The 62,128-nt window shown below is 36.4% G+C and overlaps 1 protein-coding gene across 6 annotated transcripts; it reads right to left on the bottom strand.

Moving 5' to 3' along the window:
- Positions 1 to 1,744: 1,744 nt before the first annotated feature.
- Positions 1,745 to 55,265, bottom strand: CYRIA (CYFIP related Rac1 interactor A). 6 transcript variants are annotated; one of them, XM_042812692.1, is made up of 13 exons: positions 55,105 to 55,265; positions 38,714 to 38,764; positions 36,758 to 36,826; positions 21,680 to 21,759; positions 12,314 to 12,435; positions 11,341 to 11,446; positions 9,811 to 9,947; positions 9,652 to 9,729; positions 9,240 to 9,356; positions 9,061 to 9,140; positions 7,413 to 7,539; positions 5,145 to 5,215; positions 1,745 to 3,801 (listed from the first exon to the last, which is right to left on the bottom strand). In XM_042812692.1, exons 4-13 carry the CDS (start codon positions 21,750 to 21,752, stop codon positions 3,738 to 3,740), a joined length of 975 nt encoding a protein of 324 aa, XP_042668626.1. In that variant the 5' UTR covers positions 21,753 to 21,759; positions 36,758 to 36,826; positions 38,714 to 38,764; positions 55,105 to 55,265; the 3' UTR covers positions 1,745 to 3,737. The 6 variants fall into 6 exon arrangements, 5 of the variants coding, with proteins under 5 accessions (XP_042668626.1, XP_042668634.1, XP_042668618.1 ...); XM_042812700.1 differs by lacking the exons at positions 21,680 to 21,759; positions 55,105 to 55,265 and adding exons at positions 21,951 to 22,030; positions 54,845 to 54,924; XM_042812684.1 differs by lacking the exon at positions 55,105 to 55,265 and adding an exon at positions 54,845 to 54,924.
- Positions 55,266 to 62,128: the final 6,863 nt, after the last annotated feature.

The raw sequence follows: 62,128 nt of genomic DNA, 5'->3' as shown, positions 1-62,128 counted from the left end.
TTTTTTTTTTTTTTTTTTTCTGTAAGGATAGGCTAACACTGAAACAGATTTTCCACATAACCAGCACAGTTTTCATTCTTGGAAATATTTAAAACCTGAAAAAAACCTGCTTTAGTTAATCATGCTTTGCGCAGGGAAGGTTAGAATAAACCTTCAGAGGCCCCTTCCAATCTTGACTACTCTGATTCCACAAAGTTCATAATGTTGTTTAAACACTAAGTTTTTCTTTCATATTTCTCATTGTTTCTGAGGCCTTGTTTTGCAAATGTGAAAAGAAAGGATATTTGTCTACATTCAGGTTTTCTTTAAGGCCTGTAGAAATATTTCAAAATGCATACAAAGATCTCTGTAGTCAAAACTAGGTACAGGATGAAAAAAAGATGCCATATTTCCAAACACTTGCATAGGTGTAATGATGCCGTATTTCTGTAGGAATACATTGATTCTATTAAGCTTCTCAGGAATGGAAGTGGGGAAAGAGATCATTTTATATGACAAATTTATGTCTTATTTTACTTAATTCAGTGTATTTATAGAATACAAGTTATCTTATATACTACTTGCATCCCAGTATCAGTGTAAGTTTAGCAGAAATACAATAGAAAAACAGAGATGATTTTTTGTTGCTTTGAAAGCACATGGAAAACATTAGATAATTTATGAGTGATGCTGCTCATCGCATACCAGTAAATATACTTCTAGAGACTATGATTATTGACAGCTGCTCAGTGGCAGCAAAAAGCTTTGAAGTTATGAGTTATGCTTCTGAATAGAGATTAAATCCATCAACTTTTTTTTGCAGCTATTCTAGTCTTTCAAATTCATATCAACCTAAAATAGCACCTTTTTCTACCACAAAAAAACCAAAATTTTTTTTTTTTTTTTTTTTTTTTTTTTTTTTTTTTTTTAGGGCTATTCTGATCCAAACTAGTCACACTTATTTAAGCCAATTCTGAAATGTTCTCATTATGATATGATCTCTCATTAAGATATCATCTTACGTATTCTCATGTAATGATGAGTCACAGAAGCAGTGTTGCCAAAATGGAGACCTAGCTTTGACCACTAGCTTACAGAGCCTCTCTTCTAAGAGTAATTCATTTGCACTTAAGATGAAATGAATCATCCTCTGGTGATCTTACTGATTATAAAGGCAGTCTGAAATGTCCACCACAGCCTAGGATGACTGATGTGCAGATATAAATTTCATGGATGGCCTCAAGTTGCGCCAGGGGAGATTCAGGTTGGATGTTAGGAATGCTTCTTCTCCAAGAAAGTGGTCAGGCACTGGAATGAGCTACTCAGGGAGGTGGTGGAATCACCAACCCTGGAGGCGTTCAAGAAAAGTTTAGACGTTGTACTGAGGGACATGGTTTCAGTGGGAAATATTGGCAATAGGGGGACAGTTGGACTGGATGATCTTGGAGGTCTTTTCCAACCTTGGTGATTCTGATTCTAAGATTTATCTCCTCTGCTATGTAAACCATTATCAACAATTTCCCCATGTCAAGATGACAGACAGCTGACACTAACTGTCAAAAAATCAGGAACTGTTTAACTAACTTGAAGCTGTGTCAGTGTGGCATGCAAGTGAAATAATTCAGATGATGTTTAAAGAAACTATACACTGGATATATACATATTATATAAATATAAAAGTGAGCCTACTATATTTCAGATCCAAAACTTAAATGAAATCCTTCTCAACTTTTTAATGTTGTCTAAATACAGACAGTGCCAATGCTTACTGTACCAAACTTTTTATTATTTCCAACAAACTTCTGTACAAAAACATCACAGCAGGCAAAGAAATTCAGTTTTTTCAGCAAATAGCACATAACAACTTGCAGAATGCTTTAAAGTTTACATTTTTATTACTTAAGTGATGAATATCATTTCTCTGGGCAACATAAAGATTTCATTGCTTGACAAGTGATTGCAGGTAAGCATGTATTAAAATTAGATACCAAAAGTCAATAGAATGATGTGTAATTCATGTTGATTTAACTAACTGAAAGTGACACGAACAAAACAGAATTTCCCCTAATATATATTTGTAAATGCCTCCCCATTAAAAATGGAGTTTGTAAACAGTGACTTTACTACTATAAAATAGTAGTGTGAGCACTGCTTCTGAAAAACAATTAGCAATTTCTAATTCTGTTCCTGATGATAACATAGTGATCTGCTAAAACTGCAGATCCATGAAACGACCTCTACAGTTGCAGTGCTTTCCTGCATTGTTACATGTATAATGCTAACATCTGTGGGCTCTCACGACATCTGAGAAACCTCATATAATTCTGCTCACAAATAAACTCTAACACAATTCTAAAGAACTTATGAAAGTTAATACTTTTTAAGGACAGAGTTGATTGGCTAAATTTGTAACAGTGCAGCTGAGTCTTAGCAGACCAAATGCATCTTCAAACTCTTATGGTTAATATTTTCCAGAAGTGAAAAGCATGAAAATTCCAGTGACAGCACACAACCTCTGATTACGTACAGAAGAATAAACAAATCTGAACCTGTGCACAAGCACTGGAGTTTTCATGCACATATGCAAAGTACACAATTGAACATATTTTCAGAATGTGACCTCTGCAAGAATATGTACAGCAATTGCAGATCACTCAGAGAAGACACTTAATAGAGCACAAGCACTTTGCTGCTTTTGGCAAAATATTGCTATTCCATTTACTGGAGAAAATTGCTAGAAAGTAAGAACAACTGAGTAAGGAAATCAACTCCTTGAAGCATCAATCACATCTAGAAAAACAGTGAAAAGCAGTGAGCTGAAACATATCTGTGCTGATTCTGAATCAGCTGATGAATATTACCATCAAGGAAATTGACTGAGTGCCTAGGAACAGCTCAGGTCTTGAAAATTCTTTGTATCATCCCTAGTCTAATTAGACCAATTTGAGACTAGGGAAGTCTACTCTACAAAAGAGTGTTCTCCTTTATTCAACTTTGTATTAGCAAAAATAATAGAAGAGCTGTCTCTAACAGATAATGTTTGCCATTATGTGTTTACACCGCAAAACCTTCTCTTTTAAAGACATCAGCATTTTCCCTTCCCTTTCTAAATCTAATAAAATTAATCAGTTTTCAGAATCTAGCAATGGTCTGGAAATACACTTTATATTTATTTATATAATATCTGAAAACGTATTAATTTTCCCAGTGGTGGAAAAGAACAGGCTAGACATATTAAGAGAAGCAAAGTGACCTCTTTACAATACATTTTTGGATGTTGGCCAGCACATAACCCTTAAAATTAGATAGATCTCCACCAGTTACTGGAAAAACAACATATTTAATGAAGCTGATGAACATTCAGGTATTCTCCTATACCTACAATTTTACTTTCTCTTTTATTAACTTTCTCCTCCTTTGAAGTTCATGTCCTATGGTAACTTTGACATTTCAGTTTATCTGATTTCCATTTTATCTTCCAGAGAAGGCATTTAAGAATTAAAATGCACAGATAAACTGTTTCAGCTAAAGTATCTAAGTAAAAAAGTATTTTAAAGGTCAAAAGATAAAGGCTAGCATATAAACTTAGGCTGCATTATATATAGTCAGTTGGGTAATGACTACAGGTTCATATATTTTAGCAATGTGAAGAAAATGGTTATGTAAATACACACAAGTATTAACATCAAACTGTATTAAATTATGTAAACATACACATCTTCTGTGGTCAATACAAACATCTAAGTCATCTCAGGACACTACTGCAGCATAGCTCGGATTTGTTTGGAAGTAGATTCATCATTCAGGTGTTTTGTAGTGAACCTAGAAATTACAAATTAGAACAGTATTTAACAAAACAAGCAGGGATTTTAAAAGTCTAAAAAACTTATTGGCTGTTTTTGAAATCAATGTGGTTCATTTACACAAACATGCATATATATTCCTTTGCTCACTGATCACTGGAATTAATTACTAAATGTCCGCTGCTCTTCATTTTCTAAATATGCCTTACATGAAATTATTCTTTGTTAATAGGTTGAGAACTGAGGCTAAACCCTGGCCTCGAGCCAACAATCATAGCAATGTCAGTGCAGCAAGATTCAAAATGTCAATTTAAAAGAGAGGTCTGCAGTCAAATGCAGTGTCTGTGATTTGGTAGCAAACTGAAGTCAAATCATCTTATTTCAACAACAGCACTTGATTCTGCAGAATTCTCTTTCTTTCAGTTAAATCCTCAAAAGAAATACAATACATGAGATGACATGAGAAATAAGGTAAAAACTACTAAAAGGATTTAAGAGCCTAAATTGAATTTTGACAAAACCTGAAAGCTTAATGTTAAGAATCTGTCTTAAAGGTCCTGTACTTTTGTACCTTATGACATAAAGTGTTTCCTGTTTTTTTTTTTTTTTTTTTAAACCAGAAGTCTGTTTGGTGCACAGCCACACATTTAGGAATATCCTAGGAGGAATAAAGAGCTTTTAGCGTGTTTCTTCCATTTAAGCCCAACCATATTCTTCACTGTGTACGTTGGTAGGGAAATCAATCATCGTACAAGCTCAAAAGACATCTGATAGCCGTAGGATTTAACTCCACATCAATTTCAATTCAAAAGATATGATAAGCAAAAGCAGAGATGGTCGTGGCAATACTTCTTGCTCTATCCAAACACTCAACAGCTAAAAAATTCAACACAGCTGTAAAAAATTTGGTACTATGACTCCTTTCTGAGTTTCAGAGAAGTCACATCATTGTGTCTTGTTTTCCAAAACAGCACTTTTAACTCTCAGCTACAGGACTCACATTTGGGTAGCTGTCTTCAAGTTGTATCATTAAGCAAAATTAAAATAGAATGCTTTACTTGATCCAAATGAAAGAAAAAAAGGGGAGTATAAATAGTATGAGAAATTAGGCAATTAAATGAACTTCTACTATCTCTGTCATTCATAGAGATTATGACTTCCAGTATCAATAATCATTGCCTACAGAAGTGAAATGGAACAGAGACGAAGAATATAACTTAAGAAAACCTCATGTGATAAAGCCAAACCTGAAATGACAGTTTTCTTAATAGAACAAGATTATAAGGTTAAAAAGTCTTAAATTTTTTTAAAAATTAGGAGGAAAAAAATTAAGGCTGAATCAAACAGTGACTCCATACATACCTGAGAGCATTCAGAAGTCCTTCCACAGTGTCAGGTGGTTGTTCCTTTAAAACTTTTATGCATCCCTTCATCTGGGAACAGAAGCATGCCACTACTGAACAATAATACATGAATTGCACTAGCTGAAAACAAGGAAAACTTTCACCAAAGATAGGCAGCCTCTTTTTCCTACTGAAATGTTAATGCTGCTTTATATGAAACAATGAATGTGTATCTTATCTAAAATGATGTTCAATTAAAAAATAATTAAAATTAAAACATAATCTTCTTTAAAAAGCATGTGCAGATACTAAATTATAAATGAAACGTATATATTTTAATTCACACACAATTTCCCCAGATGCAACTTAAAAAAATATTCAACAACAACTGATAAACACAAAAAGAATACCCAGGATTTTAAGAGACAGTTCCCTGTCACTCCCAGGAACTGTAAGAAGAAATGTTTCAACTCTGACTTTTATATTTATATTTGTACACAAGGAATACATTTTCAGTATTTAGTCTCCAGTTGTAAATAGTGACAGCTTACAGTTTGTTTCATAACTAGTAGTTTCTAGCTTCATCTGATATGAGAAGTCCCTGATGCTGATTTTAAACACCACAGTGAAAGAACATCTGCTTGAGAGTAAAAAAATCAGGCTGAAAACATTGTCCAAATTTACATCAGAAAAAATGAAGCAGAGAAAGCAGACAGAACTCATCTGATCCAGTCTATAGAATCCCTATGTAGTTCACAGAGAGGAATAATAAATTCCTCCAACCTATTCAGAATATAACTTCAGATGTAGTTAATCATGCTCTGGAAGTACTCTTTTCTTCCATTGCTAGGTATACACCTAGTACTTATCCAGAAGCCAGTCTAGATGAAACTCAAAAAACTCAGTGCACAGTATGCAGTAGCAGCGTGTGTTCAGATCAGGCAAACTCAAAGCGGAGAAAAATTCAAATTATTCAATTCCACTTTTGTTAGAATCAGGATCCTTAAAACAGCCGAAAAAGAGAAGCTCTTGGACATCTAAGCTAGGTGCCTGTAGTCAACAGCTTGAAATAGTTTTGAAAAAGTAAGGAAAGGTTAATTTGTACCACTGTCCCTGAACTCTTAAAATGGATTCCAATAAGTGATTGGCTTGGAAAACAGAATTGTTTATTGTAGTAATACAAATGCATCTACTGATTTTTTATTTTTATTTTTTTTTAAGAGAATAATCCCCAAACTAATTAAACTGATTAATATTTGAGACCATTTACTCATTAAAAAAAAACAAACAACAACTAAGTTTCTGCCTTTCATTTACATTAACTATAAGGTTACAAGGCTTTTGGTTAAATGTGAGAACCAAAAGTGCACACACTATATACAGGACTGTGAAAATTTTTACTTCTGCTGTCTCTGTAGAGAGACTGCATTAGCAGTCAGGAAGTCTGCATTCAATTCCCAGGCTCTATCTGCTGCGTGACCTTCAGCAAATCAATTCACCTCTTTCTGACATATCTTTCCCTCTGTTAAGCAGAGTCAAAAAAGGGATGTAGTAAAATAGTGTTATCTGCAGATAAAAAAATGCTAACAAAGAGTGAAGCACAGTAATATTTATATACATGTATTTATATATTTTCTTTAGAAGTAGGCTGTTTTGTAAAGGGAAGGACTAACCATGAATTACAGATTATTTCTGTTGAAAGATGTGCCCTATGAGATTTAAAAACACGCAGCACAAAAAGAGTACTTTTTTGTGTGTGTGTGCTTGCAATATCTCAGATGAAAATATAAGGTTGATTCTGCTGTGACTGGTCATGCCAAAACTAAAACTGAAGGCTCATTATTAGCATTACAACAGTAGGAGTTCAGTTCTCTTACTTTAGATCTCAGGCTAAGCAGAGACAATATAGAATAGCTGCTTATTTACAACAGAGCTAGAACCAAAAATGAGCATTTCAGCATAAAGAGATTACATGATAAATAAAAACTTATGACTACAGAACTTATTCAAGAGTAGCTGTATCACAGAATTATTATAGTGTAACCATACAGCTGGCAGAAAAGCAGAAATAAAGACAAATGAGTATCTATGTCTGAGAGAAAATACAAATACTTATTTTAATTTCCAACAAGCTGATCTATGAAAGCAAACAGGTGAAGATAAATTCTAAGTTTTGCTACTCAAAAGTTATTAAAATGGTTTATAAAAATTCGTAAGTCTGTGCTGGAAAAAAATCCACATACTGGTGTTCTCAAACCTACGAGACACTAAGAAAAGTCATTCTTACATCAATCTTTGATGTCTTTGAGAAAGCTCCCACAGGATGAACATGATCATACAGTATGATAACTCCCACCATTACCCTCATGCAGAACATAAGAGTCTCTTCACTGGTGAATCTACTCCTGTACTCTCTGAAAAATAACAGGAAAAAAAAATAATGTCTTGACTATTATTAACTGGACAGTTTTGCAAACCAGGTTATGAAGGAACAAAACCTAAACATTGTACTTAAAAGTACTTAAAAGAAAAATCTGTGCAAAATTTTAAAGATCTTTAAATTGCATAAGTCCCTGTCAATTTACAAAGCAGGTTAGAAAGCAAATAGATATCTAAATCTGTTTTACCAAACATTCCCAGTTCATAACCTCGTTTCCATGAGGCCAGCAACTTTTGCCGAAGTGTTTCATGGCTGATAAAATATGATAGAGACTCATCATACTTCTGCTTCTTCTTAGAAACACAACATATGGGAACTCACAGGCAAACTATTTTTTTTTTGCTTAAATTCTTACTTCGAAACAAGTAACATTTAGGCAGAATCTAATTTCAGCAGCTTTTAAGTATAGGCCTTCACCTGGGTTCATAATTACTGATACCTCTTTTCAAAGTACATAGGCAACTTCAACAACCCAGGTTTACCAGACATCTAAAAAGTAGAGGTATATTGTATGGGAATGGATTGAACCCATTCCAAAGAGTTTCTCTTCGACTTTTCAACTGCAAAATAAGAATATGGATGATACAGTTAAGACAATCCTTATTACAGCTCTTTTACCTAAAACTATCACAAAGAAGTGAATTAAATGTAATAGAGAGAAGCACAATGCTTGAAAAATGGCAAGTACCACTGTTACAAAACAAATACCATTTAAGTAGATAGTACATAGACTTGTCTACTGTTATTCACTATTTTCAATATAAAATGTTATTTAAAGTAAAATTAAAATCTCCTAAAGCTGTACTGTACTACCTCACAGCTTACAATGACTTCAGATTTCATTCTCTGATTTAGAGCTATAAATACAGCACCATAACATGACCAGATTTAAAGGCTATAGAAATTCAGATGTGAAAGTGTCTGATTATCTCACAATTAAAACTAAATATTGGAGAATAAACTCAATGTTCTCTTCTGGAGACAACTCACAATTTACTGTTTCTCTACTTATGCAAAAAAAAAAAAAAAAAAAAATAAAAAAGAGCATACACATATGGGTATTTTCAGTGACTCATACTAAGATGCCACAGGATTTTGAGATGATTCCCATCTACTATATGCATATCTGTACCAAAATCTAGCCCCTAAGCATGGTAAGAATTTTGCAAGATGGGCAAGAGACAGTAGTTGCCCTATAGTTCTGGTTAGATGAGACAGATACCAAAGCCTATGAAAGATTATACTCGTATGTTAACCTTCATTGAATACCCTCCCTAATAAAATTCAGCACTGATTTGTGAAAAAATATTTAAGGTGGTTAAAATAGGAGGCAAAATTTTCTAAAAACAGATTGTGCTTTGTTCATTACTGTGACTGCAACTGAAGGCAAGCAGGAAATCATTTGGAAAAAAAAAACAACTATTCCAGATGGAAATAAATAAACACTGTAAAAATTGTCACATACAATAGAAACAAGATTTAAGATAAAACTTACGGCGTTTCCAACATGACTTTACATACACTAGCCATAGTACTTAAGCAGTCTGTTGTATTTTCAATTGGCAATGTTTTGTTCTAGAAGAGTTAAAAAAGAGTCATCATTGAGTAGATCATCTTGTAAAATTAAAATTAAGAATGTCTGTGTGTTTTGCCCTTTTCTCTCCCATTACTTACTTCTGATACAAAATGCGTAGTTGCATTACTGAGTGTCTTCAGCATTGGTGTTGCTTCTGCATAAAACAGGGACATCCTATTGGCCATTTCATTGTTGACTTCATTCTCGATGTCTAGCTGAGAAAAACATGAAAAAAAATTGTTAGTTAAACTCTTAAAATCTTGACAGCAGCAAGAAAAAGATACAGAGCGCGTTCATGTCAGGAAGCAGATTTCTGAATGAATAGTTCCAGCCTAATCACTTTATCCAGACTGCTACTTAACTCTCACTGTGAAGCTGAGAATATGACAGCTAACAAAAAAAAAAAACAAAACCAAAAAACCCCAAAAACTAACACTACCACAAATGGTATAGGTATACACAAAATGATAGGTTTCAGCATTAAGAGCAGATCAGACCTTATTTACTTACATGCATGTTGTTAATCCTGTTGCGACTTATTGTGCGCCTATAATAACTGAAGTCATTCTGAATTGCTGGGTTTCTCATCTTATTGAAAGAAAACAGAAAATAATCAGTTTTGATTCAAAATATATGGAAAAAAAATAGCATGCAGTAAAAGATTTTAACCTTAAGTTCATCAAAACGAAGAGTAAAATGTAAGATTTCTGCAAACTCTTTAGCCAGAGCCTGTTCCCGTTCCAGGTGTTGAGTTGGAGTATAAGGTGGGCATGTCAAAGATTCCAGTAAGCTCTGCAAGGCCTTTTCTAAAAACAAAATATTTTTTTTCAGTCCATATTAAAGTAAGACTTTACATAAGTATTTAAATACTTGTTAGAAGAGAAGGAAGGCTAAGAATATGCACAGCCCTAACAAGAATCCCCTTCGTTTCTATTCTAAGGTGAGAAATTAAAGGAATTTCTTACTAAGTTTTGTTAAACTTTCTGCCATTTTCTCTCCATTCTGTATCAACGTATGAACTGTAAGAGTTCTGTATGAACTCTTTTCCATTATGTCCCTTTTTCCCATCTAATACCCTTTATCTCGGAACCCTATCAAAAATTCTATGGAGAAAGCATTTCTCCTATATTCAAATATTCTGCTCTCTCTTTTTCATCTTCCTGAATTAGCCATCAACACAGTACAGAGATTGTTCTGGCATCTTAGTCACAGAAAGTGTACTCTTAGGCACCGATAGAAAGGCAGTTCAGCTCCTGTGGCTATAATTACTAACATTACTCAAAAACTGATAGGCATAGCAAGACTTTATAGAAGAATTTTTGTCACAGGGAACTTTCATAGAGTCACAGAATCACCAAGGTTGGAAAAGACCTAAAAGATCACCCAGTCCAACCGTTCACCTATTCCCAATAGCTCCCACTAAACCATGTCCCTCAACACAACATCCAGCCTTTCCTTGAACACCCCCAGGGTCGGTGACTCCACCACCTCCCTTGGCAGTCCATTCCAGTGCCTGACCACTCTTTCTGAAAAGTAATACTTCCTCATGTCCAGCCTGAATCTCCCCTGCCGTAGCTTGAATCCATGCCCTCCCCTGCCGTAGCTTGAATCCATGCCCTCTACTTTATAGAAACATTTTTTTGCACAAAGATTGTCATCCAGAGTCTTAATTCAAGGCTTAATTACATCATTTTTTAAGGGCAGCATGGATGGTTAACTCAGTTTAAAATGTGCCCAGCTTTGCATTTTCACCCTGCAAAAGAGTATCGATATCCTCCTGTCCTTGTTATCCCCCCTTGTTTTTATTTAAAAGCAAATCTCAAAATATTTTTGTCTTCATTCCTTTTAAAACTCTGTTCTCTATGAGAATCCAAATTAAAAAAATGTAAACCACATCAGTACAACAAACATCAATGAAGTGTTGAACGGTGGGAGGCATCAGATAAAAACTTTACAGTCACAATTGCATTCTCTGTGCTCTATTTAGATAATACATAGTTTAGGTGGCAAGCCAACAAACTTTAAATAATTTTTAAACCAAAAGAAGATAAAGAAAGCTGCACTGAGAAACGTGACTGAAGGCAAATGTCTGTTAAGATCAAAGAGTCAAAACAAAAGCCATTTAAAATCAGTGGAAAAAGAAATTTCGTATTTCTTTAAAGTAACTGAATAAAACAGACGCATTAAACGAGGGCTCACCTAATCGCAGTGAAAATTCATAAAAGCGCTTCAGCCTCACGACCAGAGGACACACTGAATTCCATGCTTTTTCTTGCAACTGGATATCATTGGGGTTTTGTATTGCCTGAAATGAAAATTCCACTATAAAGAACTGTGAATTACAAACAGCAAGTAAAAGGTGATTTGGAAATTGTCCAGTACAGTATTTCAGAAAGTAAGTATTGTAAAACATAGGACAATTATAAGAATTAACATCGTGTGTGAAAGTTATTAAGTCTAAAAAATACCATTCTTTTCCTTCTTCCCTTTAGCATAACTTAAAAATACTCATTGTAATCCAACACTGACATGCAGGAATCTTTGAATAAAAACATACTGCAAAAGCATCAGGAGTATAAGTACTGTATGCAGAAATAAACAGCTTTTTACAATTATTATTATTTTAAACTTATGTAGGTAAGAGCTCAAACTAAAAGTAAATTTGAGGCTGACACAGGGAAAGGTTTGGTCAGCTGAGACAAACTAAGTTACAATTCAGAATTGTACCTCAAAACTAGTTTCACAGTGTAAGATACGTGCAAAATTGATATAAAATTCCAATTTACTGTATTTCATTATCTCACTTACATAGAGTAGCTATTTCCAGTATTTTTTCCTATGAGTTTCGGACATTTGAGTATTATTTCTTAAGTATTAGTTCTTAACTGTAACTTTAGCCATAAGGTATATGAAATGAGGTATACGAAACTGTCTCAAAGTGAAAAATAAATATGAATTAATCGCTAGTAGTAGACCCAAAAGAAGTTCCAACAGCCATCATTTAATAATTTAACATTACAGCTTATCATGTTGCACTGAATCCGTAAGTTTTCAAAACAGAATTATAAAGATTCTCATACAGCTCCATAGAATGTGCCTGGATACAGAAGAGAACACACTGTTCTGTTCAGTTTTTCTTCTAGAGCTTTCCCATTAGCTTGAACAAACATACATCTCTAATTTCTTGTCCAGCTCCTTTGTAAGCCTGAAGATCTGCAAGCATACTTTCTGAGTCCTGTAAAACTGCACTGATCTGATTCCATACTTCTCTTTCTCCATCTGTGGGCTGGGCATCTAAGAAACATAAAAGTAAAATGTGTTAGACAGAATGTAGCTGCAATACTGATGGCAAGATTATTCAGTTTACGTTATATCACTTGACTTTTGCATTGTCTTTTTTTTTTTTTTAAATGATACAGTTATACAGTTATTCTGCACTGCCATTCAGCTATTAAAGTTTTTCCATTGTTTTGGTAATCTCTGGCTCAGAAGTCTCAGCATCATAAGGCAGCGTAATTAGAAAAGAGGATAGTGTCTTGGTCCTTCAGTAAAAAGGCACCTCACTCACGAGCTCCAAAGATCAGTTATAAAGGATTGCTTACTTTCCTTGCAGCTTGGGGATAAAATCAAGCCTTTCAGTGGATGGTGCAGTAGAATATTATGCCATGTCACCCTTCCTCCAGGCTTCCCAGAGTATTTTTCTCCTTCTATGCAACGTAAGTACAGTACTACACAAAAATAAACATTTTCCTTTTGAATGGCAGACACCATTCCCAATACTTGAATAGCAGCTTTATTTAAGCCACTTCTATCACTCATTACTTTGTTTTCAGGGTGGGAGTGGAGTGATATGTAGACCTTCTATATTCAGAGTAATGACGTTTTGAAGGAAATCAAAATGCGCACGCGTGTATCAGGTCCTGCACCTGGCTTGGGGCAATCTCAAACTTCAGTAGAGACTGCAGGATGGATTGAGAGCAGCCCTGAGTAGAACAATATGGGGGTGCTGGTGGACAAAAACTGGATGTGAGGGAAGCAGTGCATACATGTGTCCCAAAAAGCCAGTTTTAACCTAGTCCGCATCACAAGAAGCATGGCCAGTAGGCCCTTTACTCCACTCTCATCATGCCCACCTGTGGCAGTGTTCAGCTCCAGCACAAGAAGGGCATGCACCTGTTAGAGCAGACCCAGGGGAGGTCACAAAGATAATCAGAGGGCTGGAACACCTCCTCTGTGGAGATGAACTGAGAGAGTTGGGGTTGTTCCGCCTGGAGAAGAGAAGGCTCCCTGGAGACCTTAGTGGCCTTTCAACACTTAAAAGGGGCTTATTATAAAGATGGAGGGAGACTTAAAACAGTACTACTCTATACTTCAGAAGGAAAGTAGAAACAAGGAGAAAACTACTCCAAAAATAAAAATCCCAGCTCAGACATGGCTGCTGAACTGAACTATTAGTTAATATTAGGTTTGCAGTGATAGTGTTTCTTTCCCCAAGCTGCAAGAAATCCCAGGTGTATACACCATAATGGTTATTTGACTTTGTGAAAAAGAAGGGAACAAAACTGTAAATATTTCTAAGTTTCACAAGGAAGTTGGTATTTTTGTTTAAAACTTCTGTACTATCCACAATTGAGTAGGGGGAAGGAAGGGGTCATCTATAAGTCAGTATCCACACTCTAATAGTTTTAATAAAAGTTAATTAAAATAATGTTTCCAGCAAATATTAAGGCATAAAAGAGAGTAAGCTATTGATTAGTACAAATCACAAGTGTAAAATCTGCACAATCACATCACCAGAAGCATGATTTGGTTAACAAAGAACTTCCATGCTACTTTCACAGTTCATTTTCTTTAAAAAGTATTGCCCCCTAATTAAAATTTACGCTCTCTGGACTGCTCATCCCTTTGGGATTTAGAATTGGTCTTTAGTAACCTCCATTGTAGTTATTATTTTTCAGATTTTCCCAATTCATCTTTTGGAAGCTGGTGAAAAAGTGAGTACTTGAAACCAATTGAGCTTTCTGTGGCATTCCAGCATATGGGGAAAGTGGAATAGGAGAAGGGTAGATGGCTGGAAAAGGGAAGGGAGAAGGCTGCAAAGGCTACAGAGCAATAGGCTTAGCTTGCACTTGCAGAAGCGGTTTATATATGCAGAAATTTTTTAGCTTAAAAATAAAAGCAGGGAGGATGTTTCAGGCTCTTTTTAACATGCATCTTATGTGTGAACTATATGTTATGCAAATACGCGCTCTGATAAAATTATGGTCATGTTTCAAAAGGGATTTTACAGTAATATTTTGACAAACATGGTTAGCTAACATATCTCTGATTGATGACTTTGTAGAGGATTTCATCTTGCTTTGAACTATACCAACAACAAAAATTAAAAGAAACAAAGAATTCTTCATGACAGAGGTTCTGGCTTTTAAAATTGTTTTTCTATTCCAACAATACCAAAGCTCATTTCCCTGTTCTGAATTAAAAAAATAAAAAAATAATAATGAAAAATAAATACTATTCATGAGTCACCTCTTGCAACCCTAACTCCAGACAATCAGCACATGCTTAAACAATTTGAACATATTTATAAATAAATCCATAATCACTAGCTAATCCAAATTGAGAGCAAGCCTTCTCTATTGAGGGCTTACTGTTGTAAGCTCCCACTACCACTGAATGTACCACATTTCAAGTCTGACAGACCTCACAGTACCCTTAAGTCTGACGGTCTTTATAGTACTAATTATTATTTATCAGAATACTCTTTCTTTAGCAAGACAAAACAGGAAACTGATCCATCCTCTCTGATAACTAAATCCTCTGGAACAATCGCAGTCCATTTGTAGATGCATTACATATTTGAGGTACTTAATGAGCTTGGAAGGTGGAGCAAGCTTTTTTTTCCCGAAAATACATCATTTGTTTAAAAAAATATATCTTATCCCATCCTTCACCAGTTACACTTTCGAAAAAAAAAACCAGAAACTGCAGCATATGTTACACATCAATACTCAAAGGACAAGATTAAATATAAAAGAATGGATATTAAGTACTAATTTATACAAAGTCAAGCATAACACTATCTCAACAATTAAGACAAAACAAGTCACTTGTACAAGAAGTATTTCCAATCCATGCACTCTTTCTGCATCTGAAATGCAGACCAAAAAGCAGAGAACTTCATTCCACCCTCAGTCAATGTAATGGGAATTTAAATGGATTCCCACTGAGACTGGATAATGCTTGCATTTCAAGTGCATTAAACGTGCAATCATATTTGTCAGATAATATCATGGCCACCTGGTTTTGGCAGCTATGCAAAAGAACAGTGAGTTCAGCAAGGTGTCTTACAGGCTCTGCTTTCAGCATTTCAGCAAATTAGAGCACAGCATGTGTGTACATATATATATATATATATATATATATATATATATATATATATATATGTATACACACACACATTTCAGGTCTGACACCATGACAATGATTTTTCCCCTTCCAGTCTGGCACATGATTAGAAAAAAGGCTACGCTTATGTCCTTGACAAAGACAGAAAGTATTACTTTCAACCCCCGTGAATAATGCATTTCAGAGAGTTGCTATATCCCATACATTAAAAAGAATGGTAATTGAAAAAATAACCTGCTTGCCACATCTGCCAGAATTCCATAATTAGCCAGAACAAAATGAAGCTCTCTAAAGGAGCATGAGGCTATGCCATGGAAACAAGCATGAGGTCACTGGTTTGTTGCTCTCAGCCCTGTAATGCATGAGGAGTGGACATCCTCAAGAGGATGCCCTTGGACTAAAACACCACTTCTTGCTTAGGGCACTTTTGGAAGTGCAAGAAATGAGTTTAATCTTGCCCTGGCTGGATAGAGATTACACTTCCAGCCTCTCTGCCTGTGGAGCAAGGGCACTTATTAACATCCTGCAAAAAATAGTCAGTTGCTCTGCTGCTAGACACGTTCCATTAATAGACACTTTTAATCATATATGAGCAACTGTAACTCAACTTTTCATAAACCTTTCTGGGGATAGAGCAGGAGGAATACTGGAATATAAGTATCCTTGATTCTTTGGAGAAGGATCAGACAACAAGACCACCTAGCTAACGTTTAGAAAAAAGAGAAACCTGTTAAGGTTCTGCATTCAGAGAGTTTGGCCTTATAAAAGACCTATGTATCTGGGGAGAGGATGGGATGAAGATGCCACTAGAAGACTGCCAAAAGCTTACAAGCTTTCTGAGCATATTGTAAAGCTTTAGCCTTTTAGGTTCAAAACAAATTGTTGTTACCAACCTTCAAATTACTCCCAAGAATTCATATTCAAATATTTATTCACCTGAAAACTAGGCAGCAGTAGTTTGACAACAGAGTTCTGCAAAAATGAGAACTCACAGCGTGCCACAGAAAGAGCTTTAAATACCCAGAATTCATTTACCTTTTGCAAATTTAATCAAGGTCAAGATCTAATGAACAAAACCGTTGTTGAATGGAGAAAGACCCACTTCAAGAGAATCACCCTATGGGGTAACAATGAAACCTTAATTAGCTGTGAAGACCACAAACTCACAGGACTTGCCATGCACTCACTTTTGCTAACAAGGTTTTATTCAAGTTTCTCAAAGGTGAGAAAACAGGTATATGTCAAATTCAAATAAATGTCACTGAATACAAAAACATCAAATGTGGAACAGCAGAACAGTTTGCTATCTGGAAATGAGACTTCTTTATTTAAGTATTTCAGCAGACCTTCCAACATTAATTTAGTGGAATGCACAGTTTGAATTTCACTTCAAAAGGTTGTGTTTTTTTTGTTTTTTTGGTTTTTTTAAACACCTGCATTGGAGAACACTCTTCACTAACCTCTGAAGTTGGGCACTACTTATCTTCAAGGTTGGATTAGATAAATCTTCAAATTGTTTCTACTTGTACAGATTAGTAGCTATTCCATGGCTCAAGAATGAGAGAGCATACAGAACTGCTTCTGCCCTATAACATTAATTGAAATTAGTAAGAGATTCAATCTTTAAAAAAAAATATATAATCACAGAGTTACAAAACTTGGTTCCTACTTTGAAATCAAGAATTGGATTAAGTGACATCAGTAGAACATGTTGTAAGGAATACAACTGATCATATATAGAGATAGCTGCAGAAAATTGGAGCACCGTGATATTCTAAATAATTGTGGTAGCATTGAATTTTCAAGGAGAAAATTAAAATAGCCATTAAAAATGTTTGGAAGGTGAAATTTTAAAACACACTCATTTATGTTTCATGATTCTTCCTTATTTCAAATACAGCACAAGGCAGAATTTGAAAAAAAGAACAATTTCAGGTGAGAAAACTTGATTTTTCTAAACGTCCTCTTTCTACCTGCTCACTTTTCTAGAATTGCATAGAGATGTACTGGAAGAACTAAAGCTAAATATGAAAATAATCGGTTGGTAAAAATATTAAAGAGAAAAGTGAGTTTATATTTAAAAATAAGCAAAGAAAAAAAATTCAAAAGATGCCATGTCAGATGCCCACCTCAAATTTTTCAAAGCAGAATTCTGTCCTGGAGAATAGTAACTTTAAAAAATATTTGTGTGGCATAAAAGAACTCATACTAGCTTATCCTTACAAGACATTACTGGAGGCATTCAATGCCAGGCTGGATGTAGCTCTGAGCAGCCTGGTCTAGTGGCTGGCGACCCTGCCTATGGCAAGGGGTTTCAACTCAGGCCATTCTATGGTTCTATGATTATCTGGGTTGTACGGGAAAAAAGTAAAACTGAACTTTACTATGCTGAACTTACAGTGTAGTTTCTTAACTAAGATATCTAAATCTGTTCTGCTCATGTTATTCTGCTCTGCATTTCTGTTCTCATTTTTGTGCACTAAAAGCTAAGGCTCCTCCAACCATGCAGTCATCCAGATTTATCTGACTGAGAGAGTATTTAGTAAGTTGAGGAAAGAAGTAAGTTGGTAGGTATTTTTCTTTTTAAATATATATATACTTGAACAGCTAGTTCCTAGCAAGGTCATTTTCCCACACAGTTATCACGTAACTTGTGCAACAACGTTTGTTATACACGTTAATTCTAGCACATGGCTATGAGTCCACATGACATAGCATTAGCTGTGGAATCACCTCTTTGGAGAAGCGCAAACTTAGATTATCTTAAATCAATTGCCCAGGGAATTTAACTCCCTTACATTCTTTTCCCATTTCCTGTATACAAACACTCATTACTTTTGAGCAGTATCAGCACATAAAGCCACACAATTTTGATGTACAGAGATAGAGAGTATCTAGATCCACAGATCTACTCCTCCATAGTAGGAAAAAATGTTGTGTTTTTTTAATTAAAAAAAAAATATATATATTTATTCATTTTTATTTAAAAACAAAACAAAACACTAACACAACAATATTTGTATGGCACATTTTATGCACAGGAAGAAAAAGTATGTCACACACTCTTTTCTGGTACAACAAATTCTAAATGAAGAACAGCAAAAAATCCCAGGGCAGGAATATCCCAAAACCCTGCAAAAATTTCAGAAGTAGTGCTGCCAGACTTACTTTGAGGTTTTAGCTTACTGCTAATGAAAAAGTGGATAAAACCTAAAAAGAAATATACTGATGCAAAAAATGAAACACAGTAAACACATCAAATCAATATATCCCTCACTTAAAAAGGGATATTCTCCAGAGTATTTCCTGTGTTTTTATACTGTTCAGTATTAATTCTTTCAGTTGAACTGAAAAGAAATCTCTCTGGGATACATAAAATTGCACAGCAACGTTATCAAATACTGAATAACAATACTTCACTAACACTTGAAATTGCTTAACTTACTTTCAGCAATTTACACAGTCTAAAGCAGAGATGAACACAGGCATGATTTTTTCCTCAGAAAGTATACAAACAGGTATTGCATAGTTGAATAAATCCCTGGAACACTACTAGGATTTCTACTACCAACCTAATTCTTCGTTTAATACTCTCATCTAAGATCTATCATGGGAATCAAGTTGGAAGATAGCTGAATGATCAGCAAATATTTAAAGTGACTGGAAGCTAACCTTCTTCATGAAGTATATTTGAAATCGAACGTAGGAAATCTGTGATTATCTTATATGAACTGTGAGCATAATACAAATACTTCTGAAATTGCATTAGCTGAATGTTTTCATAAGCAGAGAAAATTTTTTGCTCCAAAACTTCTGCCTTCCTCTTGGCATTCTATGATTCTATGATATGATTCTGTATCATGAATCAATCAAAACCCAATTTTTCATTAAAGACATCTTCTCAAAGCTTTAGAAAGGCTTTTCATTATTTTTCAATTTATAATCATAGACTCATAAAAAATGGCTTTGGTTAGAGGGGATCTTAAAGCCCATCCACTTCTAATCCTGATCACTGTGAGCAGGGCTGTCATCCACCAAACCAGGCTGCTCAAGATCCCATCTCCAACCTGGTCTTGAATGCTGCCAGAGATGGAGCATCCACATCTCTGGGCAGCCTGCACCAGTGCCTCACCACCCTCTGAGTAAAGAATTCCCTCGGAACACCTAACCAAGATCTCCTCTCTTTTAGTTTAAAACCACTTCCTCTTGTCCTATCATTATCAGATCATGAAGGAAACCTTTGTAACTGCATTCGTTTCTAATACGACCTTTTTTTTTTTTTTTTTTTTTTTTTTTAAATCCACTGAGCTTGAACTGAAAACAAATTGAAAACATAAAAAGTCATGTGGCCAGCAAGCATACATACAGACTGGCACTCATGGCCAACACATTCGAGTGTGTTTTTACACAACTCAGTGTTTCAATGCAAAAAATGAAATACAGAAAACGCATCAAGCCAACGCATGTCCTTGCAGTTACGTTCCTTCCACAGAACACGGATTTTATTATTCCACAAAAATCTCCAAGACTATTTCATTCCCTGGGTGGCTGTGCCTGACAAGTGCACAAGTGCTTACACCAATTGCTTGCATTTCTTTGGGAGAAGGCACTTAAGCTCACTTCTGTTCCTGTTGCAGAGCAGATTTTGGAAAAGAAAAAACAACAAAAAACCAACAACGTTCTCTGCCAAGGCAATAAAATATGCATTTTCCCCTCCCACTTCTACGAGGCCTCCCATTGCCAGGCCACCTGTTTTCTTCTAAGTCAGCAGTCACAGCTAGTAGGACCTTCTTACAATATAGTACATGATGGGACTGATGAAGTCTGGAAGTTCAAAGCAGCTGAAAAGCTTTGCAAGAACTTGGCACAGCATCTACTAAAGTGTCCTGAAGTTTGACAGAAAAAATTACATGATGATTTGTACAAAGGTTTAACATCCTTTACATAACATTAAGTTCTAGAATAAAATTCTCAAATCATAGAGACAAACAGAAAATGGATTGAGGGCCTGTATGACCTTATTCCAAACCCAAAATAACCAATTAACTTTCTTCATAATTTAAAACCGATTCTTTATGCTGTGGTAAATGAGATCTAGATGAGAAGATTAAAGTATGTGCAATGTTACATTCGTACACTCCAGTTCTAATCCAAGAAAGCATGTCTGAACAATTTCTTCAGATTTAAATATGTTTTAACAACTTTTAGAACCAGTGCTTCTAAGCACGTATATACATACTTTCTCATTTCATGTCAGTAATTGTTTTTTTTAAGAATAACTTAGGAATAAATTATTTCAGAAAAGTATTCAAGGTGATAATATGTGCCTACTTATCCCAAATTCTCTTCAACCATGCCTCAAAAATCAAATTATTAAAGAGGTAGCTTCTTTCAAAACTCTTTTCCATTGTTCAGATTAAAGGTTTTAAGAGACAAAACATCACATGCTGTTAGCATTCTGATAAAAAGCATTTAACGCAATTAATGAAGATTAACCCATATTTAAGGATTTGATGATCAGTTTTCAAGAAAGTGTTCAGAAATACATGCAGGAATAGCATAACCAGCAGAAGGGAAATAGCTTTGATTCAGAAACAAATGTGACAAGGAAATTAGTATGTGAAACACTGTTTGCAAACCGATAAACATGCAATTAAGAGAGATGCAATCAAGTACTTACACTTACACCACTTCATTACTCTTTAAAAACTATAATAATCCAGTTAAATCACCACTGAACCAGCCACCTACACTGCTGGTATTTTTTTAAGCTTTTCATAATTATTTCCACTGTAAATATATTTCCATTCAATGAAGAAACACGAAGAACATATATTATTAACCCTGATTTGCTAGAGTAAGCTGAAGTTCATTCACATATAAATTTAATAATGGCTTATAAATGTTCTGAAACTAAATCATATTTTATTTGCGTATCTATCATTCTGCCATCTTCTCATGAAGTAGTTATACATAGTCTTGTAGTTATCAAAAAAACTCAATACTCAACTAAAGTGTAATTTAATTTGCTTGCAAATCCCTTTTGAATTGCTTCATGACGCGTAAGCACATGCAGTTTATTAGGAAGTAATAAGCAAAGAAGGCAAGCCAGGCAAGAAGCTTTGCTCACTTTCAAAGTCAAGGAAAAAATTTGGCCCCTGATCAAGCTCTGTGCAAGTGAGAACTTTTAAAAGATTTCCCATTTGGTTCCTGAAAAATAGAAAAGGAAGAGAAAAGGAGTTCTGAGTGAACAAATGGTTTTAGAGACAAGGACTTGGATAGACTGGTTGCGCTGGAAAATAAACACTGCAAACAATCCATCTTAAGATTTTTTTTTTCCTTAGTTCACTATTAAGTCAGGGAAAAGATTCTCTCACAATCTTGTAATTGTTTGAACTTACTTTCAAAATCCAGGAAAAAATGTGGATAGTTTTCAATTTCCCTGGTAAGGACCTTAAGAAGATTACCCATCCCAGCAAACCTAGCAAATGCAACAAAATCATAAACAGTTATATACATAAAATTAGAAAAGTACCACCAAGGTTTGAAACAGTCTGCATCATTCATTAAACATTATGACAAGTTCTCAACCACAAGAAATATTCTGATGGTCAGCTTTGTAGAGAGTAAAACCTTGTATAGATACAGAAATTCTATCCATCAATGTGGAACTGAAACATCAGTGCCTTATTAAGTACAGATATTTATGAGTTTATTTACTTAGAAGAAACTAACTGAAAACTGTATTTATATTTGTAAATCCTCTAAATTTCTTGACTCACATTACTCAATACCATTACAGAGCAAAAAATATTGTAACTGCTGAGTTGCTCTTAGCATAAATTTGCATTATTTCATTAGAATTACTCAATTGTTTAAAACCCTATTACAAGAGAAATGTATTAGAAAGCTAAAATGCCTACTTTTTAAAAAAAACTTTTAATTAAAAAAAAAGTTCAAACGCCGCACTCTTTTATGTGCTATTCCTATCTTTTTATCACAGTGAAAATATTTGCATCTGCAGTTAATAAGAAAAACTGACAAAGGAAAAGTGACCAATTCTCAAAAACCAAGTCTCCGTGGAAGAAAAAACAGAAGCACCAAAGAAAAAGTTGGTTTTATTTGGTTGTTTTTTATTTTTGTTTCTTTTACACCAGCTCTTAACATGATGTATTATTATAAAACTACGTGAAAGTACAGATTTGGGAAGTAAACAAACTTTTTTGCAGAAGTGAAAATTAAACCATGAAAAACAGATATTACACTATAAACAGTCTCCCTGAAAGGATGTAGAAAAATGTGATTTTAAATTTCAAAATTATATGAAAAAACATTCTCAGTACTCTGAACCATGACTCTCAGGGCTCACATCTCACGGTCATCTATTTTTCAGTTTGAGAGATCAGAACATACACACAAAAAATTTATTCTAAGCTTGTATATGGTCAAAACCCCATGTGAGGAGATAAAGGTATTTTTCCAAATTCTCCCTCAAGCACTACAGAAGAAAAAGTATCATAAGCTCTCATTTTTATACGTATATAAAGGATACATCTCCTAGGAAGGCAATGTAAGATTTGGAGATTTAAAAGCAGTCACAGTCATTCCATAATGCACAGAGCACATTCAGAGTACACAGCTGCATGTAAACCACGTTTTTGCTATAGCTTTGCTTTGCATGAAATACTTCTTCAAACTTTTCTCTCCAGAAGAGCAGTGAGCAGACTGTCAAGTCCAATACAGTTAGCATCATCTTACATAAACAGCATTGAAACATGAAGAAACGTCCTGTGTTACTCATAAAATTACATCTATTTGTAAGCACAAAAACAAAATGCAGTTTCACTTTCACAGGATGCACATTTTATGAACTGAGCCTACCTCTATGATTAGCTTACAAAGGGGAAAAGCGTGAGAACAGAGGAAGCAATTTTATACAGCACCAAACCTTGCATACTCAGTGATCCAATATCTCATCACACTTCTATATTGCATTTTATAACATCATTTAGATCAGGGAAAACAATATGCATAAACCTAGTTTCCTTTACTTAACCCTGACATAAACAACTTATATTACCAAGAAATACCACCACAATCTAAATTACTGAGTCGGTTTGTATTCTTCACTTCCAACTCATTTTAAGCTGTATCTTACCTCATTGCCTTCAGTCTTCAGAGATAATCCAATCATTTCTTCTACTGTCAAAGTTAGCTCTGCATCCGGAGACTGGTTTAGCTGACAGCATGCTTCGAACACCAAGAAAACTGTTCCCTTTGCCAAAAACCGAGGCTAAGCACTCTTATTTGCATTGAATAGCTTTAGGTCATGTGCCCAGTTTTTGGTTTCAGTTCCTTCTTAAAGAACCATATCACATCATAGCTGTGGAGATTTCTAACATATTTTTCCTGAACTTCTACTACATTTTTCAGCTTTTCATTTTCTTATCCTTTCCTACAATCCTCATATAGAAAACGAATCCAGATTTTGAAAGTACTAAACAAGAACCCAGACACAAAATTTACATCAATTTTCAGGGTTAAACTAGAATTTCCAATTATCTTAAAGGCAGTGGCTTGACATTACTATTTTCAATATACACAAAAAACGAAAAATAAGTGATACTGAAGACCAACATCTAGAAGTCGTGGCTCAAACATTTAATAAATAAGCTTCATTTTTCTAATGATTCAAAATAGTTCCTTATTTGGCTTTCTAAAAGCAAAACCAAAAGCAAGTCTAGGTCCAAGTAACATTTGAACATACTGAACATCATTCAATATTATGTTTTAACTCTGTATCAGAAGACTAATCCTCATCTTAATAGAAACATTAATAAGCATATTCCTCTGTCCCAAGATGCATTATTTTATTCTTCATAGCTTTCTGCTTCCACAGCTCAGATCTTTCAAACTGTCTTTCCCTGGAAATAACATGATGCTTTTCAAACCTCAGGAACTGCAAAACACTTCCATAACTTCTAATGAGATTTCAAAGTAATCAGCGGCATAAATTCTCAGTGAGTCAGTTTATAAACTACAGTTGTGACAAAAATGTAAACATAAAACTAATGCACAGTAGCAAATTAGAAAGGCTTAATCTAGAGACTTCAAAATTTCATTTCATTAAACTAGAAAGCATTTTCTTTTACTTACTGCAAAATCAGTTCAAATGCTGAAATAAGACTCAATGCATGCATAAAAACACTGCTGTCACGATACTCCTAAATGATAACAGCTTCTCTTTAGTGTCCAAATCCCTCTGAACATAACCTTTTATCAGTACGCTTTAAAAATGATGATATGCAGACACAACAATGTTTGCATTCTCAATTTTCTACCTTTGCAAATGATCAAAGCTTACCCTAATATAAATATATGAACTATGAACACTGAAAATACTTTTCCGAAGTACTGCTGACAGCTGAAAGCTCGTTAGTCCTTATTCAATGCTCAATATTTAATTAGTTGCACACAGATGCAAGTAAAATGTAAGAAATTTGTGAACAAGAGCGTACATTTAGAATTTTGTGATTCACACATCATTATTCACTAGCATTTTTTAAAGTGCTGAGCTTCAAAACTAAAATACCATAGGATGGTTCTCTATTGCATCACTTTGCTCCCAAAATTTCGGTAATTTAGTTCAGACATTTTAGAAGTATTGCTATAAATTCCTTCTCTTACAGTAAATCAATCAATTTATTTTTGAGTTGTGGAAAATAAAACACTGACACAGCTCCCCACCAATCAATCCTTCAAATCTGACATGGTAGTATCTACACTCTCAGATATACTGAAATCCTGTTTTGAAAATGTAATCAATGTTCACACTGGGTGTCATCAACTCAGTTTTGTATGTCAAACGCTAAACTATTTTTTTTAAGATCTTCAAAATATTTGTGCATTTATTGCTTTCAGTCACTGCATAATTTTAAATTGTGAAGCTCTGCACCGCTTTTAACTGATAGCTACAATATTATACACATTGCTAAGAAGAAGTAAATTTTAATAAAGCTATTTCATCTGACTTGACAGGATGAATTCACATCAGTACAAACTCAAAAACAGCAGTATCACTATGGCCACACGCAGACATACAAAGTTTTTAAATAGTGTTTTAGGGAAAAAAGGCACATGGATCAGCTCAACCCTTTACTGTTGATCAGTGCTCCTCCGCCACATATAATTTCCTAAATCTGCCCATGTACATAAACATAGTCTAAAAGGCTTTTGTGGAAATGAGTTGGATCAGCAAATACCTACTGCTGAAATTCATTTAGATCACCCTAACTAAATGGGGCTGGGAGGGTTCTCATGAGAAGCTCCACTGGGAGTTTCAGGAGAAATAGAGACTCCCAAGCTCAGGAGCAGCAATCAGTAATTAGGAATGATGACTTCCAATGGAATAGCTGCACTGATGTATGCATGCATCCACAGTCTGAGGGAACTGTAGTGTACTAAGCTTATTACTATCATTAAAGCAGTGTAACTGACCTTAGTGCATGAATAATTAACCGTGATATAAAAACCAAAACAAAATATAGCAGCATCTGAACCCAAGATCCCTCAGATCAAAACGCCCAATTTCAAGTTGTTGTGATGCTCACCTATGTAATTTCCTGCACTGTTCCATTAGAACAATGCAGAACCACACAACTTAGAAAATAGTTTACTGACTTACAGAATGAAATGATAATGGAAAAAAAATCCTGACTAAACATCATCAAAGTTTCTTAGTAATGATAACATACTTTGTTTTCTGAAGAAAATTCTTATCACTCATTTTTTTTTTTTGTTTGGGAAAGGAAGGAAGATTTAAAAGAATCATTTCTAGCATTTGTCGACTCTATTACTAACATTTTTGCTTTTGCTTCTTATCCTTTGCAATAAATATATTAAAAACATTTTCTCTTTTAAAGCACTTGTGGAAGACTGACTCCTAGAAAATGGAAATACGCAGTCCTTGGAGTCATCCATAGAGCGAAAGCATACAGAGAGACTGTGGTACAAATAAGCAAAGAAATAACAGTGTCTCATCTTCCTTATTCAGGTGATGGATGTACACAGAAAAAATCCAACTAAATTCTATCCCCAAAAACTGATGCAAAAAAATGGAAAGTAGAATAAAAGAAAAATGTTGCTCAAAGTAAAAGCAACCCAAGATAAAAGAACAGCTGCTGCTTTGAACAATTAATTTATAATAGTTCCTAGATAAATAATGCTTCAAGCCAAGAGCTTTTACTGTCAACTAATAGGTAGCTTGCAGGACACAATTAACAACTATAAGAAAGGTGAGGCAAGTTAGAAGAAGATAACAAATGGTTTGTAATGACAAATGGATTTTTAAATAATCACAAAATGTTAGAAGAGATGGCCAAGAATACGAGTATTTATAGCCCCAAGAATTAAGAGCTTGGCTTGTGGTTTCACTAAAATCAGAAAGTGAAAAAAAAGGGTTACCTCAGATGAACTTGCTGCTTTTTAATGGAATTTTTCCATTAAAACATGCCAACCCTCACATCTGAATACACTTTGAAGAGAACACCTATGTATTTTCGAAGTGTATTATGTCAAAAAGCCTTCATGTAAGAAATGAAAACCAGAAAACCAAAATATCTAGATTCTGACTCACAGACCAACAAAAAGAATGGAAACCAATGAAATAATTAGAATAAAAATTATGTTTGAAATGAAAAAAATGCTGTTGTAATTTTCAGTAGTGTTGTACTGAATGTGCAAAGTACAGTAACTGTAATCCAATGAATCACTTCCACAGATGCTTAAAACACGAGAAAGGGGATCAATCTCCCCATACTCCATCAGTTGATGATATCAGGGAAGCAAAGCAGGAATGGTTACCAAATTGATGCATGGAAATGAGATGCCTTTAATAGAAGCAGAACAGGTTTAGCTAGTGTTAAGAGTTACATCCTTCAAAACAAAACCATTTCATCTTTCTTCAGGAGGAATTGAACTTATGTTTCACAAATATTCTAAGAGAAGTCACGGCCACTCTTCTCAGAATTTTCTTCTTGTCTTCTCTCACAAAAATTATTACCAAAATATGAACACATATGAAAAACTAGAAACACAGAAAAAAAAAAAAAAAACATTGTTGCTCTTTCTACCTTTTAATGTCTTCCAATTTTTCAGCCTTCTAACTATGCCAGAGTATTTCACATGCTCATAGAATGCTCACAGAAAATCCAGTGCAAGTGTCTGAAATAAAAACCTACAAATGCAGTTGGTCTGGTAATCAGAGAGACTGAGAAAAATTACTTCATCGTTATACTGGACAATAAATTAAACATAAAGCAGATTAGAAAAGTACTAAATTTGACATTTTTCAAGGATTGATTTTATAGTCAGGGTTAGGGAATGGGGGATTATATTGAATATATTGCAGAATGTGTCTTCTCCAAAGCCACAGTGTAATCTGTAATTAGGCAGAAGCTATAGAAATGCATGAATTCCAGCAACTCTTCCCTTTAGCTTAATTAGCTTTGTGCCATTTTTTTTTTATTCCTTCTGATATTATTTTATTAACTTTCATTCTTCCCCATTAGACTCCCAATTCATTAAAACTTACAAGGAAATCTCAAGACCATGGCATTTCCGCAAAATATCCTGCCTTAAAAATTATATTCAGTTACCAGGCAAGTATATTAGTCCTCTTAATTATGGAAATATAAATATAAATCTTGTATTATTAGGCACTTGCATCGTGCCTAATACTTTAAGGAGCACATCCTCTAGGAAATTCATTTCCTACTTTTATACGCAAAGAATGCCAAAAACATTTTTGTGCTGCAACTTTTTTTTTTGTATTTTAACAAATCTGCAAATTCCATATGATGACAAATAAGGGAAGAGTACTGTGAATGGCACTGAATTAAAACTCCATCCTTTTAATTAAAAATTCCATTAGATAGTGGAAATGAAAATTGAAACAACATACTGACTGACCCTGAGAGGCTTCACCATAATTAATTTAAATAACTACTAGAAGCTACTCTTAATTTAGCAATGAGATTTGCGGGATATATTTTTGTTAAGACAATAAAAATCGATGCACAGTGACTTCACTCTACTTCCCTATAAAATCTATTTTTACTTAGCTGACAAATTTTCATGATGATTAATCACAAACTCATTTACAACAGCTTATTCCCTTCACATTACAAGATGCACATGCCTATAGAGGCATATTATACAAAGAAAACAGCATTGTTCAGTGATGTGAGCAAAGTTAGACATATGGACAAAAGTGAACATTGTACAGTTGTTTTGACAACCCTACAATGCTACTCAGTGGATTTCCTGTGAAGGAGACATTTAAAACTCACAGACCAGACTACAGACGTTTGCTCATTCAACATGGCTTCACTCGAATAAAGATAACACAAACCCAGGAAGCTTTTGTTGGTGATGTGGTGCCCTCTACTGTCTGAATGGAAATCTCAACCGGAGACACACCTGAGTGTTTTTAATCTACACAACACTGTACAGCACTGCACTATGAAAGAAGTTTTACACAAAGCGCATGAAAATGTATGCTCTAAATAAAAACTAGTCACATGTTTTATCTGAAATGCTTATGATCTTTATGCTTAAGTAAGATGCCACTGCTTGTCTAGATGTAATTACTAATTTATATTTGCACTGAACTATCAGTGCTAGCTTACTTCTTCAGAAGATGCACACACAGAACTGAATTTTTATAGGGACCAGAACTACAGTAACAGTGGATGAACTTAGCCTCTACTTCATTTTCTAACTAAAGCCAAACTAATCAAAATAGTACTTTAATAATCAAATTGCAAATGAATATCAAGATCAAAACCCATTACATTGGTTTCCCATTCCCTATTTCTTTAACTCATAATATAGTTTAAAACCAACTGTAAGTTTACATTTAAAAGGATGAAAACCATCATTTTTCCTGAAGCATTCAATGCAGTGAGAGCTATGAATGAGACATCTCAACTTGCATGTAACATGCTACATCGAGTCTTTGACAGTACCTGTGTACTCTATATATGAACAGAAATTCTGTCAACAATTATTCAAGTTTCTATTAGTACTGCTTGTTTTGAAGCTTAGAGGCAGACTATAAGTTGAAAAAGACGAAATCTGGTTTTCCTTTTGTAGTTTCTGACTCAAAATTAGGTGCACAGGATGAGAGACGCTAGCTTTAAAAAGCCAATTATCTGTAATCAAAATGTAGGAAGTTAGTTCTGTCCAACTTTTTTTTTTTTTTTTTAACTGCCTTTTTTGAGTTGTGATGTTTGATAGGCAATTTGTGCCTTTTAGAACTAGGAAGTATGGAAAAAAACGCCATAATTAGGTTTAGAGCAAAATTTTGTAAGTTTTACTCAGTAAGGACCCAAGAACTTCGCTTAATTTTCAATTGTAATTAACTTTTCATTCACACCTAAACAGAAGTGACACAAAGAAATCATAGAACCACTGAATCGTAGGGGTTGGAAGGGACCTATGAAGATGATCAAGTCCAACCCCCTGCTAAAGCAGGTACCCTACCAGCAAGTCTCACAGGAAAATGCCTAGGCAAGTTCCAAATTTCCACAGAGGAAAAGCACCCACAGCCTCTCTGGTTCACTTGTTCCAGAGCCTTCGTCATCCTCACAGCAAAGTTCTTTCTCATGTTCTTACGGGACTTTCTACGTTCAGTTTGTGAACAGCGTCTCTTGTTGTGTCCCTGCGCACTGCTGAGAAGAGCTGGCCCCATCCACTTGCCACTCAGCCTTTGATATTCAAATAAGCACTGATAAGATCCCCCCTCAGGACTCCCAGCCTTTCCTTATTTGGGAGATACTTCAGGCCCTTTATCACCTCTGTGGACTCTCTCTAGAAGTTCCCTGTCTTTCTTGAACTGAGGAGCCCAGAACTGAACACAGTACTCCAAAGGTGGCCTCACCAGGACAGAGGAGATAGGGAGGGTCACCTCCCTTCATCTGCTGGCCATGCTCTTTCTGCTCCGGCCACAGGAGAAAGGCTGTGATTGCATTCATCTCAGAGACAAAAAACTGAGGTTTGTGCTAGCTCCTTACTGTGAGCTCTTTGGAGGATGGGGTGAGGCAGAAAAACCCTCAATTATTCCCAATTTCATGATACACAAATGTTGTTATTTAAGTCAGTGAAAATTTAAGTCAATCTATAATAAAGCAGTGGAACATGACAGGAAATTTAATGTTGTTTTCTTCTTTCTCCTTTCATTCGATCAGTATTTTACTGTACTTAATTACTGTACATTACTGTACTTAATTCAACTTACTGACTAACGAAAGCAGTGCAATTAAAAACTTCAGAAAAACATGAGACGTTACATAAAATATGCTTTTTTAAGGTCATGGCTGGTCCAGCCATCCAATCCTCCAACCACAAACGGTAAAGACAAAAAATTCCTCAAAACACCAATATAATCAGCCTACAACCATATTTCACTCACTAAAGGATGAATACAAGAGGACCAAGAGTATTTAATATTTTAAATGAAATGACAAATAAGATTTTTTCTTCTAGTTTTAGTATTATGTAATAAATGACTCTCACTTTTTAACACGTTTCATTAAGAACCTGAATTGATTAGCATGGACTTCAAAAAATGGGGAGAACAGAAGGTTCTTTGAAAACATGCAACAATTGGCAGATTCTAGCCAGGAAAAAGACTACAACATAAAGAAAGATATCTTTCACTTTGTTTCACACTTGGTTTGTTTCTGCAGACTGTAGTTAAGGTCATTATCCACTAAGTGGCATTATCAACTCAAACACGTAAATTTGACAAAAAAAGCTCATTTTTCCTCCTAGAAACAAACTGATAGAAAACATTTTCTTTGGATGATTTTAGTTATGTTTGTCAGAAATTTAGGGATAATTCCAAACAGTCCAGTCTATTAGTGAATCAGCATTAACCATTTATTCTTTGTGCCTAGACATTTGCAAAGATCTAGCAGAATGATCAGGTTAGAAATAAGGCTATCATGTAAGAAAGGCATATTAAATGAACCAAAATATTGGAGTAATACAAGCACAAATTAGATTCATAAAGGTATAATGAAGTATTTAAGAAGTAGCTGGGATTTCAGAACTGATATACACCAGTAATTTAATATTTACAATTGTAAAACCTAAAAACATCAGGAGACACATCTGGTGTTTACTTCACTTTTAGATAAAACGTTTATTAAAAGAAAAGTAAATCTTATAGACCAGATAAGTTGATGTTAACTGATGCTAAAAGGTATGTGAAAAATAATAAACACCATTCTTACTTTCCAATGGTTATGTTTTAGTAATTATTTAAGAGTTGGGTTTCAAGATGTTACTTAATGATAAATGAGAGTAAGTATAGTTTTTTTTTAACAGAAGTTTATTAGAGTAAAAGCATTTAGAAATATAAATACAAGAAAAAAGCATTTGATCAGAACTCTCAATTTAAAATAAGTTTGTTCTATTGTTTGCCCCCATTCTTTTATCACTGTCAGTTTGTACACGCACATGCAACTGCTGAAAATAAAATGAAAAAAAATCAGTATCACTGTACGAAAGAGTAAAGGAAATTGAAATAAGCAACTGCTTTCATCTCTCTTTGTAACTTCAAGGCATGACTTTTAAGTTTGAGAAATGACCTATACATGCACTCAAAATTCTGAGCATACTTCAATGCTAGACTAAGTTTTTTTTTTGTTTTGTTTTTTTTAAGCGATTTTTTTCCCTCACTGGTCACAAAGGAATTGCATTAGGACATAGTCCTTTTTCCCTACATCCGCCTACAACAAACATTTGCTGCAAGTCAGAGACTCCAAAACCAAATTGTTTACAATTAACTCAAAAAGTCATTTAAAAAAATTGTTTCTTTGTTCCAGTTGGATAGAGAGAGAGCCAGATGTGTGGCTTGTTGATCTTGCTCTTTTCTGACCTCTGAGTGTAGGAAGAACTGTAGCTGAGGAAGGAAGTCAGCAACTTGTGTTAATGAAGGTGAACACTGCAGAAAAAGATGTTTGCAATTTAAAAAAAAAAAAAAAAAAAAAATCAGAAAAATCCCTTGAAGCAGTTTCTATTAAATGAATTATAACCTTCCTTTTTGCTATTGGTGAAAAATTGGAATCTTTGTTTCTGGAAAAGTCAATAGAAAGTGCAGCCTTTGTTCTGCTTGAAAAATTATACTCTTCTTTTCAAAAACTTCAAGAAGTTAATCACCTCATCATTAACAACTGCTGGGACACTGTCTTCCTGTATGAATACAGAATTCAAGGAAGCCATTTCAATTTCGGATTCTGACTGAATCACACTCTGTTACTGCAGATAAAAATCCATCCTAAAGCTACTTCAAACTGAGAAAGTGATGGATGCACTCATCTCTCTGTAGAACATAGCTGGCAAAATACACAAGACAAAGAACTGTATTTTCTACAGTACACTTCTTCACGTTTCCATGAAACACATTCATGCGTTATATTTGTAAATATTCAATAATTAATTAATCTGAGCTGAAAACTATTTCTTACATAGTTCACCTGATGCATTACAAAACAAGACATCCTAAAAGCATAATAACAAATAGTCAAGGACTTCACACTAACAGATGTGAAACTTTATCATCTTGTTTCTAAATTTTGAATTATTTTCTAGAACATGTCTAAAAGATATTCTTGAGTCCTACTACTCAGGTTCTCCTTCTATCATGGTACCTGAAAAGTCAGCAAAAAAGTTACCATAGTTGAGGTACTAAAAACATCATTCCTGTGAAGTAATAATTCATTCATAGTTCTTGTGAAGTAATAATTCATGCCAGAGATTCAGTTTAGACGATTGTTTTGGCACCTATGAATCAATTCTGACTCTTTACACGGCTTCAAAATGCACTACAGGCATCTATATCAATTGCCTGAATTAGATTAAATTTATGAAGGTGTTCTACCTGCACTATTTTCATCTTAAAAACTCACAACAGTTTTGGTAGAAAATAATCATATGTAATTTTGGTCAACTGGTTATTAGGAATTTTCCTACCTTCCAAAGACCTGAAAAATATCATCAACTTACATTTATTATGTTACTATTTAATTTAGAAACTTTCCTGTGTGTTCTTGGAAAACAGGAAATTGGAATCTAGTTTATTCTCTTCCCATTCCATGTTTCTCTTGACCCCCAAGGTCATTTCAAAAATGTTAATAGATACACATGAATATATACACACAAAAACATTTCTGAGAACAGATTAACAAAATCTTACAAGGAAATTCAAATTAGGGGAAGTTAGAACAATTTCATGCCATACATTTTGAAACAGTTGTAAGAGATACAGCTCATAATAAAAAACCTACAAGACTCTACACTAGGAGAAGTGGAAAATGTTATCGTGCAAGACTTTCAACACAGCTCAAACAGCTCGCAGCTATGACCACAAAGAACTGCAGTAATATTTAGAAATGCTTTAGGGCTTGTTGTTGTTATATTAACATTTCATTCTTAGAAATTTATTTTGAGGAAATGTGTTCAGATGCTTCTACAGTCTGCATTTTGTCTTTATCTTTCCTGACAGTCAATCTTTCAGATCATTAAAGGAGTATTTAATGGGTTAATTTTGAAAAAAGAAATTGTCTCCACATCTGTAAAAGGTTTATAATAACAAAAAATTAAAACTTCATAAAATTGTCAGCTTAAAAAGATTACCAAAAAAAATAATTCAACCAGTAGTAGTTCCTACTAAAAGAATTATGAACTACACTGTAAGAACTAATAACTTTCTTTGAACTGAATTAAATCGAGTAAATCATTGTTTCCTCACCTTCCTTGTTTCTCATTATTTCCTTTTATTTTACAGTATTCTCTGGCATTCCTACAATTTTTCCCTTTATTCTTCCATTCCATTTTACTCCTCCTGTCTTTAAGATCTCCTTGCCCTATACTTCAGCTTCTCTCAGTCCCTCTCCAGTTGAATGGATAAGCCAATGTAGAGCAGTCATTTTTGAGACTCTGTCCTTACCAACGCAACAAGATCTTCCTTCACTTAGGAAGCTGAATGGGCCCTAAAATATATTTGAAATACTATCTTCATAACATTGAAGAGGTAGGACTTATGCATAATTCCTATTTTGAATTCTACAGGACTGTAACAAGACAGAAGGCTGGAAGGCCGTTTAAGAAAGACAATAAAGTGTGAAAATAAAATGCAGCAACTTCATTGATTTAGTCTATATTCCTTTCAAGAATCATATAATTAACTTGCAAGGTAGATAAGAATAATTTCCTGCAGTGCAAAAGTTATCAAAGATGATAGGCTTACTCCATTCAATCTCACATCCATAGACCTGGATTTGTTTAACCACCCAGTGAAATGAAACTGGAATACTGTTTTGCAAATACATTGCTTCCACTTTCAACAGAAACCTTTGTGATCCTTAAATTAACGAGTCTTAAACCTTCCAAGCTCCTCTGCAGCTCCTCAAAAGCTTTGTTGCTTTTGAACAAACATCCACATAATTAGCAAATACCTTTAATTTGATAGACTGCCACTGATTCCCTGGGGTCATTTGGGTACTGCAAACCTGCTTTGATAAAAAGTCAGTCAGACTGCTGCCAGGTTGGGCTTGCTTTTACCTACCACAAATTGAAGTCTTTGTGGTTATCTGCCCACAGCAGCCCTTTCTGAATTAATGGCAGCAAAATTTCCTTTTCTCCAAAACCACTGGATGAATAGTAATACTTCTTGAGACCTCACTTTCTTTAATAACTTAAGATACTGGTCTAAGTTTTTAAATGTTACATACTGCAGCAGTCCAGCACAAATTATGTTTGCTTCATATTTCCCAGCAACATAGAACAGGCTGGCAAACAGCTGAGTGTTGGGTCAGAATTGACAGAACTGATTCCAGCAACGTGTAGCCTTTGAGTGCAGGAACTATGACTGACACTGACTTGGCCGTACATGAAGCATTACATTTAGCTTTCTATTCTGATCTTCACAAGCTAAACTGACATGACTTGCAATACTTGACTGCGAAGAAGAAAATCTTCTGTGATAACTTATGACTACATCTACCTATTAAAACCTTTTAGTTCTACTCTACCATTGTCTGCTTCCTCTCAAGATACTTAACACTGCAGCTGTTCACAACTTCTTCATCTTATTTCTCATGCATTAAACTTCTCTGAGCAGAGAGCAGGCAAGAAGGATACATTAAAGGCGATAAAACAGTTTGATGTCACAAGTACTAGCACTGATTTCCCTGTGTCAAAGCAGCATTTGTTTGATTCTACTGTGAGATGATTCACAATCTAAGCTGTGAGAAAACTAATCTGGGCTCCTCAGTTCAAAAAAACAGCAATCTTCTAGAAAGAGTCTAGTGGAAGGCAACAAGGATGAAGTGGAAGGCAACAAGGATGATTAAGGGCCTGTAGCACCTCCTGTGTGAGGAAAGGCTGAGAGACCTAGGACTGTTCAGTCTGGAATAGAGAAGGATCTCCTAACTGTTCATAAGTACCTGAAGTGCAGGAGTCAAGTTGATTAGGGCAGAATCTTTTCAGTGGCATGTAATAACATAACAAAGGGCAAAATGCACAAAGTGGAACACAGGAAGTTCCATACTAGCGTAAGGAAGAACTTCTTTACTGTCAGAGTGATAGAGCACTGAAAGAGGATGGCTGCCCAGAGAGGCTGTGGAGTCTCCCCTGAAGACATTCAATATCTGTTTGGACACCTATCTGTGCAACCTGCTGTAGGAAACCTATTAGCAAGGAGGTTGGACATGATATCTGAAAGTCTCTTCTAACCCCTTCAATTCTGTGATTCAGTGAATCCTAAAAGTCATTGAAAATCACACAGATTTTCATCAGCAAATTCCCTAACGCCAAACATCACAGATGGCAACAGGGATGATACAACAGGATGGGCAGACAGAACTGAGCCACCATGTTTAATGGCACTCAGCTTACCAAGCATGCACTTACTTAATCATAAAATTAAATCCTATATATGATCAGACCACAAAGAGTTGGTTGCAGGAAAATAAAAATTCATCAGAAATGATCTCTTATTCAATCTCAAGTAAAAGTGGACTTATTCTACAAAGACAAACACTTCACACACACTAAAGTTTAGCTTATTGCATTCCTTAGCTTTCTTACAACTAGTGTAAAAGAAAGGAGATACTTCACACTAACACTTACTATATCTTACCTGGAAATAAAGTAGTTCCAAGTCACATTCGAAAATCCAAAGTGTTGATGCAAAACATTCAACGCCTGTCTGTCATGAAAAAAATTCAAGATTACACGTGAAAAAACTCTGCTTTTCCCTCACTCCTCAGAAAAAAAAAAAAAATATATATATATATATATATTTTAGCAGTAGTTACATCACATTCCATCAATTGGAAACTGAAATTTTATTTTAAAAATGAAATATGAAGTATCCACAAATCTATAAAATAATTCCATTAAAAATTCCTGCGAGGTTGAAGAGGTCAAACATTTAACTTAATTTTTACGCTATATAATTCTTCAGAACAAATTCAACTTAATTTCAATTTTTTAACGTGCAGTTATCGAGATTGTACAGCCACAGGAATACAATACTCACTGGTACTATTATGCATTACATTAAGAATTAAAAAAAATAATAATGAAATAACGAAAATAAAACATTTCCAGAACATTATAACAGCTATTTAGTGTACAGCTATACGTACACACTAAGTAAATAATTGCTTACTTATTTATGGCTGTATTTATTTAGAGCAATATTTACACTGAAAGAAGTTAACCTGAAGTGATTTAAATTCATAAATGAAGTTTCCAGTCTCTTCTGAAATTTCCAAAATAAAGAATGAAATTTAAATGATCAACAGTGATTATTTCCTTTTGAAAATGTGTGGGAAAAAAGCTGAGAAAAACACACGTGGATTAGGTACTTCATAAGGAACTATAGGGACAACTATTCCTGAGATCTGGCTCTTACATCACTTTTACAACTCCCTAAATAAAATAATTTACAGCAGTGTAAGTTTGCTCCAACTAAAAAGTTGAAACCAACTTAAGAGAAAGTAATCTGCTAAAGACAGGAAGAGAACTTCCATTTCAGCCATGCCCTCAACATTGCTAATATGGCTCCACAAACAGTCTTCTTCACAAATATTCTCATTCACTATTCTAATGAATATGGAAAAATGGAAGTTCATGAGATCCATAAATCAGATGAATTAAGTTTTGGTATGGAAAATTTCATGGTTATGTTTCTGTGGCTGTACTTATAAAGATATGGCTAAAATCATACCTAATCTAACTACAGATTTTTGTTCATTTCAAAACATAAAAGTTTTTCAACACTTTCCAAAGAAGAATCCCCTGTTGAAGCTCAGGGAGTGATGTAGCATTTTTTTTTCTTCACCCAAAACGAAATACCTCACTACAAAGTACTATAATTCATTATAAAGACAGATTAAATTAAATCAGAATGAAACTCTAATTTCTCAAGTACAGCACCCACACAGAGAACTAATTAGGAATAATTCCTTTGAGTAAACAAACCTTTATACCAATTAGCAGCTGGTCAAGTCAGGGAACTCCCCTTCTCTAGGGAAAAAAAAATGTACTTTCAGCATTGCTTTATTATGCTGCCGGCTGCAAATTCTCTCTAGTTCTGTAGCAGTGGAGGGGATACAAAATTTATTTTTGAATCAATTTAATGGGAATGTGGTCAAGAGCTGAAAAAAAAAGCAGCAGGAAAAGGCCTAAATTATAACAATATTAGGATTTTTTTTAACTTTTTTTAACATTTTCAATCTAGGCCAATTCTGTTCCAAAGTCTAAACAGAAAACCTAATAGCAACAGTGAAATGACTCAAAGCAAACAGTAGCATTAATGAAAAGAAAGTACACAGAGAGAAAAATTCTCATTTTTTTGTTCTACCAAAAAAAAAAAAAAAAAAAAAACCCAACCTCAAACCCAAAAACAATTAAAGCCACAAAGCAGGAATATTATGCCAATGCAGCATTGAAAGCAGCAGTTAGGTGCAACAGTAAAACTGGATAACAAGACGCCATTCAAAGGAGGTTGATTCATTTGTTATTTGTGACGTTTGAATCTGCTCAACAACTTCTGTGCAATACTGAAAGCACCTGAACTGATTCCTACCTTGTTGAAGATGATCCAGAGCCTTCCTGACACTTAGAGAGAGATGGCAACCTGTGAATTTAAAATTTGATATGAGAATAGTTATTAATGAAAGTTTAAATTAATAAGTAAAAATAATAATTAAAAAAAAGTTACCTTACTGCCTTTAAAACATTATAGTAATTTTTCTTTTTTAAAAAGCAATGAGAACGTATCTTCTCTTGTGCGTTAACCCCGAAGTAAAAGGTCAATTATCATAGTACAGTGCACCAGGATAGTGAACTACTGTTCACAGGGTTAGGATACCAAAAAAAGTTCACACCGAGCTTAGGAAGGTCCTGTAGAGTTAAATTGGATGACTCTCGGCAGTTTTAACTGTTTCCATGGAGAGTTACAAGGAACTGAATAATAGGAATCGATAAAACCTTTCTACTGTTTTAACTTCACAACTCGTGGGAAAGAAGCCAAGAAAGAGGAATCAGTGAACAGGCAAAACAGGAACACCCACGGACAGAAAAGAGTCTGGAAAAAACCCACAGAACCCAGAAAACTACAATTTCCTCTGGAGCAATGATAAAGCAACAGAAGTTTTTTGACCCTCCAGCCCTATAAGGCACAGAGAGCATCAGCTACCATAATTTTCCACAGCCTCTACTGATTAAAGATGCATGAAATCATCACCCCTTTCCTCTTGACCTGCTGACACTGAGGACAAATCTGAAGGATTCAGTCACTTCAGCACTAAGTGAGCAAGAATGGTAAAGTTTCAAAGAGGGTATCTCACTTTATCTCACTTAGGGCTTTGTGTTAACTCCAGCTACTGAGCGTTTAGCTACTTTCCCAACTTTGTGTCATTAAGAGTAACTGAAAAGAGTGGTCAAGCCACAACAGAGCAAGATTCACGTTGAATGAAAACAAAGCAATTCACAACACAGGATGAGAGAAAGTGAAGTTGGTAGAATAGAAAGGATGAATACGGTAAGAAAGGATTCCACTGTGCAGGTAAAGAAACAGGAGTGTGAAACTTGAATGCCTGATGAAAAAAGGAAAGAAAAGCTAGAGTTTAGCTTTGAAAGGGCAGGTCCAGCACAGACTATTCCAACACTATATTTACTTGCTTTGGAGATGAGAAACAACAAAAAAAAATCCTCAATCAGTTTGAGAAAGCAGAGGAAAGTCTAGATAGATAAGTACCTTAACTCTAAACAAATACATTAATTAATCAATTAAAAATCTCATGCCAGAGTAGGCATCTGCAGAACTGTACTTATTAGACCCATCATCAGGAGAAATCAATTTGAAAAAACAGACATTTTCAGCCACTGACGCCAGGGGCAACAGAGTTTAATTGAATTCACAACCCAGTATCACGAGAAAGAAAAGAGAAGTGCATTAGTGAGGGAAAAAAGCTGCTAAATTCCCACTTCTTTTTGAAAATATTAAATGAAAAGAGGACTACAAAGTTCACAATTCAACAGTCAACAACTACTACATTCCCTCTAAATGTATAGGATGTGTCTCTCAGAATTCCAGTAAAACATATGAACAGAGATGCTTTTCAAGAAATTAATTATTCATAGAACAATTCATCCAAATTAATTACGATAAAGAATTGCTGGAATCATTGGGACAGAAAAAAAATCTAGTCTGTATGGAATGAAGAGCTGCTGTAAGAAATGAAAAATGATGTTATGATGTAAGAACAGAACACAAAACATATGACAAACTTCAGAACTGGTGTAATGCAAAACAAATTAACTGGATTGTTTTAAAAAAAATCTCTACGTTCAGAACAGGAGTCATCCCGAATTGTACAGGTGATGTGAACTGGAAACCTTGACATCCATTGTAGATATACAGAAAGGTAAGTGAGTTTTTCTTGAATTACAAATATGCTGACCATTTCCATATATTCATGGATAGCAAAGCAGATTTGTCAAACAGTTCTCTTATTCTCACAAAAAAAGGACGCAGGAAAAAATGAGCTCTCCTACAGCAGGCATAAAGTTTACCAGAAGCTTACAGACTGGCTGGACTAGAACAGTTACTTACAAAGTCCAAGTACATTTTTATATAGAAAAACCAAGTTTCTGAAACAAAGCCCAGCAACTATAATGAAGTACCTCCTGTTCAGCATAATCATGAAACTACAGCAAGCTTGCTGTTTATACTAACTGTTCTAAGCACAACTCAGTTACGAGCTAGCACTGTATTAGATTTTTAACAAAACCTGCTTTATGTTGTAGAAGCCTTTTTAACCTTTTAAAAAACTTATTCTCGATATTCAAATGTCTTTTGATCCTAATTAAAAATTAAAATAAATAAAAAAAAAAAAATCAAATGTCTAGTGAAAACAATGCCAGTCCGGTTCAGTAAAGCTAACACAACAAAGGGGTATGCAACAGGCATGTAAAAAATAACAAGTAGATGCCAGAAGGCACATCTTGTTCAGCTAGCAATAAATGCATGGAATGGCCCGCAAGGCAAGTTTACTGAAACATTTGGGCTGATGGAGATGGCACTGAGTGGCAGAGAGAAAATAAACTACTCTAATTGAAAGAGCTTCCAATTTTCTGATTTTGCTCTTTAACACAATATTCCTTTAGAAGTGGAGATAAACAATCAGATTGCTATCAGAGTCTTCCAGAGGAGAGCCAAGGGAATCATAGAACACCACCTTAAAAATGTTAATAAGTGAACACCAGTATATTCCCTACAACACTGTGACTCAAATAGAGTGAACAAACATATCACTGAACAACTGTTCTTTTCAGCACGAGAATTCTTGCGTCAGGAAGAACACAAAGTCATCTCTTCCTTAACACCAGCGTAATGAAAATGCGCAAAAGCAAATACACACTGCTGCTTACTCATAGAACCGCAACAAAAAAAGTCAACCACCCTGAATGCCAGTTTAAAGGAAGGAGGTCAACAAGGAGGAAAATCATCACAGATTAATGTAGAAGAAAAAGTTCTACACTGCTTTGGTAAGACCACGTTAAATTATCCCTAGTCAAAAGGCATTTATGAAATGAAGCACGAAGTCAGAGCAGTAGTCTGGGGGCCCTGCTGGCGCTAACACTTATTCCACACTCAGGGATTTGAGCAGTAACAGTTCACAACAAATTCAAACTTTAGGCAAAACACAGCTGTTACTCTGAAAGTTTCCTGTTGTGCAAGAAATAATTAAGACTGTATGAACAGGATTCACTAAAGCATTAATAGTAAAGATGCCAAGTTAATTCTACTTGCAAATGGGCTACAAAAAGTTGCAGTTCAAAACTGAAACACTGGAGTTAAATGAGATGTAACCTGTAACAGAGAGGTCAGGCTATGAATTGTAACAATGCAACCGCAGTATTATTTCACATTTTAGAACTCATTTACACCAAAAGTAGAAAAGTACAAGTTCCAAAACAAAATTACAAATCTCTATTTCATGGGGGGGAGGAAAAGGGGGGAAAGGAAAGAAAGCAGCACTGTGTATAGTGAGAAACACAGGCTTATTAAAACCTTTCGTATCAAGCTGGTAGTACGTAAATATTGTGCAGGAAGATGACAGACATGGATGGCAAGATGGAGATCTTACGGCAGTTCACACCACTAAGCAGCAGCACCTAATCTAGGTTTTGTTGCTTCCTCCACATGACCTCGTCATTATCAACATCAGTAATTCCAGCCCAGAAAGCAGCATCCACCATACTGTCTCCCTGTGGACCAGAGATGTCTAATCATGGTCCATCCCAGGTGGAGAGACAGGTGCTGAGTTCACTAGGCAGCCTTCACTAATCACACAACTATTCCTAGAGCAAAGAGGCTGGGAGACAGATGGAAGCACACCACGGACTACATGCAACCCATAAGTTGTCAGTGGGCCAGACTTTGTTAAGACATTATGTTGCTAATAGCTTTAATGCCGCTTAAAAAAAATAATACAAATAAAGAAATCAACTCATTAGTTCTTGCAAAATACAAAGTTAGACTTACACCTACTTGACAAGAGGCAATCAGACAATTAAAGAGCTGAGACATTTTCTTGAAACAGATTCCCCTGGGAAAACTTAAATCATTCAAATTCAGTTTAGTATTAGCAAGTTGTTACTACTACTTTGGTTAAGAGAAGGCAAAACTTAGGAAAGGGATAAGTTTCACACTATTATCAGGAGGTCAGAGGACACTGCAAGTGCCATCTGCTTACATTTAATTTACTCATTTTGATTTAAAATGCCAGACCATTATTTTTCATATATATATATCTTTCTAAATATAACTTTTAAAATGACTCATTACCTGTTTGTTCCCTTGGGCTTTTCTCGTACAAACAATAAAAAACTCAATTATTTTAAGATTTAAGGTTGCTGTGGATTATTTTTCCAGCTTTAGACAGGTTCTCAGCTTCAGATTTGACTGATTTTATTTCTTTGCAGAAACTCCTGCCATTGCAGGAGCTCTCTCATCCCAGCTTCCTGAAAAGCAGGATTTGAGGCTGCAAATATAACAGAAATCAGAGCAGGGCAAATAGCCATGCTTGGAGCTTGGCACCAGCTAGCATGGTACAGTTTGTGGCTGTGCAATTAAAATCCTGTCCCTCCAGAACAGCCTGCTCAGATCCAAACAGCTTTTTGGAAATGGTCCACTGTCTATACTAACCCCAGAACTATGCTTGGGCACGATGTGGGAGAGTGTTAGTTGGCAAAGGACAAAAGTGTGTCAGGATCAGTATTAAATTTTAGCAGTACAAACAGGCACATGCCATATCCACTCCTTGTTTAGATCCCACTATAAACATGTATCATGATTATAGTTCCCAGTCGTTCCTGGAGAACTTCATTTTGGAATTTAATTCCGTAAGTTGCCAATGTACTTCAGAATCAACAGGTCACGGTCTCCAGGCATGATGGCTTCTAGTTCTAACATCACGCCTTCACCTAGGCTGCTGTTTTCAAATGTATTTTCAAATGAAGAAATACACATAAAATAGTAGACTATTTGTTTCCAGGTGTATTATGTGCAGTGCAGGTGAAAATTAGCACTCTCTACGTTTTGAATTTATTTATGTTCAGGTAAGACTGAAGATGAGCATGTAACTTCTTCCTTTTAGCAAGCCTGGATATCTGCCAGCAGAGTACTGGTCCAGCCCATCAGCTAACACAAAGTGGGCACAGCTCTGCTGACAATTAGCCAACGTGCAGCAGCTGGGACTCTGCTTCTTCAACCTTGACCTGCAAGTCCATGCCTGGTGGGCAAGGAAACAAGTGATACACTTTGCAAGGTTAGTGTTTCATGAAATAATCTGCTGTGCTTTCTTCATTAATTCATAGACTTGCTGGTATCTTCACAGATTTATTCTAAATCAGAAACCTAGAATGTGTTATTTCTCATGCAAATGCAAATCAAAAGCATTTAGATTTAATTAAAATATAAAGTAACACAAGCAACAGTCCTTGTGAACACAACAAAAGCATGTAACATTTTTCCAAAGGGAAATGCTTACTACTCTGGCACAAAGTGGACGCGACTGTTATAGTGAGGAAGAATGAGTGCGTTTTAAACTTTGCATAGATGTAAGCCACATTACCCAGTGACACAAGATAATGAAAAATTACTGTGAGTGCAAAAACGTGCATATCTTTCATAACTGCATACCTATAAATTACCCCAGTCTGTGCTTCTCCTGGTCTCAGCTCTGCTTACCTTGAAATTGCCTTAAAATGTAGCAGCACCGTCAAAATTGCCTATTAAACTGTGAAACCTATCCCAATGTTGATACTCATTGGACCACTGTCTGCCAATCCAGTTCACTAAGTTCTGAAAGTTATTCTCATTCTCTGCCCAGTGTAACTGTTCCAGACAACGAACTCCTCTATGCCCATTTACCTGGGAGTACTTTAATTGTAGAACCTTGAGCTACAGGTACTTCTGTCTTACAAAGAGAGAGAAGAGATGCCTCATCTACCCCAGCACTGACAGGAGCAAATTCTATGAGCAGGTACACAAAGATCATTACTCCAATTAACCAGAAAACTATCAGATCTTCCAGAAGAAACGATCAAAAAACCTAAAACACAACAAAAGCCACACCATGTAAGTGAAGTAACAAACTCATTAAATCTCAGTGACAATTGCATCGCTGTCATGAAGAAGGCATCTGTTTCTCACAGATTTTGGCCTAAATCCTAGTTCTGATGTGGAAAAAAATGTATTAAACCATCTTGTCAGAAAGATGGATTTTAACTCCAAAATCACTGGGCCGTTTTTCTCGTTCTCTGACATGCAGTCCAGAATATCTACAGTGACATTAGAAAAAAGACAAAGCTATGAAAAAACCGCTCAATACCAGCAACTACTTCTCTCCAGTTGCCTTTAGACTCCCTGAAAAAAGTTTTTGTTCCATAAAAAAGTAAATGTTTAGGTCAAAGAATTTAATTTCACAGCTGTGAAAGAAAAGACTATTTTGGTTTCCACAGGTAGATCCATCCTGCTGTCTTTTCTAATTAAACATGTTGCATTAGACTGAGCTGGAAGAGACAGGCTGATTTAGATGCTTCCTAGTCAAATTGGTTCAAAGCATCAGCAAGTAAAGGGAATGTACAACTGGCTGGAACCAAACTAAATCAATACTATGGATTGACTTGGAGATGCCTTTGAAAGTACATTGAGGAGATCAGCAGGGAGCATGGCTGCAGTTGACAGATTAAGACTGGTTCTGGCTGTACACTTAGATACTGAAACATAAAAAAACCAAACACTACCTGGTAAACCAGGGCAGAATTTTGGTGGCACTTTAGAGCTATTTGTCTTCATCCTGTGGCGACAACGTTGCCCTCAATGTGAGGATGATACTTTCTGTTAGAAAGCGTCACAAAGAAAACACTTGCTGAAAGTTACTGTAAGATCCCAGAGTAAGTGGGTGCAAGACCTTCAGTCCTGGAAAAGCACTGAGACTTCCAGATTTCAGTTCTGGGCAAGTCTTCAGTGAATCCCCTGAATATTCTGTTCTCTCGTGAATGGAAAATGAACTTTTAACAGTACAAAATTAAGCAGTAAACTTAGGCATGCCTGTCTACAGTCACTGGCACAAGATGGGAGAATACCGCACAGTCATTCTTCTAATCACCAGCAGGAAAGGAACATTTCTGCAGGTTTGGAGGACAGCCTAATCCCAGAGAAATGTGGGGGTTTTTTTTGTTTGGTTTTTTTTTTTTTTTCTTCTTCATTCTAAATACATTTATATTCAGCCTCCCTTTAGAATCTCTCACCAGTGTAGCACACACACAAAAAAAAAAACAAAGCAAAAAAGAAACACCAAAAAAGTAATTCTAAGAATGAAATGTTTTATTTCAGTGTCAGTTTAAGGGAACACTACCACGTACTCTGACAGTTATATGAAATTAAACATGGAAAGCAGAATGTCCAACAGCATGTGAAACAGTGCAAGAAACAAAGCTACCTGAATAATCTCCCCCCAGCTCCTCCTTCTGTGACCCTCTCTGAAGCAAGTCATATGGCAGCACTTTTCTCCTTTTATGGGAGGAAAATAAATAAATAAATAAATAAAAGGAGAAAGGAAGTCAGCTCCACAAGCAGGACTGAGCGGCCACATGAACCGAGAAGCTCAGTGCTACTCACTCCTTCCTACCAAAGTGAATTAAGAATATTTTACCCTGAAAGAAGCATGCCATGAACCAACTGCCATTTACCTAATGCATACATAATTACATCATAGAAGATTTCATGCTTACTGAACCAGAGAATGTACTAAACACTAAGAGAAAGGTTGTGTAATATATTTGTGTTTGCTTATCAAACGTCATCTTTCCTCGTGTGAACGTCCTACCATTAGCATATGAATGTCTTCTTTCCGAAACAGCTGTAGTGATAGTATGACTCAGAGCAGCAATTAAAATGCATTCCTGTGAACTATCGTATTTTCTACTCATATATTTCTCTGTGCTTTGTACCCTGCCTTGTGCCCAGCACCCACTCCCAGTTTTGTGCACTTTATTTTTTGTTCAGCACCAAACATGGGTGTAGAGGGCAGAGGTGGAGAAAGATACGAATGACGTGACGCAGTTTGGCCTTTTCAAGTAAACTGTTGAAATATCATTAGCAGAAAACTCAGAAAAGGTAACATACAACACTCCTTATTAATCAAGCAAAAAGGCAAAAAAAAAAACCAAAAACACCCAAAAAACAAAAAACCCAACATTGGTCTTCTATCAATACGAAAAAAAATATCACTGCTAATCGAAACAGCTAAAATTTTGAATTGTAAGAGAGGACTCCTAATTACAAAAAGCTGAAGAATCGAGAAATAAGAAAGCACATTTCCTCACCAAATACAGGTAATGAGATCAAGAAGCTGTAGTAATTCCCATTTCCTCTCCAACAACAGGCAGCTGGGTGCATCATCCAGGCCAGCTGGGTAGCAGATATGCTCGCTCTGTGCAATCAGGTACTTAATTTGGCAGCCTCACACGTACCTGTCATTGACTCAGAACCACCTTCTTTTCCTCAGCTGATGAGAAATCATTCCATGTTTTATTTGACTGCTTTTCTTGGAACTCACCCTGCAAACAACTGAACTCAATTACACAGTTATGCTTGCTGGGTTGCAGCCCACGCACCAGAAATTAATAACATAGATAAGCACTGGCCAGATCAGTCTCTGTCCACAAGGTGTTTTTGGTTTTTTTTTCCTTCTTTTTTTTTTTTTCTTTTTGAAGGAAGGAAACAGTCTTCCCAGTTATCAGATCACTATCTGGTCAGATCAGATGGCCAAAAATTAAAATATCCCCTCTTTTTTTTTTTTTTTTTTCCCCCCCAAGTCCATGAAGTTCACTGACAAAACAGTCTATCACTGCTATTACATGGAAAATGAAATTTGTTAAAAATGTAAATATACCTTGGCTATTGTTAAAGATTATTACTTACTCTTGGGAAGCTTTTAAGTATCACCAGTAGGTACTTAGTCATTTTCTGATGAAATGCTCTTTCAGTATAAACAAGGCATGTATTTTTAAAAAGTAGTATTTTAACGTGTAGGTGTCCCTTCGCCTTATTAGAAAACACAGAATAACTGCAGTTGCAGAAGTACAAACACTTTATTACGATTGTGGTGAGTCAGACGCCAGGATTTGGCAGCCCACAGTGTTCCTCAGCAGCAGAACAAAAGGGGATTTTTTAGGCAGATTTACTTTTAGTTCAGTAAAGGACAACATGATACTGTCTGTGCTGCAATGAATCAAAACCACAGAAAAACAAAGGCCTAAGTAGTCAGACCACAATCAATTTTGTCTCACAGTATAAACATGGGCAAAAACATTATCCGTACTTCTAAGGCCTATCACATGTATGTTCTCTCCATGTCTTTTAGATACAAAATTTAAAATACTATGCCTAACTAATTGCAGAAATATAAATCTGTTCTACAGGCAGCAATACCCCAGAATATTCAAAATTAGGAAACACTTTCTATTTTCCTCTTGAGTACAAAAAGCGTTGATAAAAAAAATCCACTTACTGTTTCGTAACATCTTCTCTAATTAAAAATATAAACCCTCAGCACTGCACTCCAACAAGACCTCTCACGTATTCAGAGCACGAAACACATTTTGAGAGACTCATTTTCCAGCTTCCCAGTCATGCTCTCATTTGGAATCACAAACCGTCCCCGCAGTAATTGATATTACAGAGCTCTGCTTTATTATAGTATTTTGAGAGCATGAGGGAAGTGCTCCAGTCCTACAGGGTATTTATGCTTTAATAATAAAAATACAGGAAAAATGGTTGCAAAATGCCAGTTCCCATTTCCTCCCCTGCCAATCAGTTGTTAGGAACATGGCTAAAGTCTTGCTTCCAGAAACTTCCAAAGATGCACATATTCATAATGAAATCTTTAACTAAAGGCGTCACCAGCAGTCTACAGGTGATCCTTTGAGTAAAGCACTGTGAACTTGTCAAACAATGCAGTACAAGAAGTCAGACTATGTATATGTGGGGGGGAGGAAGCGTAACTGATACAAAATCGGATTCGCCACGGAAATGATGCACAACAAATTCAACCATCTAGTCTTCTACAACCTAAACAGGTTTGCACAACTGAGAATTATTACAATAAATCTTTTCCCTCCCCAAATCCCAAAGCAGAAAACCTCCAAAAAATTAGGAACAGCAAATCATCTGTACCAAATAACAAACCAAATGATAAATACCACTGCACATCTCTTACAATGGCTGTTTAAATACAATTCTGGAATCAATTGACATGACAGAGGATCAGCTCCATAATGGTACCACCACTCAGCATTTCCCTATCAGCCAACAGCTGATAGTAATAAAGTTTTGCCCCACAGCTCCCCACTATTAATATGCATAAGAGAAACCAGAAGACATAATTTCTGCTCCCTTCTCAGAAAGCTATTAACTCAAGCTAGCCTCCCAGACTTAATGTGGGGTTGCTGCAAAATGAAAATGAGAATGATCAGGCTGTTTAGCAAACACACACGCAATAAAGAAAACAGAAAGTAAGTTTTCTTTGAAGTGACTTTGAAAAACAAGAAAAGCATCCCTTCCCACTACTTCCCAATGTAAACACATTCAGCCTATAAAAGAGTAATCTTAGCACACAGCAGTTCTTTAGAGTTTGTAACTACATGGTTTTTGAGATGCTATGATTCTACACTCTGGGCTCAGTTCAGCTGTGTAGGTAACAAGTGCTAAATGAAATATCCTCAGCATCAACTTTATATATAACATCCAAGCTGCCCAGCAGACCTTACACCAAGCAGGACGTGGTTTTTTTCTACTTCTTGAATCTTCTACCCAAGCATACAGTGAACATCATAAAGCATCTCAGACGATTGTGTCAGGCAACTGAATCAAACTATGTTCAAATCATGTCCTAACTCCAAAATAACGACTATTTTTGGAAGGTAATCACAGCATACGTGCCAAATTCTGGACTTTATCTTCTCCAAAATCTAAGCTTTTTTTAGATTTACTAGTTAATATGAGAATAGAAGCACAAAAATGGACTCTCATGAGAATTCTAATCATGGCTACAGTAATTTCAGTTATGAACTTTAAGTAACTGGGATGGTAAGCAGGAAGCCCTCTAACCCAACAGGAAACAAAGTTGAGAAGCCTGCAGTTTACACTTGGAAGCTCAAGAGGTATGTTATGTTATTAAAAAAAGGTTTTAAAACCTTCAAGCCTCTCCTGGAGTAAAACAGAAAGTCATCCCTTTCATAAACTTATGAGAGAAGGAGTCAGATAATTCTGAAGTTTCAGATGAGAAGGCAAGAGCACACCCTGGAGCACCATAGGGCAATTTAAGAACATCAGCAAAGCAACCATGAAGGAAGTAAAAGCACCAGGTGGTACGTGGTCTCGGGGCTACAAGGCTGGCTCACAGTCACACGTCCACATGCCAGGACAGAGCCAACAGACCACTGTCTGTTCTAGACTACACCCACTGATGGTATGAAATTGAGTATTTCCTGGATCAAAGAACGAAAAACCCATGAAAATCAGATTTCCCTCACCTCAGATGAATGCCTTGATCACAGGACATGTCACCCTTCCTGTGGCCTAATTAACACCAGTGCATGTGAAATAAAGGTTTCTTACCACTACAGAACAGTTCATGAGATGTTGTCTGCTGTACTCTCCTGGGAAGACAGAGCTGTGAGCTTAACTTACTTCAAGTTGAAAATGGGACATAGAAACAAGCTTGCACCTCATAGTTAATTGATGCACCTCATGCATTAACGAAAATAATGAGAGGAGAGAAGAGAGAAAAGTCACTGCAAATTCTTCTTCCTTTAGTTTAAACAAATAGTTTGCACTTGTTATTTATTTCTTAGCCAAACAAGGCTTTCAAATCCAGTGGGAACACTCCTGTCTGCAGGTGCCAAAAGCAGTCAGGTGCAAGAGAGATAGAATTCTCCAGAACAGTCCTGGCGGTAACGGTTTTGAACGGATGCACAAATGAAGTTCCATGTTTCTCATTTTTTCTACAGAAAAAAAATACAGACAGCAGAGTGCTATCACACAGGAGTTTTAAGAAAACCATCACCAGCTTTAAGGCATCTAATTGTAAAACAGGCCACTCAAATAATTTATGAATTCAAGTTGTAATTCAAGAAGAAGAAAGACTTTCCCTCCAAAATTCTATGAATTATATATATATTTATATTTAAAAGCTTCTAATAACAACTTGAATGTGTGTGTACCAGAGTTCTATAGGACAGTACGGGATTGCTGTTACCTAAAAAAAAATAAATCAGTGCAGGGCTACGCATCCCCAAACACCAAACCACCTCCACAGCATTATTAAAGCGTGCAAACTTCAGCACCCAGCTATGACTCAGTCTTTCAGAGCTCACCACAGATAAATAGGGGACCAAACGCCAGGTCCCAGTATCATAGAACATATTTCATCATGTAGTCCATATATGACAACTCTCACGATACACTGATGCTGTTCAACAGATGTGAGGGCTGTAAACTTAGGGGTTACATTTATAAACTCAAGACTGACAAAACCGGAGTGGCATTTGTGGGAGGCATAAATAACACCACGCGTTGCATTGCTAATGGATCCTTCAAAATGAATTGCTCACATTTTTCAAGATGCACAAATTTCTTACAAAGATTTATTGAAAATAGGTTCAGGCTTTAGCTCCGTTTTTTGCTCTGCCATTCACCCAACCTAAGCTCTTAAAAGTCATTGCCACTCCAAACAGCCCTTCAGAAATAAAATAATGAACAGGAAAAAAAAAAAAAAAAAGAAGTCTAAGATTCACAGAAAGTTTGCACAGAGCACTGGTTATGCCCTCTATTGACAGGCTTGTCAATTAGACTAGAATATTTCAGCTGCTGGCTTACAAAAATAAGTATTATTGAATGGAGGTAAGTCTGGAAATGTGAAGATATTGCTCATGAGAACATTTCTAAACATTTAAAATCCTTAATAATACAGATCTTTTAAATATCAGTGTCTCAGTACCCTCCTCCTCCCAGCTCATATCCATCTTACAATTTGTCCTATTTCTGATATTTTTGCCATACAAGCAATGACTGCTACCAAATCATCAATCTTTATCAGATGGTATACGAGGACAGAAAAATAAGGCACATGTTTTTCATTTTAATTGCAAGTATGGATTGGAGTCCTGTGAAAACAGAAGAATGGTAAAATCAGTGCTTTGCATGAATTAAGACCTATACGTCTCACATCACTCGCAGTGCTTTCATCATCATTCATACGTGAATGCCTAGCAGCTCCTATTACAGTTTCAATTTAAACAGCAAAATTCAAATTTATGACCGTATTTTTTGTAACTCACAAGCTGTCCCATATATTAAATATTTTAATTCATGCCTCTCAAACTGTTTTCCCTGATTTAATGCTACTGTTTTGCATTCATAGATAATGTAAGTAGAAAGCGCTGCTAAAAGAATGATTGATAACACTGAAACAGATCCAAATACATACTGAATTCATTACACTGGAAACACTATGAGGTTTTGGCTCCCTCAAATTTGTATGCATTATTACTGCACATATTCCTCTGTCCATTGATACCACAGCTCACAGTGACATACTAAGTCTGTTTCCAGAGATTTAACAGAAGACTTAATGATGTCTGGATTGCATACAAGTTCTGGATTTAAAACATTATTTTTCTGTTCTGTATAAAATGTGAACTGAATGATCAAGTTAATGTTCTCCGATGTGCATCATGCATCTGGTACTAAACAATGCCAGTGATTCCACAAAACCATTTTCCATTTTCCCTAAAAATTCCAAACAAGATGGTATTTGGAAATATATATATATATATATAAAATCAATTAAAGAAGTCTTACTTAAAGTGCCTGTACACCTATACAACATGGTTTCTGATAGAGTATTAGAACTGTTATTCATTTAGATTGTGTCTATTTTTATATAGATTTTTAACCACTAATTTTGTTTAACACATAACCTGTAGAAATCAGCAACATACTACGCATGCAAACTTTTGACATCTTTATGAGACTACCAAGCTGCTGAGGACAACATATTTTAACCTAACAAAACTGTGTTAAAAACAATGTTATGAAGACAAACTAAGCATATTAACAATGAATTATCTTCCCAGTACTATAAAATACACTAACAGACTCACTGTTATGGCAAAATGGCATCTGCTGACAGTAACTATGAAGTAGTATCCAAGAACTTCACCATTTTCCTTTGTGAATTAATCAAGTATTTTTCATTCTAATTACTGGCATACATTGTCTTCTTAATTACTTGTGGTTTGCTTATTTTTTGTTTTTAATAAAGAAGTTCACAGGCATATGCGACTGCATAAACAGTACGTGGGGACAGTGAAAAGTAAAGAGCAGAATACAATAAAATTTTGGACAGTCATTAAGAAACCATGCAAATAATCCAGAGAGCCTCTATTATGCTTGCTATAGTTTACATCTCAGTGAAACCTTAACATTCAGGTACACTACACTACGGTGTTCAACATGCAGCTGAGGAATTTCATTCTTAGCCGTTACCTTATGCTCTTCATAAACTTAAGTCAAGCCTTTCATGCTAATCCCATTATCTGTAATTTCATTTCATTAAGACATTCTTAAAATCTACTCTAGGAGAGTGAAATTGAGGAGCTCTAGCACTTTATGACATGTTTTTATTTTGGGCCTGGTGAGGGGGTGGTGGCTTACAAGAAAGCAGGATCCAACATAAGAAACTGCCAAGTTTATTCCCTAAAAAAAAAAAAAACAAAACAGCATGCTGTTCTGCTGTTCGTATATACGTTACAAAGATATAAAAGACAGCATATTGAGAAAAGGTAAATATTATCTTAGTTCTTCTCTGTGCAGTGTGAGTTGGGATATTTTCATATACCAGTGCTGGACGTGCAGGGTACTCTGCCCACAAGGCAACCTCTTGTCACAAGTGCATCTCATTCCATCTCTCCCCACCTAAGCAGAGCTCACAGTCAAAGTCATTTTCAGGTTTTTTTTTTTTTCTCCTGACCTTGCAGATGGCGAGGAGAAGAAATGCAAAGCAAAAACACCCCTGTCCCCATTTATCCTTTCCACACACGCACTGCCTTTAGGAGCTGGTAAACAACAACCAAGCACAAACATGGTCTGTATAGAAATGGAGAGCTACCAGAAACAGGTTGGGAAGCAGGCTGAGCTGCCCTCAGCAACGGCACTGGAAGGATGTGAAGTTCTTTCCGCATTTCTCGCAAATTATGAAATGTTTGGTTTTATCCATTGGCATCATATATTACCAGGGCCTTACTGGAACACAACCCAGAGCAATAAAATCAAAGCTACACTGTCTTGAAATTAAATTAGGGATGAAGAAATGCAAGCGCGGTATCTGCTCAGCGTAACACAGCACTGACAGCGATTCGTACGATGAGCAGCACATTACAGAACGTGATTTTCCTCCGTTCTCACGTCTAGCTCTCGAAACGGAGCATCCAGTAAGCCGTGCTCCCGGCACGGCCAGCAGCCGCCGCAGAAACTTTTCAGCAGAGCCCAAGTTGGGCGTGCGAGCCCCCTGCCCCCATCTGCAGCGCAGGCAGCGGAGCTCCGCGACCTTTTCGTTCCGTTCGCCTTCCGAGTCCCCGTCACAGCCCGGCACCCGGTTCGCTGCCTTCTGTCCGCGGCCAGGTGCCGCAGCCCGGCCCAGCCCGTGTGCAGCGATGGAACCGCGGATGCTCTGCGGACGGAGCGCCTCACATGAGGAGAGCCCGCCCGCCCCTCACCTCCCCACCCGGTCCCGCTGCCCCAGCTGGCAGCGAAGCGGCGCGTTCCGAGGCAACAGTTGGCCGCTTCCTCCGGCATCGCCGTCGTCCCCCGGGACCGTCCGGACAGCCCTCCCGGGAAGGACGGGGTGAGAGGGAGGGAGAGGGACGGCCGCGGGCCCAGGGCTGGGCTGAGAAGGAGGCACAAAGGCGGCAGCTTCCCCCTGCAGCCCTCCGGGGAAGGCAACACCCGAGCGGAGATCAAAATAACGCGGGGGCTGCGAGGCTCCCCGCTCCCCTCCCAGCAAGGGGAGCTTCTTCCCACCCGAGAACGCCGCCTCAGCCCCCACCGGCGGCCGGGGGACGAGGAGACCCGGCTTACCTGAGCCGCCCGTCGCCTGTGCCCGCCGCGGTGACCCTCGTCCATCCCCCGCGCCTCACAGACAGCCGCGGCGCGGCCCTGCCCTGCCCGGCCCAGCGCCGCACTCGGAGGCCCGCCCCGCAGTGGCTGCGTACGGCTCCCGCCAGCTGTCGGCCCCGGGCGGGCGCGGCTCACCCCGGACCCGCCTCCTGCTGCCGAGGGGGGTGAGGCGCGCGGGAGGACGATGGGGCCTGCGGGCTGAAACGTGCGGGGTACCGCACCTCTGCGCAGCCGTTCCTCCACACGCAGGGCCCGGAGTGCCCGCCTTGCCTCAGGCGCTCGCCGCCGTGTCACCTATGTTGTCGCTGAGGCGGCTTTCACCCATATCTCTCGGTTCCCAGACCGTCCGTCTCCTTTCCCCTTTGTGGGCTCTCTTTCAGTGTGTGAATGCTTGAGTTCAGCAGGGCTGCAAATACTCTTTTTTTTTTTTTTTTTTTTTTTTTTTTTGGCTTCACACAAGTCAGTACTTCCTCAAGATGTCAAAAGCAGATCTGAGCCCGTTCGCAGCTCGTGAAAATGCTTTGTACTTCCTCTTGCTTCTGGGAGGGTTAAGTAAGGTTAAAGCTGTGAGAGTGTTTCGGTGCTTGGTTTCCCCCTTCCCCAAAAGCCAGTCTGAGTCATTTACAGGAAGAAAGAAACCAAAAACAGCCTGCGAGTAACAGCGTTGGGAGTACAGCACAGAAATAGCAGGTTATTTGTTCACACCAAGGCTTGTGCTGCTGAGCTCTGTAAACGTGAGAAGCCAAACGCTGACCACAATGCCTGTGTCACACTGCCATGGAGCCAGGAGCTCACAGCTGTGCTCTGTCTGGGGAAATGTGTCAAAGCTGAGGCCTGTGCCACCCAGCAGGTGTGACTCAGGTTGTGGGGAGGCTGTCGGTGTGTAGGATGCTCTGCTGGCACAGTTCTGCCTTTTGCACCAGAGCAGTGTCCTGAGCAGCAACACTTCCACAACCATCACAGTATGCATCTGGGTATTTTTGAACTGCATTTTTTTTTGTCTGAAAATTCCCAATTTTCTGGTCAGAAATTAGTCCATGGAAAGGCTCTGCTACAGTGCATGTATTTAATACAGCTATCCCTACAGCATCCAGCTCAATGGAGCGCTAAACTGCTGGCTTGCATTTTTTTATCTACTTGTAAGTAGCTTGTAAAAGCAGTAAAAAGCATTGCTCCACTTTCAAGCAGGAAGAACACTTACGTGGACAGCTTGAGCCTGGAGACAATGGAACCTGGGATTCACAGCTAGCAGCTCTGTGTCCCCTTTTCCTTGCTTATTTTTCTGGGGCACATGTTCTGACCGCTGTATGATGGGCATATCTTTAACTGAATGCCATCATAAAAAAAAGCTGTCCCTCATCACTGGTGAATACTCCAATTTTGTTTGTATATGTTATATATACTCTCAGAATGTATGTACTGAATGCCGATGGGATTTAGCCAGAAGAATATTTTGTTTCTGGATTCTGGTAGTATTTAGGAATTAGATTTTTTCAACTTTTAATTCTGTCGAAACATATGTTATGTATTGATGAAATGAATTCTGGAACTCTGCACAGCTTTCACGTCACACACTGCCATAAGAGTGAAGTTGAACAGCCTTCAGGGGGAATGGCAGCTGAGTGATAGATTTCAGATTCTCAGTTTTGGACAGTGACGTTACAGGCTAGGAATTAATTGTTTAATCAGCTCTTTGCGCATTAGCCATGCGACAGTAACTGTCTGTGTGGAACTGCTATCCCAGTGCAAACGTGAGACAAATTCAGCTTGGGACATATTCGATAGGGTTTGAAATCCTAAAGTCAACTCTTATCATTTGGACTCTACAAAATGTGTCAAATAACACCCAGCTTTTGCTCAGAAGTAGTGCAAGATTCCCACAAACATGTCTACCAACCCTGTGCCAGTATCTCAATCACCCTAAACTTGCTTTAAATTTGTGCTTGCATGTAGACAGGTGAATTGTGCCTCTAAATTTAGATGTGTAGACACTTACATGGCCTTAGATGTCAAGCAGGTGTTTAATCTCCCACTGCAGTCACTGTGTACTTTGCTGCACAAGTGAATCCACATTCATTGCAATGGAAATTTAGATACCTAGCTGAAGACACCTGCATACAGACCACTGCAGTTTGGGAGTTTGAATCTCACATTGAATCCCATCCAAATCTGTTTGCTAACTCAAATCTCAGAGGTATTTAACATGTTTTCTTGCAGCTATGGCAATGCATATGGAACCGTAAGCCATGGCTTAGCTGGGACATGGTAGAAGAGCAGCAATCTTACAAGTTTTTTAGATTCTGGCATTGCAACATCTCCCATAATTTGAAAGACCACATCGTTTTGTTTTTGTTTTTAAAGAGGAAGGATATATTCAAAAAGTCATCCACAACACTGGCAAATATCTGAATGACTATCTATCTGGGACAGCATTTTCTAGTCTTTTGTAGAAGGTATGGTACCTTGCAAGTCCTAAAAATCATGACCTTATGCTGAATAACAAGCATCTGGATGCAACCAATGACCTCAGAACAGATGGAAAAGAGTTTTTTGCTTGTGATGTTCAAATTGCCAAGCAGAAGTAATAGACTTATTTAGCAGTTTTCTCAAGTTATTACCTGTAGAAGTTGATCTGTGGAATAAAAGAACATCTTTCTTAATGATTGTTTTAGCTCTCTGTTGACTGCCATAGAAGGTTAGTACAAACAGTGTTCTCAGAAAAGAAAGGTTTAGCACTCACTTCAGAGATTACCAAATTTGAAAGAAAGTCTCTTCAATTTCAGAGCTACTTAATCATCTCCTCTGTCTGGAAGTACTTTGTTTTTTTTTTGGTTAACGCACAAAAAAAGAAAAAAAAAAAAAAGAGAATGCTACTGGATTCTATGAGGTAAAATAAGTAAATTTTATGAATATTCAGAATTCAATATTATCCTGTCATCACTTGCATAATTCATGGTACTGATGCTGTTTGGAATTGTAGCTGTTCATCGCTTATGAAGACAAACCTCAGTACTAATCTGCAATTTAGGGACATAATTTTTTCTCAGTGATACCAGACAAAATTAGGAAGTAAAACCAATTTGAGACATAACCAAAAAAAAAAAAAAAAAAGAGAAGAGAAGAAAAAAGGGAGTTTATCTGTCTTTTTTATGAGTCTGAATCATATCTGAAATTGTTTCCTACCAGAGAAATATGCTGCTGTATGTTTGTCATTTTTTTTCTTTCCTCGTAAAGAGTCAACCATCAGTAAGAGGGCAGAGAAAAGTTTTGTATCTCCGTTGTTGGCCTTCTGCTCAAATAGCTTGCTTTATCAGTGTGCACTGGGACTTCATTGGAAATCCCCAGTTTATTTCTTGCATCAGCTGATGAAAGAACTTAGCAGAAGCATGGGCAGCCCTTTTCTGGCAAAGGATCAACTGCTGGATATTAGAGAAGCTACACTGATCACAAAAATACAGGCATCCCAACTGAATACAGCTGGAAATTTGTCTTGTATTTGTTTACCTATTTGGGAGTCAATGCATCAGAAATATAATCCCCATTAAAATGCATGTACACCTTGGAGAGGTGTACAATAAAAGTATGTTTATTTAATGTCTTGATTATATTCATTAGGCATTCAATGTAGACTCAATTTTATTATCAGTCTTACAGAAGTTAAACAAGTTTGCTCAATAACCTCTGTGATTAAGCTTCTTGTATAAGCTTTTAAAGATATCATGGCCATGTGCACAGTTCAAAAATAGTTGAGATTTATAAAATAGAATAAAATACATAATAGAATAAAAATAAATGTTACTTTTGTCATTTTTAACAAGTCTGAATATTATATATTTTATATATATTATTTGTATAGTATAAATAGCATATATAATAATGGATCTTTGGTTATGTAATTGAATGGGAATATGGTTAGACTCTGGGATACTTTTTGGGTATGGTTCTCCACTGTGAACATCCAAATATACATGACAAAGCATAATAATACTGCTCCTTTATACTGCAGATGCATAACTGGTAACACTGTAGTACTGAAAATCATAAAAACAACAGAAAGCTTACCTTTTCAGAATTCAGAAGTTTATCAAGAAGCTTGATAATGCTTACTCATTTTGTATGCTTTTCCTACAATGAAACTGCAGGGCAGTGGAATTATAGTTTACAAAAAAATAGTTCAGATTTGATGTAATAATAATACTAATGCAAAACGAATAGCAATCATTTCAATATCTTTCTGGATATGTAATGTTGCATTTATCACTATTAATGTTAATAAGAAAATGTCTATGTACCAAACTATTTTAAGCTGGTCGGCACAAACCCATTTTCATTTGCATCTACTGAGATGTATCCTGGCAACCGTATATTTTTGGATTCGTAACAATTTATTCTATTCATTTTATGCAAATGAGATAACCAATACTGCAAGAATCATGAGAATTCAAGATGGATATCTCGGATAACATTGTTCAGAGCTATAGATAGATGACTAAGGATGATCTGTAAGTCATACAATTTTTTCAACAATTTATTAAATATTTCCTTCAACACATCAGCCCAGCTAAAAGGTTTATCTTGCATGATTCACATACTTTTTATTCCAAAATGGAAAGCATTAGCAACCCAATCTGTGTCCTGTGAAGTAACGATTATCACACACCATGGTTCTGCTTCCAATTTGTTCTTTCGTAAGTTGAAAATGCTGCATGTTTTCCAAACTCACACAGAGCTTAATCAGCTGGAGGAGAAGGAAGAGCAAAGACTCCAGCCACTGATCGCATCTGTACATGCTGATTTGCTAACTGGATAAATAAAATAGTGTCTACATCAAACACAAAGCTGAAGTGCTATGTATGGAGTTACTATCTTATTGCGTCATTGAAATGTCATTGAAAGGACTCTTATAAGAAAAGTGTCTTATGGTTTTGCTGTTTCTGTGAGAAAGATTTGTATGCATTTGCTATAGGAATAGTTTACAGCAACTTGCACATCTTCAGTATATTTTGGTACCATCAAAACTTTCACTGTTTCCCTTGAGATCTAAGGTGAGCTGGGCCAAAGCTTTGTTTATGTGCAGCGTATAACACTGTCCTAAGTACAGAACACTATCAAAAGAATTAATTCCTTTTCCCTACCTTTGTTTAAGAGATTTCAGCCTGAATCTAACTCACTGAACCTGAACAGTCCAAAAGCCAGGCCTATGTAGTTCTTCTGAAGAAATGGCAATTCTGAAGCAGTGCAGCTGGTAGACTCTGTACCTGTTACCTACCAGATGTTCCTCAGTGCACATGACAAATTTTGCCGTTCCACTTTGAGACAATGAGCTTCCAGTCCTGACCAGTAACATTCAGTCATATCCAGAATAAATTCAAACTGGGCAGCTGAAATTGGTCCCCAGTCAGTTTTCCTGTCCTTGCTTCAGCATCAAATCTACCTCTACCATTAGCAATGGAACTATTTCTGAAGCACTTCCCGAGCCACTGAAGTTTTCAGCTGGCCTAGGATCCCTTTTTCAGTTTATTATAATACATAATACTGACAAAATACAATATTAAGAACATGCTTCCTGAGCTAATCAGTAGAGCCTTTCTTGTGTAGAAAATTTCAGCAATATGTTTTTGCCTTATTGCTACATGGCAACTTAAGTTTGACTGAAATCTTTAAGAGAGGTAAAAGATCAGGACTGCAGTTTGATGATGTATGAAGTGATGAGCTGTTGTTCCAGGAAATTGCACAAGTATGTCAAAGTAACAATTGGCTTGCTAGAATAGACTCTTAGCTTTTATAATAGGAAAAGCCAGGATTTTAATTGCACTTAAAATTTCAGTATGGGTCCAAATACATAAATGCCTGAAGGGATGTGATGAATATGGAGTTCAGTGATGACCACTGCCAGGTTAAGAAGCATTGGGCACAATCTAAAGCATAGGAAGTTCTGTCCAAACACCAGGACGCATTTCTTTGCTATGGAAGCGATGGAGCACTGGCACAGGCTGCTGCAAGGTTGTGGGGTCTTCTCCTTGTTCCTCTGTTGTTTTGGTAAGGCACATTACCACTTCTAGCTGCTTATGAACTTCTTGCCTGTGATTGTTATTCCCTAGGATTTACTAAGATGACCTGCTAATATAGTCAAAATGTGATAGGTTAGATCAAACTGTTTAATTAGTAGGTCTTTGCTGGGCCAGTAATTTTGACTGAACCATACTAGAACATGCTCACCCTGTCAGCCGGAAAGAAGACATAAGCAAATGTGAGATCTTCTAGCACAAAGTGGAGAGAGAGGCATGCAAGTTGTTCGTACAATGTGCATCTGCTTATCACTCAGCAAATTTAAGGAATTCAAAACTGAGTCCTCCCTTCTACAACTGTTTGGTTCTTCCGATGCAGCAGAAAACTTAAAGCATAACTTTAAGCATATACTTAAAGCATATCCTTTATTAAAGTTATTGGGATTTAACTGTTCTTAGCTTCATCTAAACAAATCTCAGGTGTAAATCTAATGTAAATCTTTCAGTAAATCTGTAAATTCTGCAGGTGTTTTCTTCTCTTCACCTGTGTTTCACAAATTGTTGAGGATCCATAATACATGCAAGGCAGTAGAAGACTAGAAGATTGGCATCCGTTTTCTTTTCAAGTTTATCTAAGTAGGATAAATAAATTTTAAAACAATCCTAGATATTGTAGTCAGCTAACCAAAACCACCCTGAAATTTGAAAAATCGAAAAAGGAAAATGGTACCTCTTTCAAAAGAAGTGCTTCTGCCTTTTAGTCAAACGTTCAAAGAAAATTTACATATAGGAGCACTGGTAAGGGCTCCATTTGAGAGGGTGCCAACATGAAAACAATTTAATTCTTCAACAATCTAGGCATTCCAAGCTTAGTCTATCATTTCTCTAGTTTATAAAGTAAACAGCATAGCAGCCGAAGTGCCAGGAGCATTGAGAAACTGCTTAACTGCCCAGGAGTACATTACTCTTCTGCTGTCTTATTAGAGTTAGAATTACTGTAGCTTATATATCATCCTCCTGCTAGATCATATCAAAATTAATTTAAAAAGGTAAATATCCTTATTATTAGTAAATTACTTAGGCATTTTCTGACATCTGACAAGGAAAGATAAACAGATTTTCTGGAGTTCTCTACATAACCATTGCATATCTTCTTTCAAGCATTGAATCTATACATAGATGAAATGAACTGTTGCCTATCTGAAACAAAATTGCAGCAGTAATTATGAAAAGTCAA

Source organism: Centrocercus urophasianus, unplaced genomic scaffold (assembly GCF_019232065.1).
Source record: "Centrocercus urophasianus isolate 14NV4802_14NV808 unplaced genomic scaffold, USGS_Curo_1.0 seq_10, whole genome shotgun sequence".
In the NCBI taxonomy this organism is placed as follows: domain Eukaryota; kingdom Metazoa; phylum Chordata; class Aves; order Galliformes; family Phasianidae; genus Centrocercus; species Centrocercus urophasianus.
Note: the sequence above shows the minus strand (reverse complement) of the source record. Positions and strands in the feature narration are given on the sequence as shown.

Bases quoted from the DNA above. Each gene is read 5' to 3' on its own strand.
- CYRIA (XM_042812675.1), bottom strand. The intron at 11,447-12,313 runs GTATGTTTGTTC...TTTTCATTTCAG, and splicing joins CTGGACAAGAAATTAGAGAT to GCAATACAAAACCCCAATGA. The intron at 3,802-5,144 runs GTATGTATGGAG...TGTAATTTCTAG, and splicing joins GGACTTCTGAATGCTCTCAG to GTTCACTACAAAACACCTGA.